This window comes from Amblyomma americanum, chromosome 4, assembly GCF_052857255.1.
Source record: "Amblyomma americanum isolate KBUSLIRL-KWMA chromosome 4, ASM5285725v1, whole genome shotgun sequence".
Lineage (NCBI taxonomy): Eukaryota > Metazoa > Arthropoda > Arachnida > Ixodida > Ixodidae > Amblyomma > Amblyomma americanum.
This window is the reverse complement of record NC_135500.1, coordinates 97,717,910-97,778,857: the sequence shown is the minus strand read 5'-3', so window position 1 is coordinate 97,778,857 and position 60,948 is coordinate 97,717,910. Positions and strand designations below refer to the sequence as shown.

At 46.8% G+C, this 60,948-nt stretch overlaps 3 protein-coding genes across 10 annotated transcripts; all 3 read right to left on the bottom strand.

The window, feature by feature from the left end:
* Positions 1–383: 383 nt before the first annotated feature.
* LOC144128155 (sulfiredoxin-1-like) lies at positions 384–9,145 on the bottom strand. Its single transcript, XM_077661258.1, has 2 exons — positions 8,804–9,145; positions 384–1,988 (listed from the first exon to the last, which is right to left on the bottom strand). The coding sequence occupies exons 1-2, from the start codon at positions 9,074–9,076 to the stop codon at positions 1,779–1,781; spliced, it is 483 nt and encodes a 160-aa protein (XP_077517384.1). The 5' UTR covers positions 9,077–9,145; the 3' UTR covers positions 384–1,778.
* Positions 9,146–20,157: 11,012 nt separating this feature from the next.
* LOC144128151 (uncharacterized) lies at positions 20,158–38,632 on the bottom strand. Of its 6 annotated transcripts, XR_013313703.1 has the most exons (5): positions 37,291–38,630; positions 29,843–30,020; positions 29,688–29,782; positions 24,753–24,940; positions 20,158–20,236 (listed from the first exon to the last, which is right to left on the bottom strand). XR_013313703.1 is itself a non-coding variant. In XM_077661253.1 (4 exons), the coding sequence occupies exons 1-3, from the start codon at positions 38,008–38,010 to the stop codon at positions 29,736–29,738; spliced, it is 945 nt and encodes a 314-aa protein (XP_077517379.1). In that variant the 5' UTR covers positions 38,011–38,632; the 3' UTR covers positions 20,158–20,236; positions 29,688–29,735. The 6 variants fall into 6 exon arrangements, 2 of the variants coding, with proteins under 2 accessions (XP_077517379.1, XP_077517380.1); XR_013313705.1 differs by lacking the exons at positions 29,843–30,020; positions 37,291–38,630 and adding an exon at positions 31,540–31,929; XM_077661253.1 differs by lacking the exon at positions 24,753–24,940 and having other exon boundaries at positions 37,291–38,632.
* Positions 38,633–41,518: 2,886 nt separating this feature from the next.
* On the bottom strand, positions 41,519–53,367 carry LOC144128153 (uncharacterized). Of its 3 annotated transcripts, none has more exons than XM_077661257.1 (4): positions 53,057–53,367; positions 50,305–50,482; positions 50,150–50,244; positions 41,519–42,526 (listed from the first exon to the last, which is right to left on the bottom strand). In XM_077661257.1, the coding sequence occupies exons 1-4, from the start codon at positions 53,256–53,258 to the stop codon at positions 42,522–42,524; spliced, it is 480 nt and encodes a 159-aa protein (XP_077517383.1). In that variant the 5' UTR covers positions 53,259–53,367; the 3' UTR covers positions 41,519–42,521. The 3 variants fall into 3 exon arrangements, 2 of the variants coding, with proteins under 2 accessions (XP_077517383.1, XP_077517381.1); XR_013313707.1 differs by lacking the exon at positions 41,519–42,526 and adding an exon at positions 46,886–47,019 and having other exon boundaries at positions 52,788–53,367; XM_077661255.1 differs by lacking the exon at positions 41,519–42,526 and adding an exon at positions 46,886–47,019.
* Positions 53,368–60,948: the final 7,581 nt, after the last annotated feature.

Sequence of the window (60,948 nt, the reverse complement as noted above, 5' to 3'; positions counted from 1 at the left end):
AGGACTTGAAGGCAAAGCAGCAAGTGACACAAAGGGAAATTTATGGGCATAGCATAAACGGACAACAAGAGAGCAGTGCCAATTAGAAAACAAATGAGAGTTGAGAATATTCTGGCTTAAATCAAAGGGACAGTGGGAGGCAATCCAGAAGTTCCTAGCCCCAATAAGTGAATATCTAGCAGCGGCACAGAGAAACACAGCAGAACAATTTAAAACGTAATTTTTTAAATAAAATAGTCTCACTTTCTCATGGTCGCCAGCACCTGCAAACCCTGACACTGGGGGCACAAAACATGAGTCAGTACAGGAATTCATATAACTATATGGACATGATGCATGCCACGTCGCATAGGCAGCATGCAATGGCTATAATGAGCACGACATTCACCAAGATGCGCAGGTTTTATTAAAGTTCAGAGCACTAAGGCGGTTTTAAAAATAGTAACAAAATAACAGTGCCGGTGATATCTATCACAAATGCCAGCAGCACCACCGGAAGCGTAGTGACCGTGTTGTGTATGATTTCTTCTTGAAACCATTTTAAAAGATGATCAAGCAAAGTTAACAACAAGAATCACTGTAATTTACTGAAAGACCAAAAAGTAGGCTGCATTAAGTTTATATGAACAAACATTAAGTGCCTGTATAATGCTGGGACTTAGTAATGAAATGCGCTATATTCACTCAAGCATTTACCATGTTAACTGTAACAAGAAAACACAGCGTGGCCCAACTATCCACTCAGACCTGACTTTCTTTGCCAATTTAAAATATAAATTCCTGCTCAAAACCATGAGTTCTGCCCGCCGCCACTAGGCAAGGTCTATCAAAATATGCAAATATTTTTATACCTGTCTCTGACAGTAGACTGTCCTTTTAAAGGGAAGAGTGAAGATGGACAGGGCTTCAGATATGCTGAACTGATGACCAATGTTCAACTGGAGTGACTGAGTGCATGCAAGGGAAGGGAAGTATAGCTGAAATGGGGAAGGAGTTGGACGCAGTGATGAGCTTAAGAAAGGCTGAGGTGCCCCAACATGCACAAATCGACGCAGCTGTAGATTACTGGAAGAGGTCCTTGGTTCACAGTGAGCTTAACTCATCTGGTGGTGGTGATGATCAACACATTACTGTTAGCAGAATGCAATGTTAGTTTATAGCAACCATCTTCTGAAGGCGTGTGTGATAAGTGCTTATATCTACCAACATCCAGCATCTACAACAATACGCTGGCAGATATCAGTGGCTGATATCAATGTAAAGTGCAGTGCATTGCATTTTTTTAAATATTTGTTAATTTTTCCTTTTTCACGAAAAGATGCCGATCAAAAAGGAACTGAGAATAACTATGACGTTCGGGCCACCACGGCGGTTCAGTGGTTATGGCTCTTGGCTGTGACCCGAAAGACACAGGTATAATCCCGACTACAGCGGTTGCATTTTGATGGAGGTGAAGCACTGAAGGCCGATGTACTGCGCGATGTCAGTGTACATTGGAGAACCCCAGGCGGTCTAAATTATCCGCAGCCCTCCACTACGGTGTTCCCCAGAGCCCGAGTCACTTTGGGAAAAATAAAAAATATGACGCTTGTTTTTAATAATTTAATGCTCCAAACAAAGCTACATATCAAGCCAATATGTGAACATAATGGGCTTTGTACATGTGAGCTGATGGTGACAGCTGCGATGGCAGTCAGGCACAAGTTATTAAACATCAGTGAAAGTAGCTACGGCAATTACAATAATCAACACAAACACAACTGAGGATAGCACAGCAATCACTTGAGCTCTGGTGTTGACCCTCCCAGGTAGAGAGGCAGCACTGCAGCTGATGACCGAATAAGCTTGGCACGGATGGTTGTGAGGCCCAACCTGTAATGGGCTTCAAATCTGTGGTTGCCTCCGAAAGAAAAGTAGTAGTTTCCACCTTCAGTACCCTTGATCCACAAAAGGTCTACAGGTGCAACCTGGTCTTTGGTGTTCGGGTTCTGCACAAAAGAAAGAGGCTAAATTAGTGCAATATAACAATTTGATCTTTACATAGCAACAGAAAAAATGAAAAAAAAATGCAGCTGCTTTACACGCTTGCTGCCTTTTCAGTGAGCAACTACAAGAAGGCTGAAATAATACTACACAAAAAGCATCATTACCATATCAACAGCTGGCCAGAGGCATGTCAAAGAGCTGTGATAGGCTGCAGTTCTGGACTCTAGTAAGATTCACATATAACACTTGCAACAGAAGACATACAACTTGCTGCCACAAGCAGCAAATGTGGCCCACAATGGGACAGACAGTAAGCCTGCATAAACCTTAGGCTTAGCCTGTTCATAGTTATTACTGTTGCTGCAGTGAGGTGCTTTGAACTAAGCTTGGACAAAAACGCTGGATCGAGCGGCTACAATCATCTTTTGCAAAATATTAGAGCATATATGCTGCAGAGTAAAACTCAAACCAAGGCCAGCTTGCACTGTCTCCCAATGCAGCCAATCTGCCCATCCATGACTGTGATGAAAAGGGCATGCCCTCTACATGAAAAGCCCTTAACAATCCAAGGCAGTCAACCGTCATACCAAGAGATAAGTAACATGCTTCCCCAGAGTCTGGTTGCTTACATGTACATTGTTCTTTAAAGACACCAAAACCACACACACACACGCACGAGAGAAGAGAACGGGACAGAGTGACACTCACAACTGGTTTGTGAGTGGCGCTCTGTTCCATTCTCTTCTCTCGTGCGCGCGCGTGTGTGTGCGTGTGTGGTTTTGGCGCCGTTAAAGTACAATGATCAGTTAACAACTAGCCCAAAAAGAAGACCTCTTAATGCTTACATGTCACAGCCACTTCCATTCACAGTACCATTCTTTTTCCAACATTCATTCAGGAGTTTTAAGTTGGGCTTTCCAGTTTCCAGATTATTTGCGCCTCTCCAGAAGGTATGCATAATGTCATTCCTTCATGACAAAGTGCTTCATTGTGTGTCAGCTTTATTGCATGTTCCCTGAAGCACTGTCTCTTTAATGAGTGCAAGTAATAGTGATTCTAAGTCCGTTGCAAGCATATTACTACACTTTAAACACCCCTGCAGCTGTGATAATCATGCTTTAGCATAGCGTTACAATGCACTACTGACATCCATTACATACAAGCAATCAAAACTGTGGTGGAACCCATGAAAAAATAATCAAAAATAATCTGTTCCCAGTCATGCCACTAGGTATAACAGGCTACATTCAAGCAACAGGTGAGAGTGCCCACCTGCCACACCTCCAACTAAGCATTCTTTTGACCCCACCCCTCCGCACCCAAAAAAGCAAGAAGTGAGAGAAGCAGAGAATAATAATGCTAAGTGTCTGATGTGTGCAAGAGAAACCACCATCGAGAAGCATGACAAAGCCACTTGACTGCAACAGCTGCACCACCACCATTAATTAACCCTTTGAGGTGCTATGTACAGAATTGTGTACACAGCAAACGCTAACCTTTTTTTGAGCGTGTGCAACACCTAGCAGTGATTCTTTGTCCCAAGTGAACTTAGCATCCCTCACATCACAAAATATTTGCTTTTCATGCAAACAAGCAAATGCAGCAAATAACATTTCCCAAAATGATCAGCTTCGTCACGCATACTCCACCACTTTACTCAGACAGCTCTTCCCAGCAATAATTACACCTTCCTAACTTTTAGCATTACTATAGTCGGATACAACTCAAGAACAAAGCGGCTTTTCCCTGCCAAAGGAGCCCCCTCCAGCCAATGGTGTCGGCCAATTCTCATGAACCTGGTAGCGTCGAAATGAAGAGAGCAGCGTGACAATGCGGGGAGGGGACTGTCCCCTTTCACCTGCCACTCCCTGCATAGTCACGCTGTAGCATGCTCATGACAATCGGCCAATGCCATTGGCTGGAAGGGGTTCTTTTGATGGGAAAAAGTCGCTTCGTTCTTGGGTTGTATCCAACTATAACATCACGTGCCTATTTTGAAAATACAAGAAAGTTTGGTTTATGGTGTATGGTGGTTTAACGTCCCAAAGCGACTCGGGCTATGAGGGACGCCGTAGTAAAGGGCTCTGGAAATTTCGACCACCTGGGGTTCTTTAACGTGCACTGACATCGCACAGTACACGGGCCTCTAGAATTTCGCCTCCATTGAAATTCGACCGACGCGGCCGGGATCGAACCCACGTCTTTCGGGTCAGCAGCCGCGCGCTGTAACCACTCAGCCATTGCGGCGGCTTAATACTAGAAAGTGATCCTCCATCCCAAAGGTGTTTAGCTGAAAAACCCTGGTATTTCAATGTAACAATTTTTGACCTCTGTGACACTTTGTACAAAATGTTGTACATGCCAGTAAAGAATTCCCTTGGTATTTACTGTTGGAAAACTAGCCATTAGCTTTTCTGAGGTCTGTATAAACTATTCAGGTGGAAAAATATTTGCCTGGAATCGAGATGACAAGTAGTACCTGAAAAGGATTAAAGAAACTTTTAAAACTATTTTTGCAGGAGCCATCAAAACCAAAGCATCCCAAACACTTTGACCAGAAGAGTGTCAATAGCTAGCAAGACAATCATTATTCTAGTCATCAATACAAAACCAGAACTTCAACTTGTTACCTCATGTAAGACACTTATTGAAGTTTCCACTCCTAAGCTTCCACCTGTATCAGCCTTGTGGTGCAATGACCTTGTTTTCACAACCCTTGGGCAACCCTTTCTAGCATGACGAAAGAAGCAGCACATAAGACAACAAACAGGCAAGAACAACACAAAGACGAGCGTGTCACCTTATCCATTGTCTTGCATGCTTTTTCTTTCATCTTACATACCAACTGGCCCAGCCCCTTATTCCAATGCCAAAATTTGGAACCACGTACCACTTAGGCTGATCCAGGACAAAAGAGAAAGACAGTATTTTCTAGTAACTATTAGCCTAGACCTGGGAGTGAAGGTCTAGCAAGTAAGCCTGATTAGCAAGCCTTTTGTGAAGACTGACTGGTGTGAGTATATTAATGCGATAGCTCCAGAGGCCCCATTCATAAGAAAAGTCGACATCCGTCCATCCATGTCACGAACAAGCAGGTGACCCAGCTTGAAACGCCTGCCCGCCACGACAGGTGGTAATGAAATTAATTCAAATAAATTCAATGCAATTGCCACTTGCACACCATGGCACTGTGCATGAACGCATTGGTTGAGAGACAGACAGCCTCCCGAAAAACTACATGCGCAAAAATGAGCCTTACAGGAGCTCGGGACAAGCAACCTGGGTCTCGCAAGCCCCTCTGGTGGCTATGTTTGAAACAGCCACTTGCCAGGGCAGTGGCATATTGCTTAAGCGCTGCATCATTATGCCAGTAGTAGTATGAGGACTCTTCGCAATACTCTTAAGGATAGGTTAAGCTTCGTCCAAGTTTTCCTTGAAGTGACTGCACAGTGAGCTGGTTGCTGTCCAAGGCACGCTTCGCTCTTTAGCCGCTGTTACCTTGCTCCCTACAGCCCACATTGTCATCGGCACTGATGCCATTCAAGCAACATGTCTACTCCGACGAGTCAGTCGCAGCCCAGAAATCTGCCAGAACATACATCACCTGGCGGCTCGCATCCCACAACCCATTCTAATTGAGTGGGTCCCACTCGACCTGCTGAGTTCACAAATCTCTGCAGATTCTGCAACCCGCCTGGCGGCCCTACCCTCATCAATGCCTCAGTTTCTCATCATGGATGATGCTACCCTCCTTCTCGCAAGAAAGGAACACCTCCAGTGCCGCACACGTGCTCACGTCCCTCTGTGTGTGATAACCCTCCCTCGCAGTCTTACCCGTGCAGAGGAGGTTGTGCATAGGAGTATCCAGGCCGGGTTGCCCTTACTTCTGCCGTCACTCTGATGTGGCATCAATTCCGACACTTATATCCCCACCCAGGGTATCCTGTCTGCAACTCCCAAAATACTGAGGCCGATATTCACCACTTGTGGGTTTGTCGGTGCAGAAACCGAGAATTCGGCACCTGGCAGCAGCAGGTCTCCTGTCAAACCACCTATCCTCATATATTGCTTGGATGCAGGTGCCACATCCCTGCTCCCTCCTCACCTTCATTAGATCAGCACCCCTTTTCTCATTCATTTAAAATGCCCGCCTCAGTGGCTGAGTGGTTATGGCGCTCGGTTGCTGGCCCGAAAGACGCGGGTTCGATCCCGGCCGCGGCAGCTGAATTTCGATGAAGGCGAAATTCTAGAGGCCCGTGTGCTGTGCGATGTCAGTGCACATTAAAGAACCCCAGGTGGTCGAAATTTCCGGAGCCCTTCACTACGGCGTCTCTCACAGCCTGAGTCGCTTTGGGATGTTAGACTCCCATAAACCAAACCACATTCATTTAACATCCCCCCCCCCTTGTTTCTTTTTACCTTCACAACTCCCTTTATGCCGAGGCAATAAATAATGTTATCAAAAAAAATAATAGCAACACTATTATGCAACTGCTTCTAAGATAAAATAAAAGAAGAAAAAAAAATGCAGATACTTCACACCAAATTGCTTTCCTGCAGTTCTACTCACTCACTTTCTGAATAGAAAGGATAGAGTACTTTATTGCAGCAAAGGCAGGAAGGCTGGCCAGAGGTTAATGGATAGCCAAAGGTTGGGGAAGAGGGCAAAAAAAGGTCACACGGGTGTCAGAGATGGAGGATGGCTGCAGATTCGACTAGTGAGCTAACTTCCAAGTGGCAGTCAAGCGCTGCCTAAATGGAGTGAGGTGGGTCTAAGCCCGTCTGCACCTCAAGCATGTCAATGATGGGGCTTCACAACCGCGGCCAGGCCACAGCTGCACACACTGGATGCACATAATGCCTGTACAGGGTCAATCACACTTAGGCGGAACACTGCTCCGCGTGGCTACGTACCTGCGGAGTGCCACTGCATCTAACCCTTTCATGAATCAATGCAGAGTGGCGCACGAGAAGAAGGACATCAACATGGTGCTTTGTGTCCCCTGCCCCTTTGCACGCGTTTGCTACTGGCTTGGTCGCAATAGGTTTGGTTTGGTTTTATGGGGGTTTAACGTCCCAAAGTGACTCGGGCTATGAGGGACACCGTAGTGAAGGGCTCCGGAAATTTCCACCACCTAGGGTTCTTTAACATGCACCGACATCGCAAAGTACATGGGCCTCTAGGATTTTGCCTTCATAGAAATTCGACCGCCGTGGATGGGATCGAACCCACCCGAGCACCATAACCACTGCGCCACCGCGGCGGCTTGGTTGCAATAGGAGTTGTGTTCCCTCTATGTGTGATTTACCCTGTACATAGACGAAGTAGTTATATACAGCGAACCAACAAATACCAAATTTCAGGGCACGCAAAGATTTCCGCGTTTACATCGAGGAATCTGACATCGCTCAATTTATGCACAAAACGCTTTTCTTAATTGTTTGTTATTTGCAGCTCGGTTAGTAAAAACACATTTCACATTTGGGGTTTCATGAAAATGCCAAGCATGGAACCGTGAAAAGCACACTCGTGCATATTTTCATGTAGCTTTAACCACTTCTAAATTCAGAAGAAGTGCATCATATCTAGGTGGCTGAAAAAAACTTCGACACATTGCATAAATCACTTTCAATGAAAATAACGACTAGACAAGGTACTCTCACATGCAGAATCTGCATTCAACAAAATAAATTTCGCTTCCTGCTTTAAACAGCTCACAGCTTTACCTATTGATAAAGTCCAACTTCTTCACCCAGCTAATGTGATATGAAGTACAGTCGGATACAACTCAAGAACGAAGCGGCAAATGCCCTTAAAGAAGCCCCTCCAGCCAATGGCATCAACCAATTCTCCGTTTCTCCCTCTTTACCGATCCACTTGGACCAACTAGCATGAAATCGCAGAGGTTGCAGATGAAAGAGGAATACCAGGGCTTCATCAGACTAACCGCGGCGCCATGAAAACTGGTCTACACCATTGGCTGGAGGTCCTCTTTTGAGGGGCATCTGTCGCTTCGTTCTTGAGTTGCACCCTACTAAAGAAGGGAAGACAACAGCAGCACTTATTTGCAGGCCATAGTAAACTCAAAGGACTGCCTTCCAACCTAATGACATTAAATATTCCTGAGTATCAGCCGATTAGTGGCATTAGGTGCTAATGTTATTCGATGGGAATGACATTAAATTTGCCGTGTGGCAGAGTACCAGTGTGTATTTGCACCATTAGCCGAAATACCTGCCCCGGCTAATTGTTCTACTTGGACCCAAACAGTTATTCGACGGCAGCATTTAGTCCTTACAGGGTGCAATGCCCAGTCAATGTGGTCACGGCAGTCCGGGCTCGATGCCTGAAGCGTACGATATATATTGCACACAGGAAATGGCTTAAAGATAGCTAAGCTTCATCTTCTGTACGACATATTACCTCTTCTTGCACACTAAATATATCTGTGAATTCATCTCTAGTAGTCCGATTTGCCCCAAGTCATATAAAGGTTTCGTTTTCAGAACATCGTAGGAACCAGCAATCCAAGGTTGCGTGCCAACACCCAGGCATTCGAACTCGTCGTCGATTGCCCTTAGTCAAATCACTTATGCGAATGTTAAAAATAAGGCACTAAAGGGACTGCGCTTAGGATGGTAACATAATAAACACCTATAATGTCGGAACTTTCAACACAGAAAAGGTATCGCCACACGTGCGAACTTCGAAAAGCACGGACAGCACATGGTTGCGTGAAACAAACCGGTGCGGCAAAACATCACTGCGACGCGGCAAACAAAGCGAACGCCTGTGAAGAAACATGCACTCACTAACCTGAAGCAGCTCTACAATGCCTCTCACTTTGTCTTCGTCGTAGTGAGTAACAGGAATGGGGCGCGTTATATCATCCAGCGGCACTTCGTGCACTTTGGAGATGTTAGCAGCGTGCACGCTGGAAATGTTTGTACCACCAGAGCCACTGTTCACGATGACAACATTTTGCATATTCCCCTGTCCAGCTGCCGTAACTAAGGAGTTAAAATCAAGATATAAAACTGTTTTTCCGGAGGCATCGCCACCATCCGCCATCACGTCAGTTTCAGCCATTTTGAACGTTGCAGCCGGAGTCCCGTTGCCAGACGCGGCCAGACGTATTTACCTACTGAAGAACACGCATGAAGCTCACCTCAAATTGCGCAGAGTGGCCGCTAGGCAGCGCTAAAAAATGACCCTCAATTTCGGTTTCAATGGCTGGGCGCCAGATCATGCTTTTTTTTCGGGTTTTTAACAACAAATTTTGAGTTAATTAACGACAAAAACATATTTCTGGATGTCTGAGTGCAGAAAGTTATTAAAAAGTATAAACTAACTTCCACATATTACTTAAAGATCATCAGTTTCAGTTTCGAAATCTAAAAGCGTGTGCACTCCGTTCTATCATGCCGTTAGGACCTTTAGTCTGCTGCATAACCAGTAACTTTTGGACGGTTTACAACAAAAGAAACATGTTCGAAACATCCGTATTGCAGCAAGTGCTTGAAGTGGCTAGAAATGGTGCAAAATAAGTATTTACAGGCATGATGCATGGTTGTATATATAGTACTGTTGCCAATGGCAAGAAAACTACTTCGGACAAGCAAAAAGGGAAAATAGTCCATGAGATAGAATAAGGACAAGAGGAAGTCCGGAATTACCTGAGCACTCAACTGTAGCCAGATGACCCGTGGCAAAGGAGGACTGCATATGGCGCGCAATGGATGGAAGCTGGAGACGTCGCGGTAACTTGTCTGAAGAGTCGCTGGCCCGCAGGGGCACATCCCTCATATCTAAAGTCAAAAGAGCTACTACAACTGGACCCGCCGCGGTGGTTCAGTGGTTAGGGCGCTCGGCTACTGATCCGGAGTTCCCGGGCTCGAACCCGACCGCGGCGGCTGCGTTTTTATGAAGGCAAAATAACGTACGCTAAGGCGCCCGTGTGCTGTGCGATGTCAGTGCACGTTAAAGGTCCCCAGGTGGTCGAAATTATTCCAGAGCCCTCCACTACGGCACCTCTTTCTTCCTTTCACTCCCTCCTTTATCCCTACCCTTTTACGGCGCGGTTTAAGTGTCCAACGATATATGAGACATACTGCGCCATTTCCTTTCCCCAAAAACCAATTATTATTATTATTAAAAGAGCTACTACTGGGGCTAGTTGGAAATGCATTCTTGAAGGTATTGCATGGCGAGCGCTATCAAAACACGGAAAGGTGTTCTAGCTGTGTGTTCGACCCTTTCTGTATTTTGATAGCGCTCACAGTGCCTTCGAGAACCTCATATCTAATGTTCTTAGAACTTTGCGAAGCGCGCGTCTGTTACAATCTCGCTGCGGAGCATTGCGAGAGATGTTTCGATCGGGTGAAGCAGATCTTGGAGGGCCCAGCCTGCGCTGTTCTGGTCATTTTTCCGACGAGCTTTCGCCGAACGGTACCGGCCTCGTTGAATAATGTTGACAAATTTCAAATAAGCCGATGAGGCCTCTTCTCTATTCTTTCCGCTAGAAACGCAGCTCACTAGGTTCCTGTGTGATGCACACGCGCGCAGGGACTTTGGGAGTAATACAGCAGCTAGGCCTGACTGACCAGATATCTCCAAATGACAAGCACGTGCGTTGATGAAATGACAACTGAAACAAGGGAAGTATCAGACATGGCGAGCGACGTGTGAATATTAAAAAAAAAACTGCGCTTGAAGGCACAGACACGTGCGCACTTATGCAAGGTAAAATGACATGCGTCGGTGCGATGAAGGCGGCGGAATTCGTTTCTTACTGCATTTTCAAGAATTTTCGGGAAAGAGGTTTCTTGTCGCACATCTTCGCAACTGCGTTCTTGTCTTTTATGTAAAGTGCATGGTTTGTTAGCAATGAACAGTTTGATGAACTTCTTGCATATATATACCGCTATCCTTGTTCTCGCAGGTCAAAACAGGCAAACCCGTGATTTTACTCACACTGTAGAGCAAGCATGTCTCCAGTGGCCTTTGGCGTTCTGTCTTTAAACATATCAACGAACTTCTTGAGGCCCTGTAACACTCTTAGGTGCGCTAAAGTCGGTTAAAAGAGTCCACCCCTGTCTTGGTGGGCAGCCAAACTGTCTACATGTAGTAGCATTTCCTTTGCTGGAAATGCAAGGTACAAACTACAGAATAATTTGATGTGTTTGGCTGCCAGTTTTTTCTTCGAATTACCTTGAGCCATCTTTCCCGGAGTTCTAAGTCGGCAGGAATTTCATGGAACGAAGCGCCGCGGGCTTCTTGTTTCGCTGACCAGACATGCGGAGCATAACGCGACAGCAACGCATCTTCGCTCGCTTATCGCTCCAGAAACTGCAGTCATCGAAGCGTCACTTGACAAACGGTAACACTAAACACACCACACAAGTAATATAATAAACAGCGCGCCAGAAGGCATACTTTTTGCTGCAACGGCAGTCACAAGAAAATTCTGTGCTGCCTGCGTGTCGTCTGCTAGGATGGATGGATGTATGCGTCGCAGCGCAGCCTAGCAAGTCTGTGAAGTTCGGCAGCCTTGACAATGGCAGCGTTATGGCGGTGCACCCACGAGACGGACAGTGGCAACCTTAACTTCTACGAAGATAAAAGCTGCTCACACGTCTGAATTCGCGTATTTAGTCTGCCGAACGCTACTTCGCGTTTAGGAAAGCCGCGTTCGTTCCGTTGGTACCGGCGCTGAGCGACCCACGTGAGAAAATGTATTTTGCGTACATGGCCATCCACGTATCTGTATGTTAGTGCGAAGCTCCCTACGCTTACAGTACCGTCTTTCACGTCTGTGTATTGATACGGCAGTGCCTCAAAGCGGTCGGTCAGGCCGCTGGCTGAGAGCCGAGGAACAACCATCGAAAGTCGCATACCGGTACTGTTAACCTACTCGGCGGCCTTCGGGCCCGAAATGACGGCAGACATGCCCCTTGATCGGCAAATCGAGGCAGTTGAAATCGATGCGGAGGTCGCAAACATTCCCGCTCAAGAGGATTTTGTGCAGGAAGTCTGGTTACACAGTCAATAAAGATGGAAAAGTAGAACCGCAGCAACACATGCAGCGAAAACCGGAAGTAGGTGCTGCCCTCTGGCGGGAGCCGCCGAAACATCTCAAACGCGCCGCGGGAAAGAAGATAGCTGAGAAGTCAGTGGGAAAACAGTACGTGCGCATCCCAGAGGGCGCCACTAGAGTAATTTTGCGACAGCAAGGGGGCCTCGACCCTCTAATCAAGCTTGGGACAGCCAAACTGCTCTACTGCATTAGCAAGGAAACTGGAATTCCGCATGGTGACGTCAGGAGAGATTCTCTCCCTCAACGAAGACCAGCAGACCCTGCTAATCGCTACTGAAGATGGAGAGAGGGCAGCAAAATACCAGAAAATCACATTCATCACCACGGCGAAGGGAACCAAGACTGAGATCAAGGCACACATGACAATCCCTGAGCGGAGAGGGAAAGGGGTGATACATAACGTTCACCTCATCATCTCCGATGAGGAGTTAGTCGAAGACCTGGAGTACAACGCAAGCCAAGGAATCAACCCGAAGGTAGTTGCAGTCAGGAGACTGAGCCCCAAATCAACGACGATTCTTCTTATTTTTCAAGAAGAGCGCGTCCCAAGGACAATCAAGCTCTTCAGCTTTTATGAAAGATGTTTTCTTTACAAGAAGAGATACGAGGTATGTTATCGGTGCGGAGAGCTCGGACACCGAGTGGACGTCTGCCCGAATCCTAACACAATCCGGAGATGCAGAAACTGCGGAGAAAGAGACCCTAAGAAGAATCATAGCTGCAAAGAAACCCGATGCATTTGATGTGGCAAGCAGCACCCACTTGGAGACAAGAAATGCAAGGCCATGTTCAGAACCCCATACCAAGTCAAGAACCATTGGGAGAAGAAGCTTGCAGAGGAAGCGCTAGCGAAAGAAAGAGAACATGATCTCGTACAGATTCTCAAGACCCCCTCGCAAGAAAGAAGATCGAGAAGCAGAAGCAAATCCTCATCCCGCTTCCAACCCCTCTCGTCCCCCTCCTCTTCCTCTAATTTCAGATCCCGCTCGAAGCCAACATCCAAAGGAAAAATGATAGGCCAGGCCAACCCTCCTGGAGACAAGACCAAGAGAGCGCCGGACGACCCATGGGGCCTCAAGAAGAAAGCAGAAGTCGACAAGAAGGTGAGCTTTGATAGGAGGGATTCCCAACCTACACAATACACACAAAAATTAGTAAAAGAAAATCACGAACTTAGACAGTTAAAGAGCTTAAAGGCGTCATTCAGTCACTTAGGCAGGAGATGCAGACACTTGGACAGGAAATTCACACTCCTAAAAACACCGCAACACCCACCACCACACCACGTAAAGAAGTACCGGAGCCCTCCCCCACTCTTCAACACTCTCCCCAGCAACAAGCTGACAGTGCTGAAGGGAAAGACCCCATTCAATCACCACCCACCATGCGTAGGTGCGCGGAGAAACCAGAGGACAAGTTTGTCGCGAAGGAACAATTCGAGGCAACATTGAGAGACACAAACAGCAGAATAGACAGGATGGAAAACATCAGGATGGAAAACAGCCATCTTCACGCAAGTGCAGTGCTTGGCAAATGAGTTCAAAAACTTTCGAGAAGGACCTGGGAACAACATAGGATACTTCATAGCAGACCACAGTGAACAGCCACAACAACAAAAGTAAACTACCCAGCGCCAAGAGAAACACTCGAATCCCCACTACGATTCTGCAGTGGAATTGTAGGGGTTACAAGAGCAAGAAATCACTTTTACAGCAATACATAGATCAAGAAGAAACCTTCCCCTTAGCTATAACACTCCAAGAAACAGGCACAGACTACGTGAACCAGATGAACTATCAAGCCTACATCAGTCACAGAGGCAACAAATCCAGAGTAGCCGTTCTCGTCAAGAAGAACGTCGCAGTCATCCAGCATGAAACTACCCCCAAGGACATTGAAGCGGTGCTAGTAGAAATCATCACGGGTGACAAGAACGATCCAAGCATCTTTATTCTGAACACATACAGCACACCAAAGCAGAAGAAGATCCGCTTCAGATCTCTCTTCAAAAACGCCGGCAAAGCCCCCCTGATCATTACAGGGGATTTCAACGCTGCGCATCAAGAGTTGGTTACAATAGGCAAGACCAGAAAGGTAGACAGCTGTTGGGAGGACGCACAGGAACTCACGCTCACCCTTCACACAGACCCAAGCTCTCCCAGGAGAATCGGCAAGTGTCTCAACAGACACGTCGCCAGATCTCACCTTCACCAAAAATCTGGCAGACCTCAGATGGGAAAACACCACTCACAACCTGGGTAGTGACCACAGTATCCTAAAGCACATGATCCCATACGGCAAGAAATTGGGACAAAAAAGAGGAACCTCACAGCGTCTCACAGACTGGGATAAATTCAGGGAAGAAGAAAGAACCCAAGCCTCATCGCCTGGGGCAATTGTAGACATCGAAAAATGGATTAAACAAATCTGCACGCATGTCAAAAACACGTAAATCATAGAGGAAGAAGACGCCCCCATCATCATGGATTCGCACCTCCTACACATGTGGGAGGCCAGAAGAAGCATGAAAAGGAGATTAAAGAAACAGAGATGGAACCGAAACCTGAGGAGAAGGTTCCACAGACTTAACAAAGAAATAGAAAAGCACGCTCTAAAATTATGCGAGCAAAACTGGCTCAATCGATGCGACGACATGGAGAAGCAAATGAGTTTCCCCAAGACGTGGAGCATCTTCCGCCACCTATTATGCCCCGAGCAATCCAAAACTCGCTCGGGCATAAACCAACGGAAGATAAAGCACGCTTTCGAGGGCTCAGAAGCAGACTTCTTTGACAAACTGAAAGACAATTATGTTGGAGACAGCGTCATCCAAGCACCTCCAACATACTCGGGACTAGAAAATCCAGAGCTGGACAAGCCCATAACGGAAGCTTAAGTCAGATCAGAGATTACCAGCCTCAAAAGGAATTTTGCACCCGGGCCGCATGGCATAACTAACAGAATAATTAGAAACCTAGACGACAACTCCATCGCCAACGTCACCGAATACATGCAGAAAGTATGGGAAAGGGGAGAGTTTCCCCCACAATGGAGATCAGCGGATGTTATATTTATTCCCAAGCCTGGAAAACCACAGAAACTAGAAAACCTGAGACCTATATCCCACACCTCGTGTCTAGGCAAACTGATGGAAAAGGTCATCCATACAAGACTCGCCATCTACATGGAGACCGAGAGACTCTGGCCCCATGAAATGGTTGGCTTCAGAAGAATCCTCAGCACACATGATGTCATGCTGAGACTAAAACACAACATCATAGACAAAAGAAAGACTACGGACACAAAGGCCATACTGGGCTTGGACATCACAAAGGCCTTTGACAACGTCAGACATGATGCAATTATCAAGAATCTTGAGGGTATGAATGTCGGCGCAAAAACCTTTGCCTACATAAGTAGCTTCCTCTCAGAGAGAAGGCTCAAGCTAAAATTCCTAGAGGCTGAATCTCCAATCATCAAGACAAAAGGCAGAGGCACACCACAAGGATCGGTACTCTCCCCCTTGCTTTTCAACATAGCAATGATCAACCTCCCGTCTCTGCTCAAAATAATCCCAGACATCAAGTTCAGCCTCTATGCCGATGACATTAACATGTGGCTAAACGAAGGCTCGGACGCGGAAATACAAGAAAAACTACAACACGCGGCCAAAATAGTTACAGAGTACGTAGCCAAAATAGGACTCAAGTGCTCACCGCCAAAATCAGAACTACTAGTCTACACAAGTAAGAAGAAAAAACCAAGTTTCGACATCATAGTAGACAGCCAAAAAGTACCCATGGTGAGCCAAATCAGGATCCTCAGCCTCATTATTCAAGCAGACGGCAAAAATGGCCCCCTAATCCACAAACTACAAGGATATGCCGCACAAGTCACTGGCCTTATCAGAAGAGTGTCCCTCAAAAACAGGGGACTCAATGAAAAGAGCTTACTAAGGCATACATAATCAGCAGAGTTTGCTATGCAACACCCTACCTGAACTTAACAGCAAGAGAAAGAGAACAAATCGATGCCGTAATAATAAAAAAGCGTAAAAAGCGTGCTCAGCCTCCCCAACAGTACATCTACAGCCAGATTAGTGGGAGTACACAACACGTGGGAGGAAGTGGCGGAAGCCACGCGAGTCGCACAAGTAGAAAGACTCAGCCAGTCCAAAACAGGGCGACAAATCCTAGAATGGGTCGGGCTCCGGCACGACAGAGGGCCAAATCCCAAAACCAGCCTAAGCCAAGGTTGCACAGCCAACTTGCGCATCTCACTCATGCCAAGAAATATGAGTCCCACCCACAATGAAGAAAGAAGAAAAGACGGGGCCAAGGCCGTCGAAAGAGAAATGAATGGACTAGAGCCAAACACTGTAGCATACACAGACGCAGCCACTGGCAAGTCAGGACCTGCAGTCGCGGCAGTGGTAAACGGCAGTGGCACCCCCTTGATCACGGCATCGGTAAGGACAAGAGATGCAGACGTCGCTGAGGAAGTGGCGATCGCACTAACCTGCGTCGGCACGAAGGCAAATATAATAATTAGTGACAGCAAAACGGCTATATGGAACCTAGCGAAAGGATGAGTCTCTGTCGAGGCGAAAAAAATCCTCGAATCAAGAGAGATCACACGTAAGATCACAATCAAATGGACCCCAGGCCACGAATCAGAGTCTGGAAACAAAGCCACTCACGCGCTCGTCCGAGATATCTACTACCGGACGAGCGCAGAAAGGCTCGACAACCCAGAACACGAGGAGACGCTAAACACATACAACATCTACGAATATTACAAGCTCAGCAGGAAAATATTCCCAACACCACACAAACAACTAAACAATGCAGAGGCCAAAAGCCTTCGAAAGCTGCAGGCTGGAAACTACCCCAACCCAGTATGGCTACACCACCTCAAGATTGATGACAGAGACCACGATAAATGTAAACATTGTGGACAGAGAGGCACACTAGACCACATCATATGGGAATGCCCCTTTTCACCAGGGGCTATGGCCAACATCCTAGACGTAGAAGCTTGGGAGTCCCTCCTTCAATGTGCAAACCTTGAAGACCAAAAAGAAGCCATCCGCCTGGCGGCTGAGGCCGCGAAAAATCAATGTATTCTCGCGCGCTTTTAGTTGCGGAGTCCCGGCCCCCTGCCCGGGCCTGCATACCTGAGTAGGGGAGCCTCCTATATTGGTGGAAACGAAGTTTTCAATCAATCAGTCAATCGAAAGTCGCACCCCATATGCCACGGAACGTCTGTTTCAACGCGTCGCAGAACGCTGTTCCCCTATAGTCAGGACAGAAGCATGGATGCTTTGCATTTTGCACGAGGAACCCGTCGTCAACCCTTCATCCGACGATGAACTTACTGTGCAAGAAATTTAGCGACAGCTGCGTGCTCCATGCTTCCGCAGAGCAGACAATACAAGTTTATGTGTTGTGCTCCATTTGACGGGAAACAAAACTGTCCTTAGCATTTCTCTGCCATAATAAATGCCACGCAAAAACATCTTCCAGTATATATTTCTTCATTTTATCCTATAATATATTACGAAGACTCAAAACTTCCAAGGTTGTCGTCTGCTCTCGAGGACGACGGCGCTCCGTATTACGCTATTGCCTGACGCTCATGTACACGAGTGCAGCGCCTCACGTCATAGCTTTAGCCCCGCCCTCCACTCGCCAGCACGAGCCTGCATGAAAAGTAGCTAAGTGTAGGTTAAAAAAATAGCCCTAGTGTTAACAGCGCTCTCTTTAACTGCGCTATACAGATTAGAAAGGTTTTCCTTTCTAGCCTTTATAACTGTGCTGTTGCAACTGCATGAACTCAACAAGAGCGCATATCCTCTGTATGGTTGACGCGTTCAAAAGCTGTTGCTTGAATTCCTGTCGGTGTTACCACAGTCGTTCTGTTGCATTATTTGAGCCGAAAATTATCATATTGCGTAAGACAGGCTGCCAGTATTATTACTACTATGAATGTAAACGTTAGCGACACACGTGCCGTCGCATGCCGCAGTTTGCTGTGCAGAGGGGGTGGTGGTAACCTTGTCAAGCAGTGCTTCTTACCCCCTCTGTTATGCAATGGTGATGGAAATGTCCATTAACGTGCTTTGATACCATCAACCAAGTGCCCCGCGGCACTGAAGGGCATGTTGTGCTCCGATAAACGCTGCTAGCCCGTTTTCTGCATTCGATATATTTTCCCCCACGGCTTTGCCCATTTACTGAAACTTGAGAATAGATAACTTGAACTTGTGGGTGGAATTCCAAGCTTTTCTTATGCTCACAGCTTCCAAGGTTGCAATCAATTTCAAATCTGGCTCCTTTGAAATCTCTGCCACACGCTGTTAAGCTCTGTCATACAGCCATCCTCTGGGATCAACTTCCCAGTCGACAAACTATCATTGGTCACTCAATTTAGTTTTTCCTGCTTTTGTTTTTCCTCACCTTACAGCGCTCGCTGTCTCCCATCCGAGAAGTTTCTATTCGATTGCTAATATCTGCAGCAGTACGACAAAGGACTCTCGGCAGGGTGAAAGTATGCAATGACCAAGTGCTAAACTTCATAAGTGCCATTCAGTGCTCAATTAAGAAGTAAAATTAAAGCTTTACTTTTCAATGCAGCAGGAACCACACTCGAGTTATGGAACTGATATGGACCTCTGTTGGCCCAAGAAATGACCCGAGCATGTCTAAAAGAAACACACAGGGCAGAAGACAGCAGCACATTTCCTTTTCTTGCTGGAAACACAGGATTACTCATGTTGCATCTGTGATCAGGGCATTGTATCACGTGAGGCCCTAAAGGATCTCAAAAACCCATAAATTTCACAAGAACGTGATGAACGACATTGGTGTTTGACAGCAATTTTACTTAGTTTACCAAAATAAATCTTTGGCAATTCCTTCTGCCAAGTGATTTAACTGAAACAATTTTCGATGTGACTCAAGCTTTTTCTCAGTGTTTAAGTAAAGAGAAAGATACATCTGCCACATCTTGTCATTGTCAAGTTCTCAGAGTTCCAGCACGAAAAGAGTTACAAACCAGCCATGATGTAATGCACGAGCAGCACAGTTGCTACCCATCCAGTTTAGTGAGGCGCAAGCATACACCCAAGGGATGCCCAAGCCTCCAACTGAAATCAAGCTCACGCCTCTCCGAACCCAATTTTTCTTTGCAGTGCTCTTGTTGAATATGCACCATGCCCAACACATCTCCTCCAATGCAAGATACTACCTACGGCAATGTTACATTGTGCTAGAAGAACATGGCAGAGATGTCAATCCAATATAAATGATTTGGCTTCATTACCATTGCTGCTATTTTAATCATACAGTGGATGTACTGACTGTTTGACGGCAAACGTGCTCACTTGGCCATAACCCTGTACATTGCCCAAAATGCTTAGTGTATTGAAGAGAAAAATGTGTTATTTCTGTGTCGCTTTCCCCAGACAAAAGCACAACAAAGTAGCATCACCCAAATTGAGCATTACCTGCACTACATGGCAATAGTTGATTCAGTCACATGGAAACAGCAGTCATGTTGCCGCTCTGTGGGCATATAGCTTTTTTGTTAATTTTTTTGCCATTCCCCTCTATTATCTCAGACTTTCTACTTTCTGACCCCTTGTGTTCTTTCATGCTGGAGCACATGCTTGGTGTTGCTGAGAGCTACCAGCAATCAAAGTCGCATTTTGAATTCTTCATTGTGCTGCCTCACGGGGCACAGTGTGCACATGAGACATCAGGTGTACACGGCTTGTGCATGGCAGACACAATGCCATATAGGTGCCGCACCACAAAGCAGCCTTCGCTTCAGGAATATACCTTTCTGACGAAATGCGTGTCCTTAGCACATATAGCGCAGCTGTGCTCGTTGCTACGCAATCTCCATTATAAGGAGAAAACCAAGTGTCAATGGAAAAAGCCTGCGGGGGCCTGCAACACAGCTGGACTACCCACTTTTTTCAAAATGTATGATTAGGGAAACTCTGAACACTGCATATGGCACTTCATCATTCTACTCATAACTGTAGCCTCGCACACAGTGACTGATGTGCTGGGTGGTGGTGGTAGCAGTTTATTGAAAATAATTCTTGCTGGCCACGGACACTGCCACTTGTTTCTTGGACACTCGATCTGCAACCGCCAATAAAAAGAGGGACAGCGAGGATGACAGTTAGGACAAACTAAAGACAGGAGGGAGCAAGAGAGGACAGAGGATATAATTACAATTTACAACTATGTGAGGACTGCATTTACACAACCATATGAACACAAAGAAAACAGAATTAACTGCTTGTAAAGAGGGGTCCTATCACAGTTCCAGCTTATACATACGTTCACTGAAGTTAAAGGATCCCTGCAAAGATTTGCAGGGATCCCTGCACCTATAAAATGCGTGCGTTATATGGAGTAGAGGCTAATGAGCATTCACACTGTGTACAAGTCCTCAAAACCTAGCTGATAATGTAGAAATCATGTTTAAAAATGCCTGCGCCTCATGGCAATGTTCAGTGCCAGCCTCTTACGCGAAATGCTGCCTCATGGGGTCATGAGGTCCATGTGGCATCAGTCGTGAAAGAGCGCGTATTGGCTTGCAAAAACCGCAACGTTTCTAGACGAAGCAGGTTAAGGAGGAGGGGTGCACGGCTGGCAGGGGATTGCAACACATTGCTCCCTTCCGCCCTCCCCTCTACTGCAGTGCTGCAGCAAGGTAGAGTGGAAAAAAAAAAAGTAACCAATCAAGCCACGTGACACATTTGTAGACGGACCGTGGTCCTGAGCTGTATTCTGCTTTCCTTCTGGCTTGCTGCAGTGTATGAGCGGAGGGAAAAAAATTGAGCGTCTTTTTTAATTGCCGATATCCCTGGTGCTACATAAGCTACATCCAAACTTTATCAGGAAGATGGTGGGCGATTCATTATCTGTCAATCTTTTGCTTTCCTCACCTTCAATGGTCGCCATTGCAAGGACCCATTAGGACTTACTGAGTAGACAGTTGTTCACAAGTAATTCAAGCCAGTCGAACAGATGGCATGAAAGCAGCAAGGAAAAGTAAGTACTAGAAATAATTTTTAAATTTAAAGGGACTATGCAAAGAATTCAGAGTCGCTTGTAAATATTTTCAATGCTTAGAAATGATGCTAATGAGCATTCACACCAAGTATAAGTCTTCAGAACTGAGCTGGGAATTTATTATTAATTTTTTAAAAACGTGTTTTTTAAAATTCGCGGGCCGATTGGTGTGCTCGTAGTGACCGATTTTAGAACTAAAATCGTGAAAAAAAGACGTCACTGTAGCCATGACGCCACCAGGCCACCACACGCTGTCATTCGCTGGAGCCACGGCAGCCACAACGTCACGGGCACATTCCGGTAGCCGTGAAAATCGTCTGCTCGTGCCACCTCGCGACCCTCTCGGGCAAGCGCGGGCCAGGGCACTGCCTTCGTGCATATGTTTCAATTTTCCTCTGTCGCCTCCTTCTGTCGGGAGTTCTGGAGCCACTCGCACGGCTCTTCGTGGGCACACATAGGGCTCGATGCCCATCGCGGCCATAAGAGCGAGCAGTCGCACCTCGAGATCCGGGTTTATTACTGCTAACTACAACAGATGACAAGCAAAGAAACCCGACGCGCGCCGCAATCCAGAAAGGCGAAGAGAGACCAGAGAGATGCAGACACGCCGCCGACGCTGCTGCTGGGGTGCTAGGATCGACAACCAGAAGTTGCAAAGCGAACGTCATCTGATGACGTATTCAAAGGCGGGGCCCAGTCCCAGACCTGTTTTCTTAATTTTTGTCTAGTGCCCCACGTGTACGAGTTGAGGGGGGAGGAGAAGCATAACTTTTAACCGTCTGTATCTTCATTGTTATTGATGCTAGTTCAAAAATTCTTGCGTTGGGGTGACGAGTGATGAAATGCCTATCTTTGTTGCATAGTCCCTTTAAGGGTGAAACAGCTGTTAGCAGTGACAGGACCATTTCAGTCAAGTGGCTTCTGCACATCATCACCACCGGACAGATTAAGCCCACTGCAGAATGACACCTTCTCCAACTGATTTCGAATGAGCCCTGTCCTGAGCCAGTCTAATCCCAGTGAATCTTTCAATCTCACCTGCCTCCCTTTGTCACCCCCTTCCAATTATCAAATTTCCAGCTAATAAAAAGGCAATACTACAAACGCAATGCGCTCACTTGCATTTCTTGTTTCTACTGTTGTAGGCTCATAATGGGATAAACAACTTCCTTTAACAAGCAATCACAAGTGGCCTTAACTGGAGGGTCTCAGGTGCATGGTATACAAGTCCCTAGAAAGTCTGCGTTACCAGCATATGTGCTCAGTGTGTTGATGGTACATGAACTTTTCTAGTTCACGTGCTTCAATGGATTAGTGCATCACATATACTTGACTTTGACTTGATCATTACCGAAGCATCCCATACCATCGACACCAACCCAATTCTCAAAACGTCAGCACTGGGCTAAGCATACCCCTAAAATCCAGCTGTATTATGCACAAGTCTATCTTACATTTTGTTTTGCTTCACCTTCACACAAGATACAAATAAACTCAAGATGAACGGTTGGGCTAGCTGTGCTGTGGTGGGTGAATTTAAGCGTGCAAATAAAGCTACATGAGCGCTTATCACACAGGTGTGTTCTGAACAAATGCAAACCCATTTCCTGTGCAAACGGCTCTGTGAATGCCAAGAAGTTGATCTAGTGACAGCCTGTGGACGCCCATTCTTAGACAAAAGGAGCATCCATCAGACATTGAATGAACAAAGTATGCACATGCAGAGAAATCTTCTGCACATTAAATCTCTTGGGAGGTATATTCTATGAACATTTCCTTAATATCGCTGTCTGGGAAGCGATGACCCGATGGCAAATTTAGAGTAACAGAAGGGAAAAACACTGCCCTGAATTACTACCAGACTTGAGCACAGTTTCCAAAAATAAAAATGACCGTGATTACGCTTTCTGAATAATGCGTCTGACAAGCACAGCTCATGCATGCGTTGCAGTATCCCAGCGTCTGCTGCACCCCAAGAACAACGTTTTGCCTGTTCTGACCTCCACTTCTTACATTAACACGGCGAGCTTGGCCACTAACCGTTCAACCAATCATGCAGAGAGTAGTGATGTTATCTACGAGCGGTGAGCATGCTCGAATGGCTCTATGCTTGCGGTGCTGTCACAGTGCAGGCTCATATGAGTGGTGCTATGCAATAACGCTGTGCTAACCCCAATGGATACAGCGTGAATGATCTAATAGCTGCAGTGTAAAAGTGGTCAAAACATTCTTTTGAGAACTTTCTAGCACTAGTCTTTAAGAGTTGTTCATTGAAATGACTAGGCACTGAAAGCCTTGCCTTAGAGTCTGTGAAAAAGTGTGCAAATTGCATGTCAGCTAAAGATGTGTTGTGGCTTTTCTTCAGCTCTAGTCAGTGAGAACTTCGAGAATGAAATTACTTCAGAACACCCTTTGCAAAGCAATTTTTTTTTTCTGTAAAACAGCACATGCATTTATGGCAGCTTATTTTTCCTCACATTCCCACATGAAGAAAGAATGGGGTGGAACCGGCTCCTGTCAGATGGTGTTTCTGCCACAGGCTATAGCAGTACTACAACTGGAGATGAAACTTTTTGCACAAGATTATGTGCTCTTAGAGACAGTGCTTTTCCAATGTAGATGAAAGAAGGTGCATGTTGTGATTAGTGAAGCTTTCCTGCCAAGAAAGGCATGTACAGCTGGCGCAGCAGACACCAATGCCCCAGGGTAGATGTCTCAAGAAAATCTATCGCCCCTAGATGTTCCCGACTAAGCCAGAGCACAAACCTGGAGCTCGAAACACATACCTCAGAGCAACTACTTTGGTCACGTGGCACCTTTGGTACCGATAACACCTGCTCATTTTCACATTCTTGGTTAAGGCGGCCCAGACGAGGAGCCCTTCAATCTCTCCAGTGCTCCCAGGCGCAATGCCTACTCGTCGATATCATGGAAAATAGGGAGGACCACTGACCAATACTGTCATCACTTCCCATGGAAAGAATCTGAGTGCAGAGAAATCTAAGAAAGGGTACACACGACCCCTGCATTCGTAAGAAATGAGTATGGTCCTGCGAGCTGCCCTCATGAATATGGAAACTGCAAAGTGCAAAACTTCAATGACAGGTTCATTTAGTGAGAGGTTCATTGATGCCATGGACTCTGTGGCTATGCTTAGCGCACTGCCAAAAAGTAATCAGAGGCACCTGCACTGCCAAAGGCCCAGCACCAGTTCAATTTCTATTCTACATTCAATTCAATTTCTATTAGTTATTCTACATTTATGTCCATTCCTGCCACTGACTAAACACAGGAGAAACATCTACACCTTTTCTCCCCAGTAAGTGCCTCAAGAGTAACTTTATTGCATACAGGACGACGATGACGAAGAGAGGATTTCTTTTTGGCACAGCAGCCTGTTGACCGCTACAATACGCAATTAAGTGCAACACTACTGATTTCATGAAATGAGGGGTTTTTCTCTCTCACATTTGCGATCACCATACACAGAATACCGTAGTGGTGGTCTAACTGTCAAGCACATGCATCATATGCAGCAGGTACTTGGTTCAAATCCTGGTGCCATGTGGCTGCTCACCGAACTGTAGAGCAGTCATGACAGCCCAATGATCAGATGCCTGCTTCGTGGTCACCGCACTTGTCATCATACTGTGGAGTACCATGGAGGATCACAGGTGTTCATGTTGCATGTTACTCAGGTACAATGTGGTTACTTAGTAAATCACACTGCCTGGCCATGACAGCATAGGTCAGGTAGAAATCCCACTGTAACAAATAAAGAATGGTTTGCCATGGGCGCTCTCCTCATACAAAAGTGACCAAGGGGCAATGTAATACGAGGGAGAGTCAAATGAAAGTGAGCCAATGCGAATATATGAAAAACGGGGTATTTTATTGAAAAGTAGTCTTCATGAGCAAGTCCCACTGACTAACGAGTCGCATAATTCCCGTCTCCTTGGGTTGCTGCTTCAAAAAGTCTGACTCTTTCACGTTATCGTCCGACATGAACCTGGTTCCCTTGACCTGTTTTTTTCAATTGCCCGAAAATGTGCAAGTCGTAAGGAGACAGGTCTGGGCTGTATGGTGGATGTTGTTGTTTCCCATTTGAACTTTGCCAGTTTTGTGTTAACCACATCAGCGATGTGGGGATGGGCATTGTCGTAGAGCAAGATGACCCTATTCGTCAACTTTCAACGCCATTTGCCCTTGATCGCAACACGCAGCCGATCGTCGATCTAGTGTTTCACAATAGCAGAAACGACAGTCTCTCCAGGTTTAGCAAATTCGATCAGTAATGGCCTTTCACGATTGGAAAAAAAATGAACAGCACGGCGACTAATTTCTTGTTGGGAAACACCTTCAGCTGTCAAAAAACTCATGACACTGCGCTGCTAAACTCGTGGAACGTCCATTATTTCACGCAACCATTTCAACGAAGTGTATGAGAACAATAAAGAACATTTATCCTTACACCTGCGTGTCACTTCCATAAATGAGAGATGCCTGTGTGCTACCTGCATGCCTCGCAGATAACGGACCTAACCATTATTGCGCGGAGGGGGTTAGCTCACTTTCATTTGACTCTTCCTCGTAAAATCTGTCTGCAGCTACTTATTGCAAACATTTAGAGGGTTGGACAAAGAGAAAAGGATAAGGAAAACCTCAGTAACTTCCAATTTGCTGGCTACGTTACCCTGGTAACTTACAATGATTTTCTAGCACACAACAAAGGCCTCAAAACAGAGTACAATGATAAGAAAACTAGAGTAGCAATCAAGAACCTGGCAAAATGACACTTGATGGTAGGCAACAAACTACTGAAACTTGTAAAAGAATATATCTGGGCTAAGCAGTACACACAGGTCAGGACCGTGAGAAAGGAGTAACGAGAACAAGAATGAGCTAGGGTGCATTGGGCAGGCGTTATTGGGTTATGGGCAAAACTTTTCTGACACCCCTCAAGAGGACAGCACCGTATTTTCTCGCTTATAACCCGCATCAAGAACTGAAAAGACGCAGTGAAAAGGTGGGGGTGCAGGCTTTTTGCAGATTGCAAGTGGACAGGGATGGGGAATCTGGATCATGATATTGTGCAGTGTCGCATACAGTGTCTGCAATTCTAATCGTCATTTACACACTTCAAAGCTCGTAAGCGGTCAACAAAGGGGTATGTGCCAAATGCATGGCAAACGGACTTTATGTTCTCACACCGACGGGACACTAGATATCACACTGCTTTGCCAATGGATCATCAATGAGTGGAAGGCAGTCCCAACCGATATGGTCCGCAAAAGCTTCAGTAAGTACGCACTCAGCAAAAGACCACATGGATAGAAAGATGACAACATGTTCAACAGCGGTGACAAAGCCTCGGAAGATGGCAGGAATAGCGATAAATGAATGAGGTGAATCTAGCTTTCACCTAGCTTTTTGAAGTAAACAACTTTCGATAACAAAATTATGCCTGTCTGTGCAATTATATAAGTGCCCAGTCATAATTCCCGACTTTCAGTCAGTATTTCACAGCTGCATCCTACAAGTATTAACTAGTGGTGTTGAGACTGAAGTGGTTATCAAAAAGTTGGAAGCTAGACGAAGGGCAATGAAGAAAACTAAGAAAAAGTGTCAGATTCTAGAAAAATGCAAGGCACCTTCCCAAACCTAGGCAAAAGGGGGCAGAGTTTGATGCCTAGCATTGGCCAGTTTATGTTCAGTGTTGTGAATGAGACAGAGCCATGGGGTCAGTCAACAACAGCTACTAATATATTCCGAACAATACTGTATATCCAAGGAAGACCAAGTGTAAGCTGCAGCAATCATTCAAGGAATACGAAGGGAAACATAACTAACAGAGTACTACTATATACACACATTTATATTTGATTGAGTGCATTCACATGTAACAAATTATACACTAGTGACCTTAAATGCAGGAGTCAGATTACACTCTGACAGAGCACATGCAGATTAAACATAAGCAATCAAAATTACAAGAGACAGGTCAATATCAAAGTGGAAGAGAAATTTCAAATTGAAGTCGTTGAAAATGGACATTAAGTGACTGGGCGTGCACAGACAGTCCATTCATCACAATTAAGGTTTTTTCAGAACTGCCACCCTTGAGAACTGCAGGTGGGTTCATCTCTGGAAATGCGGCGTCAGCAGCGGATTGACGTCTTGGAAGTGCTTGGCAAAGGCTTTACCCCACTTCCGCTCGCCCAAGGAGCAGACCGGGTTTGGGTGCAAGCGGAGCAGGCGCTCACGAACACTGTCTTTGTGTACCAAGTGGCAGAGCAGGCAGTTCCCACGAACACACATACAAAAGCCCAAGGTGCCTCACACACAAGCAACAAGCATGTTCATTCCACACTTTGGCACTGCTTGGCCATCATGCAGGCACTGGCAAAAATTGCAGACGACCAAACAACTTAGGGGCTTCGGCTCTGACGACAAAAACAAACACATAAGTACACTTCCTCCCACACTGCTGGTGGTAACCTAGAAAGCCAGAAATGGAAGGAATAAGTAAAACCAGCTGCTTTCCATATGCGCTCATCTGCAGGGCAGAGGGTACGCTCTGCGAGTATGGCTTGACAGGAAACATATGGACGCACACTCGTACGCACACATGTACGCACACTCGTATGGTATCACAAAGCTACATGCATAATATCTGCAAAAACACTAGACATTTCTGCAAGTTTAGCTGAACAGAAATATTGGAAAATGCGGGAGCTCTGCCACTTTTGTGAAAAAACAAACAAACAAAGATACAGGATAAATGTTAAGAGACAGAAAGAGATTATAATGGGTTAGAAACCAAACCTCTGTTAACGGTACCCTAACCTTCGATATCATGTGATGTGGTGAACCGATAATAAGTGGTCTGTTAAGCAACAGAGTGCATTGAAAAGGAAAGAAAACGTAGCTGAGGATTGTACATTTGAAAGGCGAAACAATATTGGGAAATTTATTGGGATAGGGTAAGCCGCTGCAATCATTCAAGGAATAAGAAGGGAAACATAACAGAGTACTATGTACAGATATTTGCATTTGATTGACTACATTCACATGCAATGTAAATTATACACTAGCGACCCCAACTTCAGAGTCAGATTTACACTCTATCATATCACGTGCAGAGTAAATATGAGCAAACACAATTACAAAAGACAGATCAATAGCAAAGTGAAAGGAAAATCCCAAACTGAAGTCATCATTAGCCAGGCTGATGATGATGACATATTCTTTATAACTGCACAGCTTTGCTGAGATGTTGATGTGGGCAGCTGTACTTGACGACAAGTTGCGTTGGTCACTTTCAAGGGATGTCTTGGAGTCCTAAGTGAAATTCTCACCAGCCGAGCTATTACTGTGTCTGCAGAACAAATGTCTTCCTATTGGTTTCCATTATCCCAGCCCTGTGCCAATGAAGGGCAGCCAATGTCTGAAAATTTAGAAACCTCACCTTCGCAACTAACAATCTGCCACCCTTAAGTTTTCTTCCTTTGGAATCTACTCTACTGCCCTAATGGACAATAAGATTTCCATCCTCCGTACTACATGCCTTGCTCAAGACAACTTATGTCTTTTGAAGTTTTGATTTAAACTGGGATGGAATTAGCTCATTTTCTTCACTCATACATGCTGCTCTCTTTGCCACCCAATGTTGAACCCATCATTTTTCTTTCACCAGTACCCACCACCATGCACCCTGATGAAGACCACTTTACAGCCCTCTCTGGCCCTGAATTTTCTTTCTCTTTGTCAACTCTCAAGCTACATTCTTATGAGATGCTGCCACAGCAACTAGTCGAGGTACCATTAAATCCACGTGAGCTCATATCAGTTACTCACAAGGTAAGGATCCATTGCTACAGGACTTTCAGGCTTTGCACACAAGCGCCCTTGACTGTAAAATAGGTACAACCTCACGTGATGAGCTGCCAGTGGGAAAATGCAAGTGGCATGCAACAATGACTTCTTTTGGTGAGTCAATATTTAACTGAAACCAGATAAGGAAGGAAAGGAGGCATGAATGGATAACCTCTGGTATGTGGTCCAGATGGAGAAGTGCACAGAGCACGTTTTCATTTGTATGTGGTGGCTGGTCCCAGACGGGCCGTGTGATGGGATCTCTTCGAGATGTAGACAGTATAGCAGTTGATCAGAGAGCAGAATACAATGAGAAAGAGGGAACTCACCCGTGACTGTCAGATTAATTTACTTCAGAATCAGCTACCAAGTCACTTGAAGAGTATTCAATGCATCGCCAGCATAGTTGAGTGAAGAAAGGAGAAAATAATACCTGGTAACAGCACCATTCAAGAAAGGGAAATATGGAACCAAATAATGCACACCTAACCTCACAAATTAATGATGCTATTAAGGCCAGCACTGGATAACTGTCTCCTTCATTTATGGCAGTGAACAGAAGCTGCGACATCAGCTAGGATGTGACCGTAACCATGCCTGAACACCTGGAACTGGCAGCATGCAAGGCAGGGCTTACCATAAAATGTGGATGAATTTGTCCGCCCGGATATGTCATCCATGGACCTTATGTCTGCGTTGCTTGTCCGAGCATAAGCCTTGCCGTTTGCGTCACTGTAAGTAAAGAACATGATTATTTGGACTTTTCATAAAGGTGGGCACCACTTTGCTAACCTCTGTCTGTCTTTACGCACACTTCTGTCTGCGTGCTTCTGCCACGCATTGATGAAGAGGTGCTAGTGCCTTTGCTTTTTGCAGAGTGCTTTTTGTATGTGTTTGGCCTCTCCTTTAAGGTTGCAATGCCATCCACAGCAGCAGCATCTTTCAGTCTTCTGTTGGGAACACTGGGCTCCTGCAGAGAACATGAGGACTCTTTAGCTGCCAATGCAGCATTCTTGGTTTAGGTTTATTAGGTTTTAACGTCCCAAAGCGACTCAGGCTATGAAGGACGCTGTAGTGAAGGGCTCCAGAAATATCGACCACCTGGGGTTCTTTAACATGCACTGACATCGCACAGCGCACGGGCCTCTAGAATTTCGCCTTCATAGAAATTCCGCCGCCGCAACCGGGACCAAACCCGCGTCTTTCAGGTTAGCAGCCGAGCGCCATAACTACTGAGCCACCGCGGCGGGTAATGCAGCATTCTTGATCTGAAGTGATTCAGATGCTGATTAGTAGTGGACCCAAGAATTGATTAAGTGATAACAAGACAAACCAGAAGAACAAATCACAAGGCCTTGTTTTCCCACACACCTATTCTAATATTCCTATGCTACTGCATTTCTGATGATGTGATCATTCTAGAAACAGTAAAAATAAAGTTGAAGAACTTTTCAGGGATTAATTTGCGCCAACCAAATTCTTTTGCATCAAACCTGTACTTTAGATGTCACAGTCCTGTACACGAATTACACATTATCAAAAGTAAACCTAAAGTTTGATTGACCACTGCTGCTTACTATCACGGATGCTTTCCAAAAACATGCAGTGCATATAAATGAGGAGGTGGTGTTGCTCTGCCACACTCCCTTTCTGATTCGTATTGTAACGAAGTGGTGACCGCAGTCAAGACAGTGAGGAAGAGAGCGAAAGAAGGCTTCTAAAAGAAACTGCCTTGCGCCCACAAGGAACTGGATGCAACAAGCGTGCTCGGCAGTCATCGAACAGAATGCCCGCCACTCTCGGCCGTGGTCAGTTTAAAGCTGATAGCAACTCTCGAGATACGCGTGCAAGGGTACCACAACAGTCTGGAACCACGTAGAATCGGCTCCGCGGTCAATCGAGATAAATCTGGTCGCGTCTTGCATCACAAAGCGACGTGCCGGCAGCTTTGAAGAATAAACAGTACTAAGATTCGCGGCATTATTTTTCGTTGGAAAGCTCCTCGACCTTGGCTGAGTCGATGTTGATGCCGTAACGCCGATACAACGGCGAGTCACAAAGCACTTCAAACCAAGGCAGAAGCATTTCCCTCGAGACTTGACTGGCCAAATACGTGGTTTTCGCAAGGCGCCTACATCACGATCGGTTTGGAAGTCCCTCTGCAGTTGCCTTAAAGTGTCAACCGGAGCGTTAACGATCGGCCCCTTGATTCCAAACTGCCCGCTTCGCCAGTTAATTCATTAGCCTACGGATCTGCATGAACGGGATGCGCGGCGAGAGCAACCGCTCGGCCACATATCGTTAAGCACCGGCAAGCGCCGGGAGGCATAGGCGGGTATTTATAGCCATCGCTCACATTGTAGTGGAATCGTTTGCTCAGCGAGGAAGTATGTATACTTGCATCTTCTGCACACACTTAACGTAGCCAAGACGTCTTCCTCCCACTCCGGGAACGCACCGCGAAGCGTAGCGAGCATTGGTTCTCTCACCGTGCCCTGCTCAAACCACAGTCGATCGCACGCATGTCCACACGGGTTCTCCGCAACGTCCTCGTGGAAGCGATTCGTGGCTAAACAGATGGCGTGGTTGGTCAGTCGTCGGCTTGACTCTTGTTGGTCAACCTGCGTCGCTGTAGCATCGCCACTTCCGCCGGCGGCCGAACTAGTGGTCGACGTAGCAGAGGCAGCGGCCCTTATCCGCTCCCGTCTCGCACGCTCGCACTGTCGCTTCTTCTCGAGTCGAGCCTCGCGTTCCTCGTCAGTTTCCGCCAAAACCCGAGCACGTTTCCGCGCCCTGTCCCTAGCCAACGCAGCTTCATGCCGCTCCCTGTCATAAGGATCATCAGAAGCAGCCCGACGCCTCCAATACGCGGTCGAATAACTTACCCCACCAACCCGCCTACCACCCATCCCGCTTACGCCTGCCATCAGTCAGCAAACAATGCAATTAACTGTAAGCAGAGCGAATCACGTGACACATCACATGCACAACTGGCGAGGAGGAGCGGCCGAGCAGCAGCCAGCGCAGCGTGAATGCCAAGCGCGCAGCTGTGGCAACGAAGGTGAATATCGAGGCACCTGCCACGCGCGATTTTGCACATGCGGCGCGCCTCGCGTTGGAAAAAGCCCCAGAAGTATTTGACATGGCGCAGGTACCATTTCCAAGCTATGATACGCAACCGCCTGTGGTCTCAGCCCCATTCATGTCTCCGCCAAATGCAGGAGCACTTCCGTCTGCTCCTGTCATCTCCGAGATGCAGTCTCCGTTCACTTTGGCTTGAGTGAACTACAGTATTGCGCGTTTTTATCGTGAAGACTTGCAAAAGTTTCCCCGCCTCGACCGCTGGCTCATTTGCGATGAAACTGCACACACAGCTTGCGTATTATGGTAACTTTTGTATCGTAGCAAGCTTGACAACGGTACTTACTTAGTTGAGCGGTGCATGATGCGAAAACGTAATCGTCTACGAAGAGATCGCGAACCAAACCCCGCAGACGACGTTTTTTTCGCTGAATGGCGGCAGTGGCGCCATCTGTTTTTGGCAGACGAAAGCTTCACGACAAGGCCGCCGAGGCGAGCGTTTCGAGAAGCGCGGCCCTTTGAACGTGCCGTTCCGGCCGTTTCGTCTGCTTCAACTGAAGCGCTTACAACATTTTCGGCTAATTCAGCGAAAAAAAAAATCAGAACTGATTTAAAAAACTGATTTCAGCTTCGCTGAAAAACCTTGAGGGAGCCACCTTGGAAGCTATCTTTGGTTCATTAAACATTGCCTGGGAGTCAGAAGAGGTACCCGAGCAATGGCTGCAAGCAGCTATCATCGCTATCCCAAAGCCCGGAAAACCTCATGACAACATATCCAATCTTCGCCCAATTTCTCTCACGTCTACTCTGTGGAGATTGTGGAACGTATGCTGGCAAACCGTCTGCAGTGATGGCTAGACGTACATCACTGGTACCATCCGTCACAGATTGCCTTCTGCCCTCACCTTGGTGCAGAGAATGGCCTAGAACATTTATCCTCTATGATTCTGATCGGTGGGCGATCGTCCCATATCCACACAGTTCTCGGCATGGATGTGCACAAGGCACATGACCATCTCAGTCATGCTGCCCTCAATGAGGTGCTAGACTGGACCCACTCATCCACAAACATCTGCACCTTTCTTCACACCTTTCTTACATCTCGAGAGTTCGCCATCCGCATGAACAAAGAAAATGTGGGATCCTTTCGGCCACATCATGGTGTACCACAAGGGTCAGTTGCTAGCTCCACTTCTCTTCAGCATTTGTCTCCTACCCTTGGCATGGTGCTTGGGAGACATTGCTGACCTGCATGCACTCATTTATGCAGATGACATTACAGTCTGGTCTATTCATCCATCTCTCCAAACTCAGGCCACAGGCTTACAACTTGCACTGACAATTACAGATCAATGGTGTTCTTTTGTAGGAATCACGTTGTCGCCCCAAAAGACGGCTCGACTTCCCATCGCGAACGCATGTGGCTGCCGTGCGTTTAACAGCACCCTTGTCAGCCTTTATCTGAACAGAAATAGAATTCCAGTTGTCACCTCACTCCGCATCCTTCGCCTTGACCTGCATGATACCGGCTCTGCAAGCCCCTGGCTTCATATAGCATGACAGAAGGCATCACAAATGCTGCATCTTGTCCGCCGTATTTCATAGAAGTCAGGTGGTGGCACATCCACCATCGCCCACCTCCTCATACGTTCTGTGCTACAGCCAAGATTGATTTACCAAGCCCAATTCGAGCACATGACACGCACAGAGTGGGATCACTTGGAATGGATCAATCGAGTAGCAATGCATGTAATTATGGGCCTCCCACAAATTACTCCAATTTACGCCCTCCAGGCCGAGGTGCAAATATTCACGCTTGACGAAATAATTCACCAGCGTCGCCAAGCATGGTGCCCATAATGCCGCAATATCCCTAAATCCGCAGCTCTCGCAAAATATATGAAAGATGGCTCTGCGTTGCCTATCGTTTCCTGCCTGTCACGACCACTGTGGCTTTACCAGCAAGTTACAGACAATAAGCCTATGACTCGAGTACACTCAAGTTCCGTAGGCCACCTGAGTGAGTCTAGTGTGGGGACAGGAGGCAGCTTGTCTACAGATTGAAAACTTCACTACGGGAACACGTGGCATATGTCGATGCTAGTGAGAGTTAAGATCATGTGACCACGGCTATCACTTTCCCTGCATTATTACCACAAATTGCAACATGCTCATACACTTGCTTCCTTGCCTGGCTACCGACATAGGCAGAGCTGTTGGCCATTCAGGATGCATTAAGCATCCTATTTCCACCGTTGCCATCCAGAAGCCACCTTGACATCCTCACAGACTCCTCAGGTGTCATCCGTAGTCTGTGGCGTGTTCTGAACACCGACTTATTGGCATAGCTAATTCAGGACATAATAGAAAAATTCTCCCTCACGATATGTGTATGATGGATTCATCGAGATGCCCACCCCACACAAGCTTTGGTGGATGGAGCAAGTCACGAGTCAGCTCCTCCACGTCCCCTTCAAGCAGCCCCAACCTCTCCGGTGACAATACTCCTTCAAGAAAAAGAAAACCTTCGGCAAGCCACGCGAGCACTTCTCCTATTGTGCAGCACCACGCCTTGCATGCTGGGAAGAGGTCTTGCTTAGAAGGTTATGCCTCCGAGTCGCCCTCACCCCAGCGTTAACCTGGTCGTGGCCGGCACAGTGCCATGCCCCTTTCAGTCACACCTGCCCCTTCTGTCCCGCTCCTGTCTGCGAGGCAGACACAAAACACTTGCTTTGGACCTGCCCTTCTTTGCGTGCTATCCGGCAGAAACACCTGCTCTTGCACTGTAGAAACACCTGCAGTTCAAGACACATTGATCGCTGAAGAATATGGATTTAAAAATTTTATGGCCAGTTAATTCAAACTCATGAAGTCCTTGACGGAAAGAACGGGTCGCCATCAGTTTGAAGTGAATGGCAGTGTACTGTAGTTCTGGATCTACACCCAAAAATTGGTGTCGACTTGCGAAATCAGCCGGGGGCGGCGACATCAGTAGCTCACTTTTTTCTCCCTTTTCTAGCTTATAACAACTCTGTTTCCTGTGACAGTGATTTATTTGCGGTATCCAATTGATAAAGGCAAACCTCAATTTGTCCTCAGCAATCCGTTTAACAGGTGCCTACTTTATTTTCAGTGTTCTGCACAAAAGAGTCATCCCATCTCAGTGCCAAGCAAAAGCGTTATTTTCAGAACTGACAGTTACACAAAAAAGTTAGGCTGGTTTAAGCATGGCTTGAACTTAGTTTGAAAAGCATAAGGTCAGTTGTGGTTGGCTTAGCTTGGTTATGCCTTACTTGATGCATTTGGCTAGGCAAACTGCATAGCTGGTTAGGCGTTCGTTGCTCACGTCCATCACAGATTCACTCACTCGACCCTCATCGGCCGCAGCTGCTGCTGCCGCAGCAAGCTTGGCATGCTTCCGTGCTTATAGCAAGCGTCTCGGTTGTTCAGGGAGGGTCTCGGCAGCCTCTATGGCATGGTTGTGTTCTCTCTATCCCACGGCTTGCCGCCGAGCTACATCCACTGGATGATCAGATTTGGCCTGACGCTTGCAATGAAGCGAAGACTTAGATGGCCCAGCCGCCGCAGCACCGTCCCTGGCCAGACAGAGGAGCAAGTGCCACGGAACAGCTGCTTATCCTCTCTAAAGCAGGTCACGTGTTGCAGTGTGACATCCCTCACTGGTTCAGTTGGCGCAGCAGCCTGGCAAGACGGAGGAGTGGGCACCATGGTACAGCTGTGGAGTCACGTGGTGTGGCGTGACAGACTCGCGCTGAGCCGGCTCAAGGTCAAAGTTGCAATGCTGAATAACCTTAGGGAAACTTGGCGTAGTAGAGCTGATGCTCTAAAAAATTTTTGACCGAGATGCTTAGCTTGGCAGAAATGGCTTTGACCAGTTCGTCCCCTGCTCAATCCCTGCGGCGATCAGCAATGCGCAAAGTTCACCATTTCCAAGAGAATCCTAGCTGACCACTGATCACTAAGCTGCCCTCCAAGTCCAAGAAAGAAAAGTGGGCGAAGTAGCAAAAGTTTTGCATTCTGAACGCCCTTCACACAGCTTACGGAGAGTGGCAGCGTTTAGCCACTGAGTGCATAGGGTCTCATCCTTGGGGACACAGTGGAATGAGATAGCTCTGCGGTTTCACACCTTGTGTTGAGCCACTTCAGGCAGTTTCTGCAGCTGAATACACCACATACGTTCAGTATCGATGACTTCAGTATCAATGCCCATGGCCAGCATAACTTGAGTGTGGTTTTGTAAAAGAACTGCTCAGCTAGCAAAGAATACTACGAGTAGAATGGCCAAAGAAGCGAAACTGATTAAACCGGGAAAAGAAGCTATGCACAAAATCACTGGTAGGAAAACTTGTCACGAAGCCTACACGTTAAAAACATGGCTTTTGATCGGGGTTGCTCAACACAGTGTCATAGATGGTGATGATGTCATTAAAAAAAAAAAAGCATCACATCAAAATGGGTGTGTCACGTGGCATCGAAATAATCCACAACACAGTATGGCCTCAATAGGGAGATGTGCCTGTCTCCAGATGTTTAGAATTTACTCTCCCCATAGTGAACCAAGTATACTACATACACTACAGAGTCTTCGTTGACCAAACTATAAGGGTACTGCTATGGGTACTGCTATGGGCTAGTTGGTTCGAAATAATAGAAAGGAACAGCGCAAAGGCGGGACAAGGCATGTGTCGTCTCTCTTCATCATCCCATCTTCACACTGTTCCTTTCCGTTATGTGCTCGGTTAATTCAGTTCATTTGATACACTGAAACTCCCATTTTACCAGGCTTCACTTTAGTCTGAAGTAGCTCCAAGAGATCAGGCCAACACATTTCTGATGCAGTCAGTGTCTAGAAGTACCATTGACTTCCCTCCCTTGATGGCCACGCATTGCTTTAGTCCCAGGGAGTTTGAGGTAGCCATGTGTGAGGGGTATAACCATAGTAAAGAAATGTTTCTGACACACTGCATGCATGAAGGTCATGTCATTTTCCACAAGGTCCTATAGTAACTCCCTATCGAGTAGATATTTCTTAGAAATTATCTGAAGACCCCAAAGAAGTCAAATGACATGAGGTTACATAGCGCAAAAAGCAGGTACACGACAGAACACAAGCGCTAATGAGCCTAGCTCTCACTCACACGATTAAAAGGTTGGAGATCAGGCGGCTTTACCGGGTGCCTGCATCTGTTGGACGTAGATAAGGTGGGTACTTGTCCCTTGCTCACCAAGCGCAGACATGAGTCACACAGATGGAAAGTGGTAAGGTCGGCAGTGGGGAAGTCCTCTTCAAGCACTGCATGACAATCCGCCGGTAATGCTGCGAGACTAAACCACAAGCGATCGCACACCGAGCAGCTGTACCCAAATGGGCCATCCCTGAGTAGCATAGCACAGGCATTCTTAGCTCCTTTAGCTTTGGCATATCTCTCTCTATTTGCTCGAGCTTCAGCAGCGCGTACAGCTGGGTCTTCACGTCGACGTCGTTGTGCCCTGTTCTCCGCGGCACGTACAGCTGGGTCTTCACGTCGACGTCGCTGCGCCTCTGCTTCCGAGGCACGCACTGCTGGGTCCTCGCGTCTTCGGCGCTGTGCCTCGATTTCCGCGGCACGCGTTGCTGGGTCCTCGCGTCTTCGGCGCTGTGCCGCGGCTTCCGCGGCACGTACTGCTGGATCTTCGCGTCTGCGCCGTTTCACCTCGATTTCCTCGGCACGTAAACTGGGATCCTGTCGTCGCGCTTTCCTTCTCGCTGCCTCGGCTGCACGAAGAGCTGGGTCTTGGCGAGCCCGGCGCTTCCGTTCGCGATCTCTTGCCCGTCTCAAAGCTCGCTTGCTAATACACTCAGCTGTCTGTTCGTCCATGCCTGCATCACTGGTATACGTACTGTACGTCTCAAAGCTTGTGCATCAGCACACTACGTTGACTATGACCTCCATGGCTGGTGAACAAATGCAAGCAGTCGATGAGTCGACGCAGAACATGCCACAGAACATATGTGCCTGTCGCGTCGGTATGTATGAACGCTATATATGCTTCCGCTGGGCACGTGCCGCCGAGGCACATGGACCACTTGTTTTCACGCAGAGAACCCGCAGAGGGCGGAGCCTCCTTCTGAAACAAGGCAGTCGGCGCGCGCGATTTTTGAACGGCGCTAGTAAACCTGTCTGCTTTCACTCAGCAATTGCGCATCCTCTGAATGCGTGCCTCTTTCAGAGGCAGTTAATTTCGACCCAAGAAAATGGAAACTTATGATTACTCATGCAGCATCAGTAATTAGGCCCAGCGGTGTCACGAGGGGAATTGCGGTCCGCACCGGGTGCAGAGCTCAGAGAGATAAGTTGAATGATAGGAAAAAAAAAAAACAGAGGTCGGCCGGAAAAATGAATATTCCTGCTACCCTGCACTGGGGAAGGGGAAGAGGAGATGAAAGAGGGTCATGATGAGTGACATGTGGTGGAGAGAAGAGAGATGAGAATATACAGGGTCTTCTGTTTTTATGTGCCGGAATTAAAAAAAAAAATCCTGTGCGCAAAATTCTGGCCTAATAGATACATTATCACAGACAGCGTTCACAAGGTAGGATATTATTGCCTAAGTTGTTTGAGATCTAAATAAACATCGGTACTTGTCTGTATTTGGCGGAATTGACGAGAAACTGTTTTCGGCTACGAGTACAGTTCTTGCAGACTCGAGCCAAGCAGCCGATCTCATAGGCTGCGCCATCTGCCGGACGGCGTGGCAAACGACGTCGCGGCTCGGTGGATGCGAGAAGCGCGCTCTCTTCGAAGGTGGGGTTCGTCTGCCCGCCGGAATTAAGATCACAAGGAACATCACTGCTTCTGCTACTAAATACCGCAGTGAAAATGTGATACCAATAGCCCACACTAATAACTGGTAAGTCGTCCCTTGCGAGTTGCATGTTCACCTGGCAGATGGCGCAGCCTGTGAGACCGGCTGCTTGCTCGCGTCTACAAAAATTGTACTCATAGCCGAAAGCAGTTTCTCGCTACTTCCACCAAATACAGGCAAGTACCGATGTTCATTTAGATCTCAAACAACTTAAGCAATAATATTCTACCTTGTGAGCGCTGTTTGCTGTCAATTAGGCGGGTATTTTGAACAAGAATTTTTTTTTTAATCCGGCGGATAAAGACGGAAGTCCCTGTACATATGGCACGCACATCTGACATGGCATCACAACCGCGACGCAACATAAAGGGGGGGGGGGGGGGGGGGGGCATGCAGAACTGTGAATGAGCTCAATGTCTCAATTTCGAAACTCACAGCCTTCTCTGACTAGTTGTCTGAGAGTGCACTTTAAGCCGGAATACCTTGGCTATAGAGACACCTCGATGTGGCATATGAAATTCGCCTGGTTATATGCGGCCAAACATTCTTCACATGCATCTCTCAGTTGGATTTTTTTCACCCTGCGCTACCTTTTCATTAAGCGTTGAAATATTCCTCAATATCGTCCCTGCCTGGGGCGTCATGAGAGGGTTGGGGTTGTAATTTAATTACAAATTAAATTAAAGTTGATTTTTGAGGAAAGGAAATGGCGCAGTTATTGTCTCAGATTTCGGTGGGCGCCCAGAACCCCGCGCAAGGGAAGGGAGGAAGGTGGGAATGAAAGAAGAAAGAGTGAAGGAGGAGCAGTAGTGGAGGGTACCTGCACATAACTTAGGAGGGTAGATGTGTAGGTCAGTTGGTGAGACATGAAGGAGCTAGACACCGCAGCGGACACGGGACAGAGAAAGAAGACGACACAGGGCGGTACTTGCAACTAAAATTTTATTTGTCTGGGGACACATAACTTAGGAGGGTAGATGTGTAGGCCAGTTGGTGAGACACGAAGGAGCTAGAATAAAATTTTAGTTGCAAGTACCGCCCTGTGTCGTCTTCTTTCTCTGTCCCGTGTCCGCTGCGGTGTCTAGCTCCTTCAGGTACCTGCACAATTTCTACAAATAGCAGTGTTACACCCCTTGACATCAATGCATCAATTTCATATTTCATCTTACATGCATGGTTACCTTCACAATTAACAGAGGAGACTTCTCGCTGCTGCAGGAACCTTCTTACCGCCTCTTTGCATATTACACTATCGTCAGGAAACCATTGCCCATGCAGAAATTTATTTGGGTTATGAAAAAGAAGGTAATCACCGGCACCCAGGCCTGAACAGTATGTAGAGTCAATGCTTAAGCTCCATGAAGCCGTGTTCCCAGATGGCTTGTATTTGCAAGACTTCCATATTGGCGCATTGTCATGAACAGACTTGCTGTAACACATTTGCCGTCAACTGTACGACATTTTGATTTGACTATTCCTGTAATGCCTTTGTTACTGAAGCATGTACGTTCCTCCAGTCATCACCTTCTGTGGCGTGCATTTCAGTAATAAAACGCCTCCCAATTCTAAAACGCTGTTGCCGTAATTTTTCCAGGCGAAATTTGTGCGCTAATTAAATATCTTTACATAGAGTTGGGAACCCTAATGCTTCCATGGCACGAAGTTTGGAATCTCTTGGTTTCTTTCTCGGCCACACTAAACTGCACTTGCCATCCTATCACTTCCAGTGTTTTAGTTGGGCTGAAGTACTAGCGTGTACATGTTCATAAGTGTTTCAACATACTGGAGTAAACGACTTACTAGGTGCTCTGAAGGCATTTGTTCTGCTGTAATAAATAATGTTGCCTTGTCATCCCTGCATTTTAATTTAGCTGTCTTCCGGTATCTGTCTAAACTCTCTTGAATGGTTGCTTTTTTGTTCTTCCTTATTCCCACGGCAATAATTCAGTTCTTTTTGTGTTTGACTGGACCTTGTGCCATTTGTCGCTGCAGTTGTCCTTGATCATTCCTACGTAATGAATAGACGTGTTCTCACATGCTGGGTAGGCGTTTGCATCAGTTGATTTTTGGCTTCTTTCAAGACAACCCTGCAGACATAAATTTAGTCGTTCTGTATATCTTAATTGTAATAGTTATTGGCTGGTTGCAGTTTTAACTATCTTTTCCTATTCATATCTTTGTAAACCTTTTAAATGCTCACAAAATATTTACAATTCTTTTCGCACTGTCAATTGCTGCACATCTTCAAAACACTGTTGTGGTTATCTCCTATTTAGTGCACCTTTGTTCAAAAAGGAAATTTCAGGTGTTATTTTTCTGGCTCTAGAAATATGAAGATGCAAATATATTCACCAATTGGGTTTTTCATGCAATTGTTTACTGAATTATCTGTCGTATGGTATGCAGCGAGCTCAATACTGAAGCAGAGAACGGCAATAGCGCCTTGCACTGGAAGACAAAAGGGAAGGGGGGGGGGGTGACGCACTGGCCACCGCACCGGGTGCAGCTGACTCTAGTGACACAAGACGACAAGACCTCAAAGGTCCCTATATTGCAAAACCTCGCTGAAGAACACAGACATTTGAGAGCAATTAATCACATTTAGAGTTTATATTTGAAACCAATTTAAATCAGTGGCAACTTCTTCTGCTAAGTGATTCAATTGAAACACAATTTTCGATGCTGGCTGAACTGCTCCTCAGGGTTTCAATAAGCAAAACATATCTTCCACATCTCAAGAATAGCTGTCTTGGAGTCATTGTCATCGTCCCACAGCCTCAGCATTCAATATCAGTTAGAAAAGAACAGTTGTGGTGTAGTGCACGAGCCAGTTATTCCCTTTCAGTTGCTAGGAATGTTACACGGTGCTAGTACGTAGTGTCCACCCAACATACATTTGGCTTTAATTCCATATGAATGTAGCTTTGTTAGCATTGTCACCATTTTTGTGCTGGAGCTGATATACTAGCATATCTCATTCGTTTTGGTGGAGCAGTGTGGCCTGGTGGCAGACAGGATGGATGTACTAGCCATAACTGCAAATTTATGTTTGCCGAAATGCTTAGAATACTGCATAAAAAAAAAACACAGTACGTAGTACTTTGGAGTCACTTTTCCCAGACCACAGCAACACGAATGATAACATCACGCAGAAGTCTAGACAGTTACCTATTAATCCACTGCGTGCCACAGCTGGTCCAGCCACGTGCAACAGCACTCATCACACTGTTTTCTAGGCTTCTCACCTTTCTCCGCATTATTTTTCTAGCCATACTTCCTTCTTTACACTTTTCTGAACTTTTGAAGTTGTTTGTGCTGCAATACTGGAGCTGACTAGGCTGCTCGGAACAGCTCAGCAATTGAGAGAGAGAATAAACATTTATTTGAAGAAACAATGGCTGGAGCTATTGCGCATGGTGTCCTTAGACCAGGGCCCCAGTGGCTTCTGCTGACTTCATGACGATGGTGAGCAGCGCCTCCTGGTCTTCAACGGTGATGCTGGCCAGCTTCACCTCACACTGCCCTAGGCTGCCTCAGGTGGCACGGTGCAGCATGCACATGCATGTTTTGTGCACACGACATAATGCCAGCTTAGTACTACACTAAAAGCAACTTGTTTAGTGCGATAGCGCTTATGTGCATTCCCTGCATTCAGCTGTTGAGCGTTTGTTTGCTCGCTTGTTTAGTTGAAGCCTGCTTTGTGGCAGGCTGCCCACTTGCCCACTGGGTTGTGAACAACCTGCCAGGTGTGTGTGTGCGTGTGTATACAGACTGCTCGCCACGGCAGATCGCAGTTCTTTGAATGATTAGTAGTGAGAGGTTGCTCAGAAAGAGCAGCCTGGGTCTCATAAGCCCCACCAATGACAGCACCTGCCATCGCTGGGCAGTGGTGCACCTTCTGCGGAGAATACATAAACTCGCCCAATCACTACATTGTCTCGTCGTGAACACCCAAGCCAAATAATACACTTCTACACGCAGCAGAGAATTAATATTTGGCCTAACTATGCAAATTGACTGCCACTATTTTTTGTAGTACATACCTTTCTGACAAAGTGTGTCCACAGCACACATAAGTTACTGATGAGCTCTTAGCTTCGCAGTCTGTGTTAGAGGGAACATCAAATGTCAGCTGCACAGTACTAATACACCTCAAAAAGTGTGAATGTGGCAGCAGATAAATAGGGCCAGATACATTACAAACTACTGGCCCACAGCATGCTAGACCTTAGAATACATGGATCATCATGTGGTATTCGCCTATGACTGCTAAATAATTTATACTAATTGGATTTCTAATCTCATTCAGTATCATGAGCCAAACAATAGCTGTGATGGTTAGTTGGGGTTTAGGTCATGTGAGGCACAAAAAAAACCGCAATATAGTAATCGTTGATACATGGTTCTAATTCTCTAAAACATTTAAGACAGCCTGCTTCTAAAGCTGGAATAAAAGCGAATGACGTATCAGGAGTTACATTACCATTGTTTTGTATGCCTCACATAACCTAAGCACTAACTATACGTCAAAGCCATCATAAGGTAGATAAACCGAAACCAGAACAGCATCAAAAAGAAAAATTATTCAGCAGTCACAGGCGAATGCCGCACGGTGATCCATGTATACTAATGACCATTGCATCATTTGAAAGATGAAAACATGCAAGCAGAAATTTGGTGCCTATACTCCTTTATAAGCACACATTGAGATAGCATCAGAGATCCCTCATGCACAAGTACTAGTCCTTCTCTGTCACCTCAGTTCTGCATGCCTACATGCCCATATATGTGGAATTGGTCATTCTCTATTATACATTCAAAGATCGCGGGGAGTCCTCATACAATTCCTGGCTCAGTGGTGTTACAATTAAGCGATGTGCCACCGCCCCAGCAGGTGACTCTTTCAAACATGTGAGGCTTGCGAGAGCCAGGCTGCTCTTCCTTAGCAACATCTCATGGCTAATCACTAACTGCCGCATGCCACGGTGGACAGGTTGTGATGACGTCACAAGGTAATGTGACCTAGGTGGCAGGCGGGTGTCTGCTTCTCTGAGAATTTTTCACTAACGCCGCCGCCGGCGCTGCCGGTTTTTCTGCTGCACAGGACCCTTAATGCTATCGCATTTAAACTGACACAGCTGCTAACAACCACGGCATGATTTGTGTCCCTTAGCTGAACTTAGTGGTTTTGTACATCACCACCAGCCAGATTATGTCCAACTGCAGGATAAAGGCTTTTCCAGCTGTGCTTTAATCAGCCCTGTAGTGAGCCAGTCTAGTGCCAGCGAATTTTCCAATCTCATCTTTGCAACTTGCTTCTTGCCACCCACATTCGTTCCCTTGTATTCACATTTGTATCGATTCTGTTACCCTAAGGAATCATCATCTTGCCTTTGCATTACTATTAATGTGGTATGCAGCCTTTGCCCATACCAATTTGTTCTTAGATTTCAACTAGGATGTCATTAACTCCGTTTGTTCCCAGACCCATTCTATTCTCTTCCCGTCTCTCAACCCATTGCGAGGCATGAAATTTTGTGAAATTTCACGTGCATACAAATGGTAAAATTGTACCTAGAATGGCTCTAGAAACTGGTTGAAATTAATTTGAGGTCATTTCAACCACTGGTTTTGAAGAAAAAAAGTGGTACACATGTGTACCACTGTTTTCATAAGAAGCCAAAATTGGCATGTATATTATTGCTGTCCTTTAGGCAAAAAAAAATTGCATTAGAGGTAAAAAGCGCTTCAAAAACATTTATGACCAGTTCGCTGGTGGAATGGCTTAAAGCATTACACGGAAAATAAAACTTGGCATCTAGCTTCGGTTCTAGATGTACATGCGGAACTGCACTGTCACCCACCGCCTATCACGTCTTGGTATTGCAGATTGCTGCAGATGCAGATCCTTAATATTTTCATTCATGCAGTGATGGGCGGAAGGAGTACAGTGTCCAGTGAAATGCTCATTCAATCCATTTAAAAATGAACACACTCCTCTAAGCCTGTAATTGCCCTAATAGCTGTGCAATGATGCACCATCGTCCTCATAAACCAGTCAAGGCTGGCACGCGACTTTTTTTTTTCAGAGGCTTTTTGCACTGTTACAAATCATTGCACTTTCAGAGTAGCAGTGCTACAACAAGGCTTATAGTTGTTTTCCTCACTTTCACCTGCTGGTGTCCACTCCGAAACAAATTCCTGATCACTAATGCATTCGCCTCATCTTTGCTCAGCTCCAGCTTGTCATGTAATTGAAACAAGAAGCTGCGGCCTCTTATGATCAATGGTACCGGCGTGAAATGTGCACAATACCCATACATGCTTGAAAACCTCCACATCTCGTTTGAAGCACTGCATTACTGAAGCTGATAACTCGAGTGAGCCGTTTAGGAGACGCGCTGTCACGCAAAATCTAACCTGAAGGCAGTTGAAAAAAAAACTACATACTCAAATGCCACATAAGTTTCAATAATTTGAATTGAATTATAAAGACTGGTTTAGAGATGGGTAAATTTAGACAGGCATTAGAAATTGTTCTTTCCCCACCGTTTGTTTCATGCCAAATTCTGCCGAGCTGAAAAATCTAACACATGCACTCGCAAAGAGACAGTATATACGAACGACACCAATTAGTAAAAACGTAAAAACACATTGAACTGTTTGTTTGAGCCCTTAATTAATAGAGGGCAGAATACAAAAAAGTGGTAGATAGGTGTACAGTTGTAGGTTTGCGTTTAAGAAGGCTATGGTGAGAAAGTGGTACATATGTGTACCACTATCCTACTAATGGTTAATGATAAAACTATCATTTTTCCTTTCCATAGCTCACTGTGCTGTCCTAAACTTCATTTCAAGACTCATTAGCTACCAGGTTTCAGTCCCATAGGCAAGTACTTGCTAGATACAGCTGTTGCATAATTTTTTAGGTATATTAGTAAGGTGTTACTAGTGGCTCGAGGGTGCCTGCCAAATGAACTCCACTCCATTCGAAATTATTTCACTCTCATGGTACAGGTCACCAGTCAATACTCGCATAAGTAGATGCATTCCTTGACAACCTCCAACGCGTAATTTCCTATTGCACCCTTCCAAAGCTACCAAACTTTATTTTGATTAAATTTCTGGGCCCATCACTCTGCTTTGCCTGTCTAAGGTTCCAGTCACGCTTTGCAATGCCTTGCCTGAGTTACTCAGCAAGACAATGTCATCAGCGAATCGCAGATTACTATGGTATTCTCTGTTAACTTTTATCCCCAACAGTTAACTAATTCAAGTCTCTGAACACCTGCTGTAAATGCACAATGAACAGCACTGGAAAGATTGTGTCTCCTTGCTTAACACCTTTTTTGATAGGGATTTTATCACTTTCCTTATGGTGTATTATGATGGCTGTGCAGCCGCTTATAATATTTTCCTGTACCTTTCATATGCCTCTTCTAAACCGCAGTTCTGCAATGCCTGCACAACAGCAGTGAACACATTCCATTCTGAAACTGACGAAATTCAGGAAAAATATCCTTGCTTTTTCTTTCCAGTAAACACCTAGCTTGACATCGAGGGGCCTTTTAATTAAACTTTCTCCTTGGCCCACTCCAGTGCATAAAGAAAGATGACAATCAGGTGAGTTCTTGCCAAAATGCCAAAATTTGCCAAAATGTGCAAATAAGTGACAAGAACAGCCGTACTTATTTCTTGAAATATGAAAAAATTTGTTTTCACACTTGTGATCACCACATACAGACTGCTGCAGCACTGGCCCAGCTGTCGGTCATCTGCAGCAGGTACTGGGATCGAATCCTGATGCCACGAGGTAGCTCACCAAACCCTACAGCAGTCATGGCTCAATGACTGGCCACTTGCTTACTGGCCACTGCTCGCCACTATCTTCAGGACTGGCACCACGGAAAATCACAGACGCTCAGGTCGCGTGGTGCTGCCAGGAACTATGGTACCATGTGGCCATTATTTGAACCGTAAGCTCTGTCCATGACAGCACAGGTAAGTACGTGGAAATCCCACTGTAAAAAGTCATAGACGGTTTGACATGACTTTGTTTTATCCGTGCTTCTCATACAAAGCAACATTTAGTTAAGCTGAAATGTCAGCAGTCATGAAGGCTTACCTAAATATACAAAATGCATACATAAATATTCTAAAGAAAATAGACTGGAACTGTACAATGAAAGGTCATCAAATACAAAAAAAAAAAGAAAGGATGCAGGCTAACGTGACAGAATCTCTCTAGTACTATTCCTGCACATATTCAGAGGCTTGGACAGAGACAAATAAGGGCAAAAAAGTTAATGAGGAAAAGCTAAGTAGCTACAGATTTGCTGGCTATTATATCCTAGCAACCTGAGATGAATTTTTAGCACATTACAGAAGTCTGGAGAAAACAAAGTATAATGATAGGAAAATTAAAGCAACAATCAGGAATCAAAGAAACTCAAAACAGTTAATGATAGGTAATAAAGTGCTGAAACTTGTAAAAGAATACCAATGGGCAAAGTAACAAGCAAAGGTCAAGACCATGAGAAAGAAATAATGAGAATAAGAAAGCTTGGGTGCACTGAGCAGGCATTCTAGCATTATTTACACCGATTTAAAGAATCCTACAAGAGGAAAGTAATGTCATAGTTGTATCATGCCAGCAATCACTAGAGTTGCTGCGATTGGCAGGGAAATGATAAATGTGGAAGTTAGGTGAAGGACTGTGAAGCAAACTATGCAAAGAAAAGTTACAGAGGTGATGCCAAGACAGGGACTAGCATAGGTTAGAAAATAAACCTGTGTTAGCTACATCCTAGCCGATATCAAGAAGAGGAAATGGAATTGGACCTCATGCAGTGGACCTCATACAGTAGCGATACTTTGTTAAGCAAAAGAGCTCATGAGCGTTTAGTTGGGTGGAAGGATGACATTAGGAAATTTGTCGGGATAACACGGCTGCAGCTGCAACAGGCTGTGTGGATAACTAAAGAGCGTTAGGAGAGGCCACAGCATTGCAACAGAAGCAGCTCAGATGAGCTAGTCACACCAATTGTGTCAAGTTACCACTTTTGAGGAATGCTTCAAGACCTCTTCCAAAGGCGTACTGGGTGCAATTACTTGTGGGTAGGGCTCTACCGTTTATAGTTTTTTATGTCCGATTTAATGAATGCCATCAGAAAGGCTATCACTGCAGGGCGAAGGCCTCCCTCTTAGTTCCTTTTATTCCAATCCTGTGCCAATCATGGACACCCTATTGCCGAAAATTTAGTAGAATCACTTTCACAGCTACCAACCTGCTACCCATGGTTAAGTTTCCTTGCTATTGAATCCATTCTCTCACACTAACAGTCTATCAGTTATTTATTCTCCACATTACATCTGCACTAAAGCCAGCTTCTGTTTTTGATTTAATCTAGGATGTCATTACCTTTTCAAAACAAGCTGCCCCCATGCGATGAAAAGCAGCTTCGACAAGCAACATCACCCGGTGGTCTGGAAGCTGCAGTTTCCCCTCGAGCCCTTCTGATTGTGCTTGCTGCATAATTACTTCTGAAGATAAAGGAGGAAACAGAGGACCCAGCTCACGCTGCTCATGGTGAAAGGAAGCAGCCTGAAGTCGTCCTGTATGTGCACAGATTGGTGCACAGCATTATGGCAGCTGTTTTCAGCTATGGGGTGAGTACTTTTTCATCTTCATGCCAGCTTTCCAGCTTGTGCTCCCATGTATCAGAAGGCAAGCTGAGGAATGGAGCGTGCACGACGCAGCATGAAAACCTTTTAACGTCATGTGTCACACATGCGATATACAAAATCCCTTTGACATGCAAAAAGGTTTACATCAGATGAATAGACTGGTGTATCAATAAGAGGGTGCGAGAACATTATGCTTCCCTGGATTCTACTGATGCAGCACACTTCCCCTGAACGTACTGCAGAAACAGTGGGTGCCACCGGCTGTTTGACATCTGTATCCTTGGAAGAAATAAGGATAAAGATGGAAGGAAACTTCTAGAGGTCTATTACATCAAAATGCATGGCAGAAATTGCATTAGCACCCCATCAATCTGCCCGATGGAAAACAAATTTCGGTTTTTCAGATAGCTGGTGACAGGTTTGCAGCTTGTACCTATCTCCTCACTTTTACTGTCTGTTGGTGGCATTTTCTGTGTGCTTCATTCGTTAGTCTTGCTGGGGGATGCAACTCTTCAACAAAGCACAGCTGTCAGTCATCTTGTGGTGTGTGCCTCCTTGCAGTCGGTTTTTTTTTCAAATGGTTCCTTCATCAAACATGTGCCAGCTAGCAAAGCTCTCAAAACCTACTCAAGTTTCTTCTTTTATCCACCCTGCTGTTTGTACCTCCTAATGTTGCACCCATCATTTTTCTTTCACCAGTACCCAACCACCATGCACCCTGATGAAGATCCTTTTACAGTCCTCACTGGCCCTGAATTTTCTTTTTCTGTGCCATCTCTCAAGCTACATTTTTATGAGATGCTGCCACAACAACTAGCCGAGGTACCCATAAATCCACTCTCAAAAGTGGACTATACCTAATGGTCCACTGCTGCACACTTGGTTGTCAACCTTAGCCACTGGCTGAACGCAAATGGTATGCAACGGTGACCACCTCTCGTGAATAAACAGTTAAGCGACACTAGATAAGGCAGGAAAGGAGACGTGAATGGGTAACCTTTGGTACATGCTCCAGATGAGGAATTGCACACAGCACACATCATTTCGTTTGGATGTGGTGGCTGATCCCAGACCAGACCGTGTGATTGGATCTCTTTGAGATGTAGACAATATAGCAGTTGATCAGAGAGCAGAATACAATGAGAAAGAGGGAACTACCCTGTGACTGTCACACTCATTTACTTGAGAATCAGTTACCAAATCACTTGAGCATTCAATGCACTGCCAGCATAGCTGAGTGGTGAAAGGAAAAAATGATGCCTGGTAACAGCACCATTCAAGGAGGGGAAATATGGAACCATATAATGTACACCTAAACTCACAAGTTAATGATGCTATTAAGACCAGCACTGGCTAACTGGCTTCTGAATTTATGGCAGCGAACAGAAGCTTCAACATCAGCTAGGATGTGGCCGTAACCATGCCTGAACACCTGGAACTGGCAGCATGCAAGGCAGGGCTTACCAGAAAACATGGACGAAGTTGTGCACCCGGAGATGTCATCCGGGGACCTTATGTCTGCGTTGCTTGTCCGAGCATAAGCCTTGCCGTTTGCGTCACTGTAAATACAGAACATGATCACTTGGAATTCTCACAAAGGCCGGCACCACTTTGCTGACCTCTGTTTGTCTTTATGCAGATTTCTGTCTGCGTGCTTCTGCCACGCATTGGTGAACAGGTGCTGGTGCCTTTGCTTTTTGCAGAGTGCTTTTTGTACGTGTTTGGCCTCTCCTTTAAGGTTGCAATGCCATCCATAGCAGCAGCATTTTTCAGTCTTCTGTTGGGAACATTGGGCTCCTGCGAAGAACATGAGGACTCTTAAGCTGCCAATGCAGCATTATTGATCTGAAGTGATTCAGATGCAAATTAATAGTGGACCCAAGAATTGATTAAGTGACAATAACAGGCACCAGAATAAATCACAAGGCTTTGTTTTCCCACACACCTATCCTTACTGTACTCTAATATGCCTATGCTACTGCATTTCTGATGAAGTGATAATACTAGAAAGACTAAATAAAGTTGAACTTTTCAGGGATTAATTTGCACCCATCAAATTCTTTTGCATCAAACCTGTACCTTAGATGTCACAGTCTTGTGCATGAATTACACATTATCAAAAGTAAATCTAAAGTTTGACTGACCACTGCTGCTTACTATCACGGATGCTTTTCAAAAACATGCAGTGCATGTAAATGAGGAGGTGGTCATGCCTTGCCTGATTCCCTTTCTGCAGGATTGGCATTTTTCATTGGGAAACTGCTCACTACGTGTCCTGTCCCTGTAGGTATTTTCTGGTGGATTTATGGTTGTCTCATCCACAATCCAGTAATGCAATTTCCATGGGATTGCCAACATCTGCATTCAATGAATACTTTCTTTTTTTTCAATAATCGACTTTGTTATACTCTGCACAAATCTCTACAACTGATGATGATGGTGACAGTAAATTTTTATGGCTGAAGGGCATTTGCGGCCAACGAGCATCATGGCACAAGGTATTTTCATTTACTCAAGGTGGGGTCAAACACCCATTCCCCATGCATTTCACCCTGAATAAGCAAAGCACCACGCCAGGGGAAGCTTGTACTCATTGGACCACCGGTGGGTACCCTGCGGAACTAGAGACTGAACCCCACACCTCCTGCATGCGAGGCAGATGCTCAGTCTACTAGGCCACCGCTGCAGTAAAGCTATAACTGAAATGATGGCATCAATGTAGTTTTCATCCAGTACCCTTTCTCAAAACCAGCCTGACCTGTGTCTTGACTGAATAAAGTGTAATGTTGCGCCGATTCTGCCAGAAATTACCTAAGTAAATACCTTCTAAGCAACCGACAATAAGCTAACAGGTATAACTTTTCCCGCCTTCGACATCAGGCCTCTTGTTGGTTAATATTTTAAATTAGCATTCTTTTATGTATGCCTGCACTGACAAGGAACCATGTATATGGGGGTATTCACAGGAAATCATGGGTGCCAATATTGGCGTCTAATAAGCAGCTTCAGTGGTGTCAGCTGGAATAGGGAGATTTAAGCCAATTAGACAGGCAATGTAGCCTTTCGCCTTGCTGCATGGACACTGATATAGTGGTCACTGTTTCTTGAATGCGTATCCCCTATACACAGCTGCAAATTTTCGAGCCCTGTATTGTTTGTCTCTGTAAACCAGCAGGTCTCCAGTCACATATGACTCATGTTGCTTTCGCGTTACGACGGTTTTGCCACTTCTAAATATGATTACGATTAGTGCCATGGATGCCTTAGTTGGTGCACAATTTTGTTTAGTTATTACACTCCTTTATCTGGTCAACACTGCTAGCTGCACTGTGATCATTTGTCTCTAAGTACGTACATCTTTTACCCTGGAATGTACATATGCAAGTTTTGATTTGCACATTCAAGCTTTTCCTGTGCATTAATACTTGCCCAATTTTCTTTCTGCTACAGCTTAGTTTCTACCCATTAAATCCCAGTTTTGTTACCGGGGCGTTATATCCGCGACCCAACATGTTTGTACAAATGTAAACATGATGCATGGCACTCAAAAAGGCAACTCCATCCAGTTATTGTTCTCAGTAATAACTGCTTCTCGGGCTCTTTCTGGTTATTTAGACATTTCTCTGGCAGTGCAAGCCACATGTATCGTTTTAGAATGCATGGATTACAAAAAAAATTGGCTGTGGATTAGCTCTGGTTAAACCTGGTTGAATTGCAAAACCAACATCTGCATGGCTACGCTTGTAGTTCTGCCTGTGGTGTAACTTGATGTTGGACTTGGTTCAGCTTGGACTTGCTTTGTTTAATTCGAGTATACTGATGATCGCACCCTTGATTACCTATTGGCCATTGCGCCAATTCATCAATCTTCTTATCTGAATGAAAGGGATGCGAGGTGAAACTAGCCTTTCGGCTACACAGTTCAGCGGGGGCAAACCTGGTGGCATTGGAGGGTAGTTATGGCCATTCGACACACTGTACAGTGAAATCTTCTGTTCTCTCAGACTAGAGTTACAAGTATTGCACACCTTGGCAGTTTCTATAGTCACTTCAGTCAAATCTGGAAGGCTTCACGAAGACTCACATACATGTTCTCACTCACCGTTTGCAAATCCCGCTTATGCCACAGTCGATTACGTACACAACACACACTTGCAAACGGGTTCTCGGTGAAGCAGTGATGGAATTCGCGTGTAGCTGATGCAAACTGAGCCACTCGTTCGATGTAGTCACTCGTTTGCACAGGTTCTTCAGTAGAAACACACACTTTTTTCCTCCTCCGCTTTTCAAGACGTTCGGCCCGTTGTTCTTCTGTTTCCTCGGCACGTCGTCGTCTCAAAGTTTCATTCCGTCTAGCACGACTAGACTCACCTTCTAAAGTGGCCCGCTTAGCTGCTTCGGCTTCTCGTCGTTTTCGCAATCGTTCTTCTCGTTGTTCCTCTGTTTCCTGGGCGCGTTGCAGCCTCTCTCTCTCATTCTTCCTAGCTTGCTTAGCTTTCGCCTTAGAAATGAACTGTTCAGAAGCAGTAGAGCAACTAGATTCAGATATAGACTCTTCGTCGGTAACTTGCATGGCGACACTGATCAACCAACGCGTAGCGCACCGCTATATATCCCAGTGAAGCCGCCACGGAGCGACCACACGCGACGAGCCAACACCACCTGATGAGCGGCTACCTTCTAGCTGCGGTGGGGAGCAAGGTGACGTCATGCGTCGTCATAGCAACGGAGAGAACTGACGTCACACCACCTGCTAAGCGCAGCCAGCGCAGCGCCGGCTCTGGGGGGCTCACGGCATACGCGACGAGCGGTTAGACCTGCTGGCGTAGTATTGCTTTCGCAATAAAAAACAGGAGTGGCTTAGCTTAGCTAGGCCAGGATATACGTAGCGAAATGACTCGAACATCCTCGTTGCGCTTATCCGACGCGTACGTCTTCTTCGAGTCTGGTTCTCCCTGCTCCATCGGACGTTCTTGTAGTTCGGCAACGGCTCGGCGTCTCTGTCGCTTTGCGTCTTGACGCCGCTGCTTGGCGAGACGTCCTTCCCGCTGTTTCGACGTCTGGAAGGCACGCTTAGCCTTTCGTGCTTTGTTTTTACGCTGTCGGGCGCTCTCACGCCAAGCAATGATTTCCGGGTCGTCGACCGACGCAACTTCTCGCAGTCTCCGAAGATGCCGTGCACTGTATGCGCACTCACAGTCCGTTTTTTCATTCGTGTCGCATCTGACTAGCAAGCGCATATGCATACGCTCAAGCTTAGGTGACGCAGCCAAGGGTGTGACATTCCCGTAGAGCCAATGGGGACGATTTTGAAATGCGACGGTGGCGGTGCCTGGGAGTTGGCGGTAAAAACATAAATTGCTCAAAACTTTGCTCGCTATGCTTGCGCCGGTCGCTGTCGTCTGCTGCCACTGCGCTGCAGCGTTGCCCGCGGCGGCACTGGCGGCGCAGACGCGTTGTGTCATTGACTCCAGCCGCGTTTGCTGCCAGATACCAGGATCGCTGCAATCGTTCCGACCGTGGCGACACTTACGGCGCGGACGCGCAACTTGCAACATGCCACAGCACTGACGCAGCGGCGGAACACATATATGCAACGGCGCATGCAGAGCTGTGATCTTATGAACAGAGGAAAGTTAGTCTACACAACCGCATATATATATATATATATATATATATATATATATATATATATATATATATATATATATATATATATATATATATATAGCCGCGTTTGCTGCCAGATACCAGGATCGCTGCAATCGTTCCGACCGTGGCGACACTTACGGCGCGGACGCGCAACTTGCAACATGCCACAGCACTGACGCAGCGGCGGAACACATATATGCAACGGCGCATGCAGAGCTGTGATCTTATGAACAGAGGAAAGTTACAGTCTACACAACCGCATATATATATATATATATATATATATATATATATATATATATATATATATATATATATATATATATATATATATATATATATATTTATATATATATATATATATATATATATATATATTACACACACGAGGAACCCAAACTACGAGGGGCTGAGTGGCACGTCGTGTTTCTCTGATTTTGCTGCGCGGAACCGCGAAAAGAAACACTATAAGTTTCGGCCGAGATCTACAGCCAAAAGCTCAACCCCGAGCGGCCTCTCGTACCGCAGGCGTAGAACGCACGCGAACTTTGCCGCGGCTTGAAGCAGCCGCGCCCGGCGCTAGCGATGCGAGGACCAGCGTAGACCAGTTATGCTGCTAACTGTCCAAATGTCAAAAACTTGTGTTATTCAATACCTATAGCGTAGAAATCAACTGCAGAAACGCTTTCTGTTTACTACTGACCATATATGCAATACACAGTGGCGAACTATTTCTCTGAATACGCCCCACGTGGCCAATGCGAGCGCGTGTACCTCGATAAATCACTAAGTTGAAAGCGTCAACCACTGCTGTGATTCGCAGAAATTGAAAACGCGCCTACAAGCCTTGAAAACCAGCGCTCAACACCTGTCCGCGACGACACTCCCTGGCCTTTTTGCCTACCGCGAGCCCACTAGCGACTGCAGCGCCACCTCGTTTGTTTGGTGGTGGTGGTGTTGTTGTTGCTATGAGGGGGGGAGAGGAATACTGGTCACTCTTCGGGACCAGCTAGGGATGGGGGTAGGGGGGGGGGGGAGGTCGCCACCGTCGTATCCGTGGAGGTCCTTGGCCGCTCAGGAGTCGCACCGCCGCAGCAACGTCAGCGTCCAACAGGGAGGGGAGCCGCGGTGCACTGGGAAAGTGTGCAAGCGCCTGGTGAGGGAGGAGAGGAGCCTCGGTGCACTGGGAATGTGTGCAAGCAGCGGGAAGGGGACTGAGCATCGGTCCGCTCAGATCCATCGCCTCGACCTGGACGGGGCGAATGTCTAGAGGAGGTTGCTCAGGCCAGTCTGCTCGAGGAAGGAGAGGAGGACCCGATGCACCAGGAGCTGGCTGCGAGCCAGGAAGAGGAGGTTGTGCTCCGTGGTAGTCGGAAGACTGAGTGCTCGGTATCCCGACTCGAGTCGTCGCCTGGGGGGATTATGGGTCGGGCATGCCAGCAGGAGGTGGCCGAGCGTCCCCGTGTCCACGCAGGAGGGGCAGGCAGGAGAGTGGGCCCTGCCATACGCGTACAACCTGGAAGGCGTCCACGTGCACCCGATGCGCAGGCGCAGGAGGATATTTCGCTCCCGCCTGGGCAGCTGGTCCGAGAGCCGGTGGAAGGGCTTGTAGGCCGCAATCCTCCTGTCGGGGTGAATGGCCCGTACCATCTGCATGAGGAGGGGGCGGGCAAAGTCATGTTGAGTCACTGCAAAGGTACCGGGGGCCCATCGGTGTGGGCAGAGTTGGCCAGGGCGTCGGCCAGGTCGTTGCCTTCAATGCCGGAGTGGCCCGGCACACAATGCAGGGAGATCTGGTGGCCCGCATCCTCTAGGGTCTGCAGGCGGGCCCGTAGCAGGGTGGTAGTGGCCACGTTGTCATGAGGCCTGGACAGCAGCTGGAGGGCTGGCCGGGAGTTACAGAGGACCGCGACTGGACCAGGTGGGATGGTCGCAATCAGGTCCGCTGCCAGGTGGTCCGGCCAGCTCAGCCGCAGTGGAACTGCGCGGGAAGGGCAGCCTGCACGTCTTTGTCGCGTTCAGCTGCGGAGCCACGAGTGCCGCTGCCCCCTGTCCTGTGGGTGGTAGCACCGAGCCATCGGTGAAGAGAAGGATGGACCCCTTCATCTCAACCAGGAAGGCAGCAGCGGTCTGAGTGAGGGCCGCAGCTGGTGTGTGACGCTTGGACATGACTCCGAAGTCCAGGGAGACCTGCAGGGGAGGACGCGTAGGTGGTGGGGGAGGGCAGGATGGCTGGCGGGGGGGGGGGCAGGGACTCCATGTAGGCAGCGGAGAGCATGCATATCCAACGATATATGAGACAGATACTGCGCCATTTCCTTTCCCCCAAAAACCAATTATTATTATATCCATGAATGGGGGCGTCCCGAGAGGCGTGCACGGAGGGCTCTGCCGTCAGGAACATGGTGGAGCCGGTCCGTGTGTGTGAGGCCTCTCTGTAAGAAAAGGAGATTTAGTGGGAGCACCCCCGCCTCGGCAAGGGTGGCTGCGATCTGGGAGCTCTGTGGGACTCCCAGTAGACGGCGGATCCATTTCCGCCGAGAGGTCTCGAGGCGGCGGAGCCGAGTGGTCTTGAGAGTCACCAGAGGAAGGGCATAGAGCACCGCTGATGTCCCAGCTGCCTAAAACAGCCAGATGGCCCAGGTAGAGGAACAGCCGTTCCCGCGTGCCAGGAGGCGTTCGGCTGCTCGGCCGACGCGGTCCAGGTGGAGCAGGAGGGGCTTGTCCGCTGGGATCCAAGTGAGGCGATGGTCGATGGTGAGACCGAGGTACCGCACTTGCTGCCTCCAGGGGAGGTCTCGTTTGTTTGCAAACATGCAGGGGGTCTGTAGGAAGAGGAGGGAAAGGGAAAGCAGGGAGGTTAACTTAAAGGTTAGAATAAACCGGTTTGCTACCCTGCTCGAGGGGGAAAGGCATGAAGGGATATAAAGATGAAAGAGTAGCGGAAATTGAAGTCACTGTACGAGGTCAGCAAGGCTTTTGTGGGCAAGTAAACACACACGCACGCACACGCACACGTGCGCGCGCGCCAGTGTGCGCACGCATGTGCCTCGTGCTGGCTTGCGCTGGCACCGACGCGCTTGATTAGCGAAATTCGCACCGTGAAGAAAAGAGCAGATTGAGCAGCTGCATGCAGTCGGTTCTGACTCGTTCGGGTAGCCGCGGCAGCCGCTTCCTCCGATTGGTTCAGACCGTCGCATCACTTCCGGCACCTGGACGAAGTCTATATCTAATGTAATTCGAAGGTTATCGCGCTCGTATCGGCCGAACGAGACCAATACACTTTTTTTTGACGTGATGGTCACTTATTAACACGGAACTTTGGGCCAGTTGGTAATTGTTCATCGGAATACAGCGCGCACAAAAATAAGACGAAACACAGAGTATTGAGGAGGACGAAGCAGGAGCAATGCACTCCTCTTGTTTCGTCCTGTTCTATACTTCGTAAAAATGACGGCGGGGGTTATGAAACTAAGCGGCCATTTAAACTCACATAGTTCGTCTAGCCTTCTAGCAGAAACATAAACTGCGCATTGAAGAATATGTTGAAGCAAGATTCGGCCTCTCGAGACCTCTATGGCAACTTTGCTGCACCATCATCCCTTTCGTCTTCTCTTGTTAACTTTAACAACCGCTTCCCAGCTCCCCTCAAATGGGCTTAGAGCAGCTTACGTAGCTGGTCCGACTTGTACCCAAGAGTAGGCTGGTATGAGGTGACACTCGCCGCTCTCAAGCGCCTTTTCTGAGGGAGCAGTTTTGCGATGTAACGGTAACCGCTGTTGTGACAAGCCGCCCAGACGCGGCTTTAGCGATATGCAAGCGGAGGGTTCTCTGCAGCTGCGAGAACGACTTTCTTTTCAATATCGTGCGCTATTAGTGCAAATGCACGACGCTGACCCGAAGAAACTTGCATTCGCCCTGCAGTTTTCTGCCCCAGGGCGCGAGTTCGTTAACATGGTTATCCATGCCGCATCGGGCGCCCGAAAGTGAATCCACCGGAAGTTGGTCGGCATGTCGCAGAAGTCAGCCATTGGCAGTGCACGAAATCGGACCTCAGCACAGTTTTTCAGTTTCAGTTCTCGTTTTCCACTAAGCATTTTGTCTTTTCGACATTCTCGTCTTTCTTCATGACAATGCCTATCTGTTGCGCCGTCAACTGCATGAGGAGAGCAGCAAAGTACTCGGGAAAGACGTTTCAAAAATAAGGGTCCATTGGATCGCTCTGGGACGACACTAGCAGACGACAGAACGTCGGTATACGCACAGTACGTACGGAGCCTCGTCTGCTCAGCTCTGTGTCGTCCCGTTGCGCTAGCATCGCCAACTGTGCTCTTTGTTGTGATGCACACTGTCGCGCTCTAAGCCCAAGTTATGCCATCAATGGGGATAAATTTAAGAAAGCGTAGGTGGAAACCTTCATTAGGCAGCCGAATTTGCAGTGACCATTTTACCGAATTATGTTTAGGCAGAACCGGAGCGAAGGCGAGGCCACAATCTGGTGAGGTGCCGTCGGTGTTCTGCTGGTTCACATTAGCGCGTCCAAGAGGTGTATGGTACTGCTTTTTCGACGGAGTGTGTCAAGTGCTGTTTCGTACTGTAGCAAATTATGCCTGAATGGGCTTTCATTCGTGATGCTTGGTGCAGTAGACTTCTAACAGCGGTTGTCACATGCGCTTCTGCCATTCGTCTTTCTCGCCAGTCGTTTCTCTCGCGCTGTGTAGATGAAACGTGGCTGTGCTATGGAGTTAGATTATAAGAACGTCTGGAAGGTAAATGACACACTAAAGCGATAAACATCACTTGCCATCGATGAGAAGATACATTGTCCGCCACAAACCCGAAACAAACAGCGGCAGCTGTATATCGAGTAGCTCTTCGAGTGTCAGGATTTCCGCGCCGTTGCTCTTTCTTTGCTACACGAAAATTTGTTTTTAAGATGACCTACACTCATCCCACTCCACTACTTCTCCTAATTACGCTCGGAAGACAAGAAACAGATCAGAAAATAGTGTTTAATGCACGTACCCCTTTGCCGCGGCATGGTGAGACCTGCATGTCTGTTTTATTCGGTTTGTCTGAAATTACAGGGTTCCCCAAAGAATGCACGCATTTCTCGCGTGGAGCTTGCTTATTCCTTTCATATTGCAGTAGACGTTACACGAAAACAACGCGAAAAACTGAGAACGGAAGGGCGAAATACGCGACTTTTTGCATTGAAATACACAGCAGACAGCGAACTTCCGGTACATGCTACCGAACTTCCTGTGGCTTCACTTGCGCCCACTTAGGAAAGTGGGAATGCGGCATCCAGCCACCTAGCGGAGATCAGTAGTAATTACTCATTGGCATCCACCCAAGCGCAGTCACACGGCCGCAAAGTTCTCAGAAATTTCGAAGTTCCCGAGAAAATTCCTTCTGGTCCGGACGAATTTGACCAGTAGCTGAGTGGCGCAGCAGCTCACTGCGAAAGTATCGTCGTAGCTCTACGCGCACAGAATAATGCGCTGTCACGGTCGGCAGGCTTATCGCCGGCAAGCACCGCGCCGCTGAGCGAGTCAGCATCGCTCTCGGGCCGAAAGGAGGCGTCACAGGGGATCGCGGTGCGGTGCGGCACCGAGCGAGTAGTCATGTGGTCGTGTCGCATTTGTGCTCTGGCATTTGACGTGGTGCGGCGCGGCGTCGGTTAGCGAATGCACTCAAGCGCTGACATTCGTGAACGGGAGGTGTGCCTGCTGGTGTGTCTTCGTTTCCGGACGCGTACTGTTCTGTGGAACGACAGCTATTGGCGTTACAACCAAGGCTTCGCAACGTCCGTGCATCTCCCGCCACGTAGCCAGGGGCGTCACTTCCTGGGGTGAGTGCTGCGTTGCCTCTTGTACGCAGACGCTTGCAGCTTCAGCGACTTTTTGTGAACTATTCCGACGAGTGCTCTTTATTCGTGTCTCGCTTCTGCCTGCGTGAGTAAAGTACGAGGAGCTCCGTATATAGAAGTGTTGTCGCGCCATCTCCGTTGACGTGTCTGTTCGGGAAGCGACAGTCGTGTGCCGAAGTCGAAGTTGTTCGCTCGAGTCGATTAACCGAAGGTGGAAGATTGAATGAGCTGATAAACCATATATAATATGAACCTTTCAGCCGCCGAGCAGTCGACCAGCCCCCTCACTCGTCCTGATGCTTCCTTTTTTTATTTGCATTTGATCTGCATCGGGGAGAGGCCGGGAGATGGAGCGCGAGAGTGCCAACAGCTCTGCTCCAGTGGCCTCATAATGGGTTCCAGGAAGAGCTTTGGTCCCAGTTCCCGGAATGCGTCGGTGTCGACCGTCAGTCACCTTGTTTCCGAGGGCAGTCGTCCTCCTCGTGGTCGCTGACGCTTCCTTCCCACTAGTAAGCTTTTGACATATGGTGTTCTACAGCAACTCTGTTCAACGGTCAGCAGTCTGCAACGGAGCAACTCGCGTATACGGTGAAATGGGGAAAAAGGCGTAAAAAGTGAAGGTGTTATGGCTACGATACATTTTGCAAAACAATATTGTGGCTATGAAATATTTCCCTTCAGAAGCGATGAGAGCATATTGCGTAGCATATGGCAACCATAGTTAGTGCGCGCTCGAGGT

Excerpts from the sequence above, each read along its gene's own strand:
- LOC144128151 (XM_077661253.1), bottom strand. The coding sequence starts at position 38,010 with ATGGACGAACAGACAGCTGAGTGTATTAGCAAGCGAGCTTTGAGACGG. Across the intron at positions 30,021-37,290 it reads ATCTCCAACCTTTTAATCGT|GAGCCCAGTGTTCCCAACAG; the intron begins GTGAGTGAGAGC and ends TGTTCTCTGCAG. Across the intron at positions 29,783-29,842 it reads GTGCGTAAAGACAGACAGAG|TGACGCAAACGGCAAGGCTT; the intron begins GTTAGCAAAGTG and ends CTTTACTTACAG.
- LOC144128155 (XM_077661258.1), bottom strand. The coding sequence starts at position 9,076 with ATGGCTGAAACTGACGTGATGGCGGATGGTGGCGATGCCTCCGGAAAA. Across the intron at positions 1,989-8,803 it reads GCATTGTAGAGCTGCTTCAG|AACCCGAACACCAAAGACCA; the intron begins GTTAGTGAGTGC and ends TCTTTTGTGCAG.
- LOC144128153 (XM_077661255.1), bottom strand. The coding sequence starts at position 53,258 with ATGCAAGTTACCGACGAAGAGTCTATATCTGAATCTAGTTGCTCTACT. Across the intron at positions 50,483-53,056 it reads TAAGCGGGCCACTTTAGAAG|GAGCCCAATGTTCCCAACAG; the intron begins GTGAGTCTAGTC and ends TGTTCTTCGCAG. Across the intron at positions 47,020-50,149 it reads AACTTCGTCCATGTTTTCTG|TGGGATTTCCACGTACTTAC; the intron begins GTAAGCCCTGCC and ends GACTTTTTACAG.